At 39.2% G+C, this 63,422-nt stretch overlaps 4 protein-coding genes and 2 long non-coding RNA genes across 7 annotated transcripts; 2 read left to right on the plus strand and 4 right to left on the minus strand.

Annotated features, from left to right (window-relative positions):
- Positions 1–16,266: 16,266 nt before the first annotated feature.
- On the minus strand, positions 16,267–18,253 carry LOC131299624 (protein FAR1-RELATED SEQUENCE 5-like). Its single transcript, XM_058325207.1, has 3 exons — positions 18,147–18,253; positions 16,988–18,053; positions 16,267–16,827 (listed from the first exon to the last, which is right to left on the minus strand). Exons 1-3 carry the CDS (start codon positions 18,251–18,253, stop codon positions 16,267–16,269), a joined length of 1,734 nt encoding a protein of 577 aa, XP_058181190.1.
- A 10,547-nt stretch (positions 18,254–28,800) lies between these two features.
- LOC131299625 (uncharacterized) lies at positions 28,801–31,204 on the plus strand. Its single transcript, XM_058325208.1, has 2 exons — positions 28,801–29,107; positions 30,507–31,204. Exons 1-2 carry the CDS (start codon positions 28,801–28,803, stop codon positions 31,202–31,204), a joined length of 1,005 nt encoding a protein of 334 aa, XP_058181191.1.
- A 3,033-nt stretch (positions 31,205–34,237) lies between these two features.
- LOC131300561 (uncharacterized) lies at positions 34,238–35,462 on the minus strand. The gene is made up of 2 exons (XM_058326465.1): positions 35,226–35,462; positions 34,238–34,598 (listed from the first exon to the last, which is right to left on the minus strand). The coding sequence occupies exons 1-2, from the start codon at positions 35,341–35,343 to the stop codon at positions 34,327–34,329; spliced, it is 390 nt and encodes a 129-aa protein (XP_058182448.1). The 5' UTR covers positions 35,344–35,462; the 3' UTR covers positions 34,238–34,326.
- A 5,395-nt stretch (positions 35,463–40,857) lies between these two features.
- On the minus strand, positions 40,858–50,559 carry LOC131300562 (uncharacterized). Of its 2 annotated transcripts, XM_058326466.1 has the most exons (11): positions 50,392–50,544; positions 48,216–48,321; positions 47,740–47,810; positions 47,585–47,634; positions 44,227–44,300; positions 44,061–44,123; positions 43,637–43,724; positions 41,711–41,773; positions 41,560–41,639; positions 41,412–41,483; positions 40,858–41,160 (listed from the first exon to the last, which is right to left on the minus strand). In XM_058326466.1, exons 2-11 carry the CDS (start codon positions 48,245–48,247, stop codon positions 41,079–41,081), a joined length of 675 nt encoding a protein of 224 aa, XP_058182449.1. In that variant the 5' UTR covers positions 48,248–48,321; positions 50,392–50,544; the 3' UTR covers positions 40,858–41,078. The 2 variants fall into 2 exon arrangements, with proteins under 2 accessions (XP_058182449.1, XP_058182450.1); XM_058326467.1 differs by lacking the exon at positions 41,412–41,483 and having other exon boundaries at positions 50,392–50,559.
- A 1,847-nt stretch (positions 50,560–52,406) lies between these two features.
- Positions 52,407–54,197, plus strand: LOC131300565 (uncharacterized). Its single transcript, XR_009190998.1, has 3 exons — positions 52,407–52,506; positions 52,636–52,715; positions 53,652–54,197. It is a non-coding gene; the product is annotated as an uncharacterized LOC131300565 (long non-coding RNA).
- A 306-nt stretch (positions 54,198–54,503) lies between these two features.
- Positions 54,504–55,099, minus strand: LOC131300566 (uncharacterized). The gene is made up of 2 exons (XR_009190999.1): positions 54,719–55,099; positions 54,504–54,657 (listed from the first exon to the last, which is right to left on the minus strand). It is a non-coding gene; the product is annotated as an uncharacterized LOC131300566 (long non-coding RNA).
- Between the last annotated feature and the right edge of the window lie 8,323 nt (positions 55,100–63,422).

The following is a 63,422-nucleotide window of genomic DNA, read 5'->3' on the forward strand; positions in this document are numbered from 1 at the left end:
TTAGGGATTCCATCGACTATTCTCGTAAGTCATCACTTCTTCTTCTTACAACTCCCTTTCTCTAGTGGATTGTTTACAATCTCGTTTTAGGGTTTTATCGTCCTCTTTCTTTATACTTCAAAGAACCCCAAAAGTTTTTCTGGTAATGGGGAGATTCCGTAGACACTGTAATACTCCTCAAACCATGACAAGTTTCAGATCTCGATATGGGATTCCTGACAACGTAGCTACTGTTTTGGCTCCTGAGGATGCCATTCGCGAAAGCTTCGATTTCGACACACTTCATATTCCAGTAGTAGCCGTCGTCGAAGGCGGAGTTAGGTTTCCCTTAGCCCCTCTACTCCGCCAAGTTTTAGCGTATTACAGGCTTTCGCCAATGCAAGTTTCTGCTAATTTCTTCCGAGTAGTTATGGGTATAAATACCCTAAACCAAATGTTAGGGACTTCTCTAGGCTTGTATGATATCCATCATCTATATAGCATTTCCAGAACTGGGGACGCCCTTACGTATTATTTAAAGAGTAGGGATTCTAGAAAGAAGCTCGTTCTCGAACTCCCTGACTCTGCTCGAGGGGATGATGACGACTTTCTGATCGTTACGGGCAACTTCGAACCCAGAGACAAGGACGACCAAGTGATTGGTTTTCATGCCCCTCACATATTCGGGAGCCCACGTTAGTGCTCTCCCTTAATTTCATTGGTTTTGTCCTCTTTCATAGGAAAAGTTTTTTCGTGCTTCTAATTGCTTATGCTTTGTTTTAGCATCAAATATTAACCGTGGTTATAACATCATAACCCCACAAGTTCACGTAGCTGATATCAAACGAGCACTTGCATTCAACGGCGAAGGGACATACCTTGCAGGCCGAGCAAGAGCAGCTCAAGTACTTCTCAGCTACAAAGCTTCGTACGGTGGGTTTATTGATCGGAGAACCCGAGCAGCTGACATCTCTGCAATAGCTGGTCCTTCAAGACCAATCCCCGAACAAGAAGAGAGGCGTTCCTAGACTCCTCCAATCTCTGACGAGCCTATCCCTCTTGCTGAGGAAGCTTCCAGTTCCACATCCAACTCGTCTTCCAGCGGCCGTACCTTCTCAACTTCAGAGATGAACCGGCCAATTGACTTGGGCAGCCTCCTCACCATTCCTGGTCGAGGTCGTGGTCGGGGCCAAAGTGTTCAAGGTCGTGGTCGTCGCCTCCAAACTCAAACAGATGCTCCCCTAGGATTTTACCTTGAAGAGATTGAAGCCCTTCACCGTGAAAAACGTCAACGAGTGGAGGAAACTCAAGAAAGACCCCCTACATCCTCCTCATCACCTGCTCCCCTCTGGGCTCCTCCATTCTCACACGGGAGCCGAGCTATCACTGCTCGGGACAGTGTTGAGTCAGAAGGCACTGCCCTTGCCTTGTCTCAAGCTTTTCTGCTGCCAGGAGATATGCAGAAGGAGGTGGCAAGCTCGCCTGACAACCTTCTAAGCTCATTCATGTCTCACAATGCCAAGGTAAAAATTTCGCTTTTGTAAATCATAGCATACCATAGCATTTGGTATCCATGTTTAACTATTTTGAACGTTCCAGGTGATGCAAAAAATGGTGGCTATGGCTCAAAAGCTTAGCCAGTCTGAGCCTCAACGTGTCAAGCTTGCAAGTGAGAATACCAAGCTTCAACGTACCATCATCAGGCTCGAGAAAGAAAGGAACCAAGCCTTGGCAGTGGCAGATGGGTTAAAGGGACAACTAAAGGGGGCGGAGGACAGTCTTGCTCAAACTTTGAAGGAGCTTGAGACGACCCAGACTGAAGCCAAAGCTGCTTTTGAGAAAGGATATAACGAAGGAATCAAGGTTGCCACGGAAAGCTACACTAGCCAAAAGCCTGGGATACAAGACCAAGTCTGGGTGGCCTCTTGGACAGCTTGCCTTGCCAAAGCTGAGATTCCTGAATCATCTCCTCTGTGGACCAACATTGAACTACCCAGTGCTGCTAGTCAAGAGGAGGATGTTGCTGAGGAGATAAATGATGAGCAGGAGGTGAACGTGTCTGCTGAGCAACCTGTGTCTGAAGTGGAGCCTCAAGTTGATATGACCAATCCTGGCCAAAAGAAAGTCAGTGATGGTCAACTTGGAGATGAAAATACCACAGATGATGTGGTTGCACCAGTAGCTCCTGTGATTGCTCCTACAACTGTGCAAGATCTCACTGAAGATGAATGAGCTCTGTCTTTGTTTACATCTGTTGTGTGAATTATTCCTGTCAAGATACTTTTTGTTCCATTTGTTTCTATCATGGGTGTTTTGGAAATGTTTAAGTATTTCGTACTTTATGACCTGATTTCGTTTAAAGTTTCACGTACTTTATGCATATATTCGTATGCATTCCAAGTTTGTGAACTGTTTGTGCATATACTCGTATGCGTGTATGCATGTATTCGTATGCATTTTTAAGTTTCTCGTACTTGGATATTTCGTGGTTTTAAATTCCACACAAGTGTTCTCACACTTTAAGTTTCACGTACTTTGGAACATCATACAAGTGTTTCGTACTTGCGTTCTGTTTAAGTATCACGTACTGAAATGGATATCCCATACCCTGCTCCCCAATACGAATGAGGGAAAACAAATGTCGTAATTCGTATTTAAAACAAATACCAAGAAAACAACAGTTTATACTAAGAGAATAACTTCATTCAAAAACTGTGAAACCCAAGAGGGCGTTACTCGTACCCCTTGTAGCTAAAATAACAAAACTAGAACACAAGAGAGTTTTATTCGTAACCCTCACACAATCACGATGTGCATAAAAAAAAATTTGTTCACATAAAAAACTTTCTTAGATTATGGACATTCCAAGGTCTTGGCACTGGGTTCCCATCCAAGTCTGCCAATCGATAAGCCCCAATGCCTGCGATTTCTGTAACCCGATATGGGCCTTCCCAATTTGCCCCTAGCTTTCCCTCATTAGCTATTTTAGTATTGCCGAGCACTTTTCGTAGCACAAGGTCTCCAACACCAAACTCTCGTGGGTGTACATTCTTGTTATAACTTTTGATGAGCTGCTCTTGGTATGAGGCCAAGTGCACCAAGGCCCGTTCTCGTCGTTCCTCGGCAAAGTCTAACTCAATCTCCAAGGCTCTGTCATTTCCTCCACTTTCAACCAAAGTGGTCCTGTTGGTCGGCAGACCTATTTCTAATGGAATAACAGCCTCTGTTCCATATGCTAATGAATAGGGGGTCTCTCCCGTAGACCTCCTAGGCGTTGTTCGGTATGCCCATAGGACCAATGGCAATTCATCGGGCCATTTCCCCTTTGCTTTATCCAAACGTTTCTTAATCCCATCAAGGATTGTTTTGTTTGAAGCCTCTGCTTGTCCGTTGCTTTGAGGGTAAGCTGGAGTCGAATAAAAATTTCTTATCCCATACTGGGCACAGAAAGTTTTGAATTTCTTCTGAAATTGCGACCCATTGTCTGTAATCAACGAATAGGGTACCCCAAAGCGAGTTATGATGCTTTTCCACACAAACCTTTCTATCATAGGTTCAGTAATCTTGGCCAACGGCTCAGCCTCAATCCACTTAGTGAAGTAATCTGTTGCAACTAATAGGAATTTTCGATTCCCAGTTGCCTTGTGTAGTGGACCCACTATGTCCATTCCCCATTGAGCAAACGGCCAGGGACTTGTCAGCGGCACCAGGTCCTCAGCTGGTGTTCGAATCATTGGTGAAAATTTCTGACACTTCTCACAAATTTTTACGTACACCTTAGCATCTTCTTGCATGTACGGCCACCAATACCCTTGGGTGATTGCTCGGTGGGCTATGGACCAACCACCAGCATGGCTTCCACAAGTCCCCTCGTGAATTTCGTGGAGGAACTTTTGCACCATCTCAGGATGCACACAAAGCAAGTAGGGTCCAGTAAAAGACTTCCTATATAGTTTTCCCTCTGGGGATAACCAGAACCGAGCAGATTTGGTCCTGATTTTATGTGCCTCCTTTTTGTCCAAAGGGAGTACTTCATCTCGTAAAAACTCCACTATTGGGTCCATCCAACTTGGTCCTTGGTTCACGTCCAAGACCATCTCTACACTTCTGCCAATGCTCGGCTCAGTTAAATACTCTACGACTATTTTTCTTTTAAACTCAGATGGCACAGCTGCGGCTAACCATGCCAATGAATCTGCATGAGCATTCTTCCCAGAACTTATCTGTTCAATATACACCCTTTCGAAGGTATCGAGCAGATCTCTGGTCACCTGTACATATGCCGCCATCTTCTCGCTCCGGGTTTCATATTGCCCGGACAGTTGATGGACTACGAGCCGTGAATCAGAATACACCCTAACTTGTTCAGCTTTTAGGGTTTTTGCACTTCTCAAACCAGCTAAGAGTGCCTCATACTCTGCCACATTATTTGATGCATTGAACCCTAGCCGAACAGATAATTCTAACATTGACCCTTCAGGGGGTAAAAGCACAACTCCAATACCTGAACCGGTGTTGCAAGCTGACCCATCAACAAACAGCTTCCATTCCAGGGGATCTTGTTCGGCTAACGCCTGTTTCTTCGTTACAGGAGACTTTGCTTCACACTCCTTTCTCGTAGGAGGCAGAGGTGCAACCGCAGGTGAGAATTCTGCCACAAAATCTGCCAACACCTGGCCTTTGATTGCTGTGCGCGGCTGATAGTCGATGTCATATTGGCTCAACTCAACGGACCAAGTTGAGATCCTTCCCGAGAAATCTGCCTTTCGGAGCAATGATTTTAATGGGAACTCAGTGTAAACCACAACTTTATGGCTCTGGAAATAATGTGGCAATTTTCTAGTTGCTGTCCTTAGTGCTAGGACCAATTTCTCGAGGGGCAAATACCTTGTTTCGGCATCTAACAAAGTTTTGCTCACATAATAGACTGGGATTTGCTCGGATCCCTTATCTCTTAAAAGTACTGCACTTACGGCATGCTCAGAAACAGCTAAGTATAAAATTAGAGACTCACCTATTTCTGGAGTTGAAAGAAGGGGAGGAGAGGCCAAGTATCCCTTTAGATCCTGGAAGGCTTGTTCACATTCTGCTCCCCATTCGAACCCTTCCCTTTTCTTTAACAGCTGAAAGAAAGGTCTGCACTTGTCACTTGATCGGCTAATAAATCGATTAAGAGCTGCTGCCATCCCAGTTAATCGTTGGACCTCTTTCGCTGTCCGAGGACTTTCCAGATTTTGTAAGGCCTTTATTTGATCGGGATTCGCCTCTATGCCCCTTAGAGTTACAAGATGGCCCAAAAACTTTCCAGAACCGACTCCAAACGCGCACTTCGAGGCGTTGAGTTTTAACTTGTATTTCCTCAAAATCTCAAATGCTTCTCTCAAATCTGCAATATGGCCTTGCCCAGTCTTACTTTTTACCACCATGTCATCTATGTAAACCTCCATGGTTTTGCCGAGCAATTTTCTGAACATGATGGTTGCCAGTCTCTGATACGTTGCCCATGCGTTCTTCAATCCAAAAGGCATGACATTATAACAGTACAACCCTCGTGGTGTAATAAAAGACGTTTTCTCCTGATCTGGCCCAAACATTGCAATTTGATGGTATCCTCGATATGCATCGAGAAAACTCATCCGTCCATATCCCGCTGTTGCATCAACCAACTGGTCAATCCTTGGAAGAGGAAAACTGTCCTTAGGGCACGCCTTGTTTAAATCTGTGAAGTCAACACACACGCGCCATTTTCCGTTCTTTTTCTTGACGACAACAGTATTTGATAGCCACTCTGGATAATAAACTTCCCTTATTGCCTTGGCTTCCAACAAGTGATCCACTTCTTCGATTACAGCGTCAACGTGCTGTACGGCTGCCCTTCGTTTCTTTTGAATGACCGGTTTATGCTGTGGATCTATATTCAAGTGATGGCAAATAACATCTGCATTTACCCCAGGCATCTCCTCTGGTGTCCAAGCAAATACATCAACATAAGTTTTCAAGAAACTTATTAATTCATTCTCTTCCTCTTCTGGCAGCGATTCCCCAATTAGAAAATACCTATCTGGATCAGTCTCGTTGATCAGTGTTTTCTTCAAATCCTCAACTACCCTCTCGGTTGGGTCTTTTCCAATATCCTCAATGGTCGGCAGATCCGGAATTTCCACGGTATTAACATGGTGGGCATTATGGACTCTTTTTATGATGGATACCAAACATTGTTGAGCTATCTTTTGGTTACCTTTGATGTGCTCAATCCCATTAGACCCTGGGAACTTTACCATCTGATGGAAAGTTGAAGAGACTGCCCTCATCTTGTGCAACCATGTTCTTCCTATAATCACGTTATAGGAAGACGGTACATCCACCACTAAGAAGTCGGTTCGTAGCACCACTGTCCCAGCCCGAACAGGCAGAGTTACCTTGCCTAACGGCCAAACTGCTCCTGCTCCAAATCCGACCAATGGAGTTACTGATTGTACCAAATCTTCTTGTGTGAGCCCCAGTTTCTTAAATGCATCATAGTACAGCACTTCGGTGCAACTCCCTGAATCCACCAGGATTCTTTCCATATCATATTCCCCAACTCGTAGGGTTATGACCAAAGCATCATTGTGAGGTACCCTGACTCCTCCCAGATCTTCATCTGTAAAAACTATGCCCTCGTTACTTGCCCTTTCGTCGCGCCCTCTTTTCTTCCCCAACTGCATTACATGTTGGTCATGTTTTACTTGCCTCTAGAATTTCTTCGAGATAGTCCAGAGTCCTCCGGATGTTCTCTGATTTTCTCTAATTCTCTGATCTCATGTTCTCGTTTTTTGATCAAACGAGCATACTCCTCGATTTCTTGTCTCTTCTTATCAAGAACGTCTTCGCTACGGTATACACTCCTAGAGTGTGCAATCGATTCATCCCCTCGATGGGATTTAGTCCTTCTCGTGGACTTCGATGCCGTCTCTCCATCTCTATTTCTGGAGTTGCCATGGATAGTAAGGGGGTGGCCCTTACTCGTGGTCCTTCTGTGTCCTCCTTCGGGCTTTCTCGGAGCCCCGGGTGGAGACTTATCCCCTCCTCCAATTAGCACATCCTTCGGGTCGTGTGGCGTTACTGGCTCTACTTCCACCATGGTCGTATTTCAAAGGGAACTCTTTCGTTTCCCACAGACGGCGCCAATTGTAGGTGGACAAATTCAAGTAGTGCTTTGAACAGCACTGGAATGCAGCGGCTTCACGTGCCTCTTGAACGTAACCCTAATTTGTCAAAGAAATCCTTATCCTGCAAAACAGACAAGGAGTGAGTGCACCTTTGCCTCTCGTGGCAAAGGCCCTCCGATGCCTTTGTTAGTATTTCGTACTAGTGATCAAACCCTAATTATCAGTAGGAAAGCAAATAGAATGCAGTGTATTGCGTACCTCTCACCTCTAGGTTTACCTCATATTTATAGATTTACGGATGCTTGCTGTCTAAGCGTCCATGTTACCATAGGATTCCTAACTCGTATAGGAAACCCAGGATATCAAGGAGTCTCGTTTCCTTTATCAGTTTATGAAAAGAGTCCTTTTAGGATTCTTTTCCTTTAAGAGCCGAACATCCCATATTCGTTGGGTATCTTTCCCAGATCCTATATTCTTGGGATCTTTATCCCTTTATGGGACATGACTATTCTGGAACCTTCCAGAATGTTCCCTCAAATAGTTCTTCTCTCTCTGTTCGGCCATCCCATGGCCGAACAGATGGCCTGGACCAATTACCTCACGTGTTACTGGTCCTAAGGAAACAATTTGAACCATATCCTTTGTAAGGAACTCTCCTCCTGTTCGGCTCTCTCTTGCCGAACAAGTTTCTATGAACAATGGCATCTCATGTCATTTTCCTTGTATTTGGTCCTAATAACGTCTCGTGTTATTGCACCGAGAATCGTACAACCTCTCTGGACCATTGACTTCTCATATCACTGGTCCACAGTGCGTTGACCCTTTGTTGACCATGCTTGGACTCATTTTGCACCTGTTCGGGAATACCTCCCTACAAACATGTTTGTTGTAGCTTTTCATCAGCTGTTCTTGGTAAGAAGCAAGATGTACCAAGGCCTTTTCTCTCTTCTCCTCGGCAAGATCAAGCTCGATTTCAAGGGCCCTGTCATTGCCTCCACTTTCAACCAAAGCTGTCCTGTTGGTCGGCAGACCCACTTCCAGAGGTATGACAGCCTCTGTTCCAAATGCCAACGAATAGGGGGTCTCTCCCGTAGACCTCCTGGGCGTTGTTCGGTGAGCCCACAAAACTAACGGTAACTCATCAGGCCATTTTCCCTTTGCTTTGTTCAGCCTCTTCTTTATCCCATCTAGGATAGTTTTATTGGATGCCTCTGCTTGCCCATTACTCTGAGGGTAGGCCGGAGTGGAGTAATAATTTCGTATTTCATACTGGGCACAAAAAGCCTTGAATTTCTTCTGAAATTGGGATCCATTGTCTGTAATCAATGAATAAGGGACCCCAAAGCGAGTGATGATGCTTTTCCACACGAACCTTTTTATCATAGGTTCAGTGATTTTGGCCAATGGTTCTGCCTCAATCCACTTCGTAAAATAATCAGTTGCTACAAGCAGGAATTTTCGATTCCCAGTTGCTTTATGCAATGGACCCACGATATCCATTCCCCATTGGGCAAAAGGTCAGGGACTCGTCAAAGGCACCAGATCCTCGGCAGGTGTTCGAATCATTGGTGAGAATTTTTGGCACTTCTCACAAATCTTTACATAAACCTTTGCATCTTCTTGCATGTGTGGCCACCAGTAGCCTTGAGTAATTGCTCGGTGGGCAATGGATCTCCCTCCAGCATGGCTCCCACATGTTCCCTCGTGGATCTCATGAAGGAACTTCTGTACCATCTCAGGATGTATGCATAGCAAATAGGGACCTGTAAAGGATTTCCTATACAACTTACCCTCTGGGGACAGCCAAAACCTAGCAGATTTGACTCTTATCTTGTGGGCCTCCTTTTTATCAGAAGGGAGTATCTCGTCTCGTAAGAACTCCATTATTGGGTCCATCCAACTTGGTCCTTGGTTCACGTCCAAGACCAAGTCTACACTCCTCCCAATGCTCGGCTCATTTAGGTATTCTACTGCCACCCTTCTTTTGAACTCTGTTGGTACTGCTGCAGCCAACCAAGCTAAAGAATCTGCATGAGCATTCTGTCCAGAACTTATTTGCTCAATATATACCCTCTCGAAGGTATCAAGCAAGTCTTTTGCTGCCTACACGTAGGCTACCATCTTTTCATTCCGAGTCTCGTACTCGCCGGACTGTTGATTCACAACAAGCTGGGAATCACAATACACCCTGACCCGTTCTGCTTTAAGGGTCTTCGCACTTCTCAATCCTGCCAAGAGTGCTTCATATTCAGCCACATTATTCGATGCACTAAATCCAAGCCGAACAGAGAGTTCAATCAGAACTCCTTGAGGAGGAAAGAGGACAACTCCAATTCCAGAACCAGTATTACACGCTGATCCATCAACGAATAACTTCCATTCTTTGGGATCCTGTTCGGCTACGGGTTGATCCTTCAAGGATGATGTCTTAGCTGCCTGTTCCTTTCTCGTAGGAGGCAAGGGAGCAACAGTGGGGGAAAACTCTGCCACAAAATTAGCCAACACCTGGCCTTTAATTGCTGTGCGTGGCTGATACTCGAGATCATACTGACTTAACTCCACGGACCACGTCGAGATCCTTCCCGAGAAATCTGCCTTTCGAAGCAGTGATTTTAATGGATACTCAGTATAAACCACAACCTTATGGCTTTAGAAGTAATGTGGCAATTTCCTGGTTGCTGTCCTAAGTGCCAGGACAAGTTTTTCTAAAGGCAGATATCTCGTCTCTGCATCCAACAATGTCTTGCTAACGTAATAAATGGGGATTTGCTCGATCCCCAAATCCCTCAACAAGACTGCACTTACTGCGTGCTCGGAAACAGCTAAGTACAGAATTAAAGACTCACCCGGTTGTGGAGTTGACAACAGTGGGGGTTCGGCCAGGTATTTCTTCAGATCCTGGAAAGCTTGCTCACATTCTGCTCCCCATTCAAATCCCTCCCTCTTTTTCAATAGCTGAAAAAAGGGTCTGCATTTGTCGCTTAACCTGCTGATGAATCTGTTAAGTGCCGCTGCCATCCCAGTCAGTCTCTGGACTTCCTTGGTAGTTTTGGGACTCTGTAGTCTCTGTAAGGCATCAATCTGATCGGGATTTGCCTCTATCTCTCTCATAGTTACCAAATGGCCCAGGAATTTTCCTGAACCAACTCCAAACGCACACTTCGAGGCGTTGAGTTTTAGTTTATACTTCCTAAGGATTTCGAACACTTCTTTTAGGTCAGAAATATGCCCCCCTTTTTCTCGACTCTTTACCACCATATCATCTATGTAAACTTCCAAAGTCTTCCCGATGAGCTTTTTGAACATAATGGTTGCAAGTCTTTGGTATGTAGCCTCAGCATTCTTCAGCCCAAACGGCATGACACTGTAGCAGTATAATCCTCGAGGTGTGATGAAGGAAGTCTTCTTTTGATCAGGTTCAAACATAGCAATCTGATGATACCCTCGATATGCATCGAGAAAACTCATTCGTTCGTAGCCAGAGGTTGCATCAACCAATTGGTCAATCCTGGGCAAAGGAAAACTATCCTTAGGGCACGCTTTGTTTAGATCTGTGAAGTCCACACAGATACGCCACTTCCCATTCTTCTTCTTTACCACAACAGTGTTGGATAACCATTCGGGGTAATAGACTTCACGTATTGCTTTGGCTTCCAACAAACGATCGACCTCTTCAATCACAGCATCTACATGCTGCACGGCTGCCCTTCGTTTCTTCTGAATGATCGGCTTGTGGAGAGGATCAATGTTTAAATGGTGACAGATCACATCTGCATCCACCCCAGACATTTCCTCAGGAACCCATGCAAAAACATCAATATAGTCTTTTAGGAACTTTACCGATTCGGCCTTTTCATCTACTGGCAGTGATTCCCCAATTAAAAAATATCTTTCAGGATCAATCTCGTTGATCTGAATCTTCTCCAGGCCCTCAACCACTTTTTCAGCCGGGCTTCTTCCAACATCCTCAATGGTTGGTTGATCTGGTGCTTCCAACGTATGAACATGGTGGACTTTTGGGGCTTTTTTGATGATGGAGATCAAACACTGTTGAGCCACTTTCTGATTGCCTTTAAGGACTTCAATCCCATTTGAACCTGGGAATTTCACCATCTGGTGATAAGTCGAGGAGACTGCTCTCATTTTGTGCAACCACGTCCTCCCTATAATCGCGTTATAGGAAGATGGGACATCGACCTCCAAAAAGTCTGTTCTCAACACCACTGATCCAGCCCGAACAGGTAACGTAACCTTTCCAAGGGGCCAGACTGCTCCTGCACCGAACCCAATAAGAGGTGTTGTTGACTGTTCTGAATCTGATTGGGCCAGGCCCAGCTTTTTGAATGCATCATAGTACAATACCTCTGTACAACTTCCCGAGTCCACTAGAATTCTCTCGATGTCATATTCCCCAACTCGTAGGGTTACGACCAATGCATCGTTGTGGGGTATTTGGACCTCCCCCAAGTCATCATCACTGAATGCCAAGCTCTCATTGCATACATCAGTCTCTCGCCCTCTCTTGTTTCCCAATCGCATCACGTGCTGATCGTGTTTGACCTGTCTTTGCAACAGCCTCACCTCACTCCTCGTATAAGGTGCAGCCAACCCATGTATCATATGGATCACGCCTTTAGGGATTTGCTCGTAACCCAGCTCCATAGCCTTCCCTTTCTCTTTAGGGTCCTCCTGGATAAACTCCTTGAGATAGCCCCGGGAGACCAAATCATCAAGGTGCCTCTTGAATATCTCACAGTCCTCGGTCATATGGCCCCAATCTTTGTGATAACTGCAGTGCTGATTCGTAGCACGTTTTGTATCTTTGTCTCCGCCCAGACTTGGGGGCCATTTAAAATATGGCTGATTCTTTATTCGATAAAGAATCCTGTAAATTGGCTCCTTCCAAACCGTAGTGATAGAAAAGAAGGACTTGGGGTCAGGAGCTTGCTTGTCCTTGTATGGCTCTTTCTTAGCCTGCCCGTACTCCCTTCTGTCTTTGTAAGTCTTGGGCTCTGCCTTATCCACTTTTTTGGCAGATGCCTTCGGCTGTTCGGCAACCGTCCTGCCATCCTCACGGAGTATGTCATCCTCCATTCTGGCGTGTTGCTCTATCCGTTCCATCAATTTAGCCAAGGTGGCTACCGGATGTTTATTCAATGAACGGCGTAGCTCTCCCCGAACAGGCAAACCAGTTTTGAACGTGGCAATTGCATACTCTTCACTGCAACTTTCAATCTCGTTGAAAGTTTCCCAGTACTTCTTTGCATAATCTCTAATTTGCTCGTTCTCCTCCTGTTTCATGGTGGAAAGACTCTCAAATGTCTTTGGGGCCTTTCTGCTCGTCAAGAACCGAGCAGTGAATTCCTCGGCCAACTGCCTCCATCCTCGTATGGATCGTGGGGCCAACTTATGAAACCAGGATAAAGCCACCTTGCCAAGACTGGAGGGAAACGTCTTACACAAGATGGAATCATCCCCTTCATGCATAAACATGGCCTGTTGATAATGTTGTATGTGAGCCACGGGATCCGTATTTGTCTAATAAAGTACGAACGCTCCGTGCTTCACTCTGCTCGGCAATCTTGCTTCTTGTAGCCTTTTTGTAAAAGGGGAGGCTGCAATATTACTCAGGGCCTTGCGCGCTGCTTCTCGTGCTGTTACTGTCCCATCCTCTTGCTCCTTTGACTTGTGGGCCGAAGCCTTGACCCAATCAGCATTAGGTCTCTCGTACCTGTCTCGATGATGCTTTCTCGTATCCTCTTCCTCGGGGGTAGAACTTCGGTCTCTGCTCCTCTTTTTTCGTGAAGAAGTCCTTCTCTCTGGTGTTCGGCTTCTACTTTTTCTTCCCCTTTTTCGTGGAGAAGCCTCATGACGCCCTATAACAGGACTTCTGCTCCTTCTTCCTCGTGAAGGAGCTTTTCTGTATTGTACCACAGCATACCTACTGCCTCTAGAATTTCTTCGAGACAGTCCAGAATCCTCCGGATGCTCCCTAATTCTTTCCAATTCTCTGATCTCATGCTCTCGTTTTTTAATCAGACGAGCATACTCCTCGACTTCTTGCCTCTTTCTATCTAGAACGTCGACGCTATGGTGCACACTCCTGGAGTGTGCAATCGATTCATCCCTTTGATGGGATTTACTCCTTCTCGTGGATCTCGAAGCCGTCTCTCCATCTCCTCTATTTTTGGAGTTATGATGCACGGTAAGGGGGCGGTCCTTACTCGTGTTCCTCCTGTGCCCACCCTGGGGCTTTCTCGGAGCCCCAGGTGGTGATTTGTCCCTTCCTCCATCTAACACGTCTTTTGGTTCATGCGGTGTTGCTGGAGTTACTTCCACCATGGTCGTATTTCAAAAGGGAATTCTTTCGTTTCCCACAGACGGCGCCAATTGTAGGGGGATGAAAACAGTTGGTACTTCGAATCAACTGGATCGCAACGGCTTATTCGTGCCTCTTCACCGGAACCCTAACTCGTCGTCTGAACCCTAATCTGCAAAATAGACAGGGGGTGAGTGCACCTCTGCCTCTTGTGGCAAAGGCCCTCCGATGCCTTTGTTAGTATCACGTACTAGCAATTAAACCCTAATTATCAGTAGGAAAGCAATAAGAATACAGTGTATTGCGTACCTTTTTCCTCTAGGTTCACCTCATATTTATAGACTTTCGTATGCTTATTGCTCAAGCATCCCTATTTCCATAGGATTCCCAACTCATATAGGAAACCCAGGATATCAAGGATTCTCGTTTCCTTTATCAGTTTAATAGAAAAGAGTCCTTTTAGGATTCTTTTCCTTTACTTACCGAACATCCCATTCTCATTGGGTATCTTTCTCAGATCCTATATTCTCGGGATCCTATTCCTTAATGGAATACCAACATTCTGGATTCTTCCAGAATGTTCCCCAAACTCCAACAATCGATTTGGAACTCTTTCTTTGTTCGGCCATCTTGTCGCCGAACAGACTGCCTGGACCAATGACTTCACGTGTAACTTGGTCCAATCGTAATCAGAATGTCTCTATCTGCCGAACAGTTAGTTTCGCACCACTGTCTTCACTTGTCATTGGCCTTTCATTAGCCGAACAGACTGTATAGATCAAGGACTTCACATGTCATTGTTCCATATCGCTGTTCTTCATACTGCCCGGCGATAAGTCCAGTCGTATTTACCACGTGTTCCCAAACATCACGTGTTTGGTAACTAAATGTATCTGTTCGGGAATACCTCCCTACAGAACTGCAAACACAGAGGCTAATCGAGGAAGAAGATTCCTAGGCTGTGCAAACTATACGGTAATATTTTGTTTTTCTTAGTTATTATTTATTCCATCCATTAGAAACTGATGTCCTTTTTTTGAAAATTATCCAGCTACCTAATAATGGATGTGGTTTCTTCTATTGGATTGACCCTGAAAGAGACACGGAAAAACATATGTTGGAAGCTGACAACAAGAATATGGAGAGGAAAATTTTGGATCTATGACGAGATAATCAAGTTTTGAGCAAGGAGGTGGAAGAACTTACAAGAGAAAACTAGAAGCTAGGAAAGAAATTACAAGAAGCTGAAGCTAAATTGTTTGACTACAAAACAAAGTGTTTGATTATGTTATTAGTTTTATGCATTGTTGTGTGGTTCATGAAGAACTCTGAAACTGTTCCGAACATGAGGAACATGAAATACTTGCCTTAGTTAATATGAATGTAATGACAATATTAACATAAAGTGTATTCTCGTTCAAATTGGCAGCATGACTTGATGGAGGTTTACATTTGGTTGAGGGCAACTTGTATTATGAGTTGTTTTGTTATAATGTAAGGGATGCTGCCATAAAATATCACTGTGTCAAGGGAGTATGGAGCAAAGATTTTTGACTTACCTTGCCACCACAAATAATTATCATGCCAATAGAATTTGGTCCAAACGTCTACCTTGTTTGTGGTTGGACTGAATCGACTAAGTTTTGTTATTGAATGGCAGATCACGGTATTGCTCTGTTACCCCTCCCAATAGAACAAAAACGAAAAAAAAAAACTTCTTACGAGCAAAGAAATTAAAAAAAAAATACTCAGCTTCTGGTGCATAAAAAAAATACTCAAATACAAATTAGAACAGTAACAACAAGGTTGAAGACACCAAGGTTTCACAATATAAGAACAGTAACAAATTAGATCTGATACAAATCAAAGTAAGACCAGACAACACTTAGAAGAAAGAACACCTGAACTCCAATTATCAACTACATTACTTAGAACAGAAGCAGCAATTCGTAGTCGATAAGACTTCGAATAAGAATGTTCAAACTACTACAAATGTTGAACACACAAGCTCACCGCTGGCCATAGTCAAACTACTACACCATTACATTAACCAAGCCCAATTATAAGACAAAAAAAAGTCACAGTCATCGTCCTAGTCATCACAACGTTTGTATCTCTCTATTGCCTTGCCATTTCCATCTCCGTAACCGCAAACCCATGTAGTTCTTGAAACATAAATAAAACCAGCATTCAAACCATGCATAGTCATAGTCGTTGTCTATTTCAAGTGCGTATTTCACGTAAAAAAAACACTTACATTCATCGTCAAAGTCGTCGTCGTCATCCAACCTAACATCTTGCGAAGAGCTAAGGCAAAAAAAAAAATACAACAATTAAATTAAAAGGCCACTATGAAACGATTAAAATTATAAATGAACATATTTAAATGCATCCACCTACATGTTGAGAAGTTTTGGACAATTTCTTTTGTCATGCGACTGCCCCTTTAACCCACAACCATTACATTTCCTACTTTTCTTCACGGTCTTCTCTTTTCCTCATTTCAATCGCTTACCACAACCCTTTGCCCTAACTTTAAGTGGTTCTTTAAAACTATATTGGCTTCCGAGAGAAACAGGCACTTCGGTATGACTCGTTGAACCCTCATTGCGAGCACTCCTCGTGAAAGCAATTTCCTTCTTCGCAAGTGATAGGTGCTTGGATACCACTTCAGTTCCTTCTTCATCTATTACACCGTATTCAATCACATCATGAGCTTGTTCGAATAGACCCTTTCGCCTCACTAAAATCGAACGGTCACATATTTCTTTCACAGCACTGACCAAGTCATCCATAACTCTGCCCGCTTTTGCTGTTTTAGTCCAACTCTACAAAAATGTACTTCGTAGGGAGTTCCCTAATCTGCATTCTAAACAAGCACGCCAACATGTGTCGACATGGAATTCCGTCGAATTCAAACATCTTACAACTACAAGTCACATGGTTCGATAACTTGTCTACCGAAACCTTACGACCTCTCGCAGCTTCCATTTCTTCCCTTTGAACTTCCCACACACATCGATGTTCATCCTCATGTGTAAGCGTAAGCACATAGGCACCAATTTGAAATATTTCCTCCTGAAATTTCTTAAATATATCTAGTGTGTATATTTCAATCATTCTCTTTTCCATCAACCACGAGGTTCTCAAGATTGGCTTCTCATTTACATCCTTGTGATCCAAATCCAATTCATTATGTCGTAGACGTGAAAGTGCATTATTGAACCGTGTCACAAAATCCAACATTGAATTATCCAAAGACACATACCTCTTGAAGAATGAATGAGAAATTTCAGCTCTTTCACTACTTGTCATGTGAGCAGAGAAAATATGTTTCGTAAATGCTGGCACCCATCTCTCATGAATTTCGTACTTGCCCTGCAACCATTCATTATTGGACAGCATAGATTTTTTGACAAGATCTGCCCATATTGCTTCAAACTCTTCGGGGCTCTCGGAATTCCAAATACATTTTTTTGAACTCCTCATAATGTTGTTTATATGCTAATGCACCTATCTTTTCAAAAAAGTTACTAACAATGTGCCAAATGCAATATCTATGAAACGTAGTTGGAAGAACACAAGCAATTGCTTTGGTCATTGCTGGATCTTGATCAGTAATGATGATTTTGGGCGGGGGTCCAACCATCGCTTTCAAGAATTCCTTGAAAAGCCACTCAAAGGAATCACTTAATTCATCGCTTAAGAATGCACACCCAAAAAGCGTTGTTTGTCCGTGGTGATTAACCCCTAATAGAGGTGCAAATATCAAACAATATTTGTTTGTGTTGTATGTTGTATCGAACACCACCACGTCCCCAAAATATTGGTATGACTTCCTAGAGGTTGCATCGGCCCAAAAACAATGAGTCATTCTATCTTGATCATCTCTCTCGAATGTAAACGTAAAATCGGGATTCTTTTCTTTTTTCCTCTCAAAATGCTCGTACAACATATTGGCGTCATGTCCACCAACAAATGCCTTCTTATCCCTCTCATAGTTGTGAAGATCTCGTCGTGTAAATCCAACATTTTCAAGACCCCCAACTTGCACCTCAAAAAAACTCATTTGTTGACAGGGTGGCACATTTGTAGCTGAAAGTTGTTGTAATAATGATTTTTGAGCATCCGACACTCGACGGTGAGATTTCAACAAATGCACCTTCTTTGGCGTCGTAAGTTCATAGTTATGCACCTCAACAAATTGTTTCACAACAAACCATTCACCTAACTGGTTTTTCATGACTGACAGTTTTGCACGACAACCCTCTCTAGTTAAACCCTGACGCCGTTTATTGGCTTTAGAATTTTTCCTCACCCCTTCTTTGAAACAAACATACTCCTTCCTAATGATTTCCTTGTTCTTATTCATCTTGCTAGAATAGATTCGCAGACTAAAACCAGCTTCCTTAGTGTAATTGTTGTAAAACTTGAAAACCTTGTCTAAGTTATCAAATTGTTGTCCAATTTTTGGTATCAATTCGGCTTTCACTTGAGGAGTTAAAAGTCGTTGGGAAGAATTACCAGACTCCACACACGGTAGAGATGGTGACGGTGAGGATGGTGATGGTGAGACTAGTGATATATCATCCAAAGACAGTATTCTAAACACCAAAAGACAACAATAGCTATTTAGGTAACTACACTAGAAAAACAACGTTCTACACTATTTGTCTACACCAGAGAGAGAGATATACCTATGAGGTGGTGGTCGAAACATGGGGGTTTGATTGACGCTAGAAATTTCTTCATGTTCCATTTCTGCTTCAAACATATAAGATTTGTACAAGAGTGCAAGATTCATATTCAGTAAACTACTATGCATATTCCATAGCTAGTGGGCATAGTTTACGATTTATAAGCAACAAAAAATAACCTAGTCATACACCAACTAATAATTGATGCATAGAACCATGATCAATTACAATTTTCAATGACTAGCTACATGTACTGTCGTCTTGCAATTTTTTATGATACCCATCAAACTATCAAATTTAACTACATCACATGAAGTGTGGGAATATAACGGGTTAGGGTTTATGGTTTAACTATCAAATTTTTCGTCGGAGATCGAAATCGTTCTCTGTTCTCCTGTGTTCGAACACAACGGGTTAGGGTTTATGGTTCTGTACGGAACGAGAGAGAGTGAGAGATCGAGAGAGACCTTGTGGTGTTCTTCTTCTTCTTCGTCTGGCTTCGTCGGAGATCGATTTCGTTCTCCGTTCTCCTGTGTTCAAACACAACGGGTTAGGGAACAACACAAGTTTCTGTACGGAACGAGAGAGAGAGAGACCTTGTGGTGTTCTCGTCGTCGAAATCGTCTGAGTAGTGAGAAATTGCCTTGTCGCTTCTCTCTCTCTCTCTTCTGTGTATCTGGAACGTGAAATAAAAAAGGGGAAAAAAGGGATCCGAATTAAAGGGAATGACCCGCGTGTTCCATTTACCTATGACCCACCCGACTATTACCCGCGAATGGCTATTTAAAACGCCAGCCATTGGATCTAATCCAACGATTGAGATGGGAGTCCCGCACGAATTCTAATTTAAGGGATCCCTCACCTGAACCTAAGTGTATATAGATATATATATATACACTTTCTAGGATATATATTAACCATTGGGCAATGACTAGCATTGAAAGACTTAACCATAATCATTATTCTCTCTCCTAGACTTATAAGGCTACTTAGACCTAAACATACTTAGTCTTACACACACATACACACACACACACATATATATATATAGATACATAGTTCTAGGAAGAGAAAGAGAGAGAGAGAGAGAGAGAGAGAGAGAGAGAGAGAGAGAGAGAGAGTGTGTGTGTGTGTGTGTGTGTGTGTGTGTGTGTGAGGTGTGTGCATGTGTTTGGACACTCCCATAAGCTACCTCTTAGCCTCAAGCCTAATTACTATATGACAACCCATTCCTAGACTACTTCAAGCACACAATCTAGCCTTTAATCATCCTAGAACCTAGCCTTTAATGACCCTAGATTTTGACTACAACTTAGACCTAGGATTGACTAAACATGGAAGGCTAACCTCTTAGACTTGTAAGACTTGCCAACCTAGGTTATAATCACCTAGGATTGCCTTAAAACCTTAGAAAATCTCCATGATTACCTAGTCTTGCATCCTAGACTATAATTACCTAGGATTTACCTAAAAAGCTTAAGATCCTACTTGCCTTATATAGCCTTAAGCCTAAAAATGGAAAAGACAAGTCATGGCATGCTTGGAAGGCTTGATTGGACAAGACCATGGAACAAATCCATGGGAGAGAGAGAGAGAGAGAGAGAGAGAGAGAGAGAGGGGGGCGGCCAATGAAGGGGAGAGGGAGCCAAGTTTTTTCTATAAAAAGGACCCCCCCCCCCCCCCCCCCCCCCCCCCTTCTTGTCATTCAACTCACACTTTCCATTCTTCAACTTCTCTCTCTAGAATTCTTGTGCTCTTGCTTTGTTCTTGAAGTTCTTCCTTTGTTCTTGAGTTCTTCAAGAAACTCATCCGAGGCCACCACTAAACCACCACTCGATCCAAAAAGTTTAGTAGTTTAGCCAAGAACTAGTTTCGAGAGAAACCTTTCTCTTTCGAAACTACCAGAAGCTTACCGTAGGAAATCACTTCGTCCGATAGTCGACCTACCTTTCTGTAGCCTCCCTACCGCTAAGAAGAATGGTAGATTTTCCCTTACTCATTAATTCTAAATATAGAAAATTTGTATGATCATGTAGAATGTCCTTACTCTCTAATACTAAGTATAAGTAGATTCTCCCGTACTTACTATCTCTAAATATAGAAATATGTACATTGTTTGTATGTGGAAATGCATGAGAACTTGAAGGGTGTTATTAAAGTTTTAAAAAGGAAGGGGAGTATGTTGAATATATCGACTTTATTTTCCGAAAAAACATATGTTGTTTTGAACTTTCCTAAAAGGAAGAAGGAACGGATTTTCGAAAATACAAACTTGATCGAAGGTATTCGTATTTTGATCTTAGGATGGTTATAAGCATGTATACATGATTACTTGGATTACTTGTTTGATGTGTGATAAAGCATAAGTGGTTTTCTACTCCAAAGGTGTCCGTCCACGTGACACTATACTTTATATTGTGTGCCAATTGTTTGAGCATAACTACGTGATAGTATGAGCATGATAAGTAATATAGAGTTGGATGATCTTGCTAGTTTAGTTTAAAGATTACAATGAATGATTTACGATTACTTACGTGAAAAGTCCTGCCGCGGAGTCATTGCATGAAAACGATACACGAAAATTGAGAAAGTTAAAAACATGACACTTAGGGTGTGGTTAATGAAAAGAAGTGTTTTGAAACCACATGTGGCCGGACGTGGTAGCCAATTATGTGGCGTGTGTTGCCAATGGGACCGGACGTGGTAGTCTTATTGTAGGTGTGACTTGGTTATCTGCGGAGAGGAGTCAAGAAAACCGCAATGTGGCCAGACGTGGTAGCCCATTGTGTGTATGAATTTGAAAACCGCAATGTGGCCAGACTTGGTAGCCCATTGTGTGAATTATGAAAACCGCAATGTGGCCGGACATGGTAGGCCATTGTATGTATGGATTTGAAAACCGCAATGTGGCCAGACTTGATAGCCCATTGTGTGAATTATGAAAATCGCAATGTGGTTGGACGTGGTAGCCCATTGTGTGTATGGATTTCAAAACCGCAATGTGGCTGGACTTAGTAGCCCATTGTGTGAATTATGAAAATCGCAATGTGACCGGACGTGGTAGCCCATTGTGTCTTTGGATTTGAAAACCGCAATGTGGCCGGACTTGGTAGCTCATTGTGTGAATTATGCAAATCGCAATGTGGCCGAAGGTGGCAGCCCATTATGTGTACAGATTTGAAAACCGTAATGTGGCCGGACTTGGTAGCCCATTGTGTGTGTTGCCAAAGGAGCCGAAAGTGGTAGCTTCATTGGTAACATATTTAAAAAGTGTTTTTCGAAATGCTGATTTTGTAAATGAAAATGAGACACGATCTACGATGAGTCGCGTAGGAGAAATACAGATATCGCAGAATCCAACGTTAGTCGAATAGTGAATGTGGATGTGTCAATGTTAAGTATGCATGTGCTATTTGAAACTTCTGATTGGCATATTAATTCTATGATCTATTGTTTGTAATTTATGGGTTAGTGGGTATGAGATTATTCTGCTAGCTCTCGTAGCTCATGGTGTTACCTTTGGTGACCCTGACATATTAAACTGGTGGCGACGCTGGTATAATGTGTCAGACTTTGTAGATGATCAGGGTGAGCTGTACACCTTGGAGGCTTTCAGAGCCGAGGAGTTAGCTAGGATGGAAGAGCAAACGGAGCTGTAGATAGGAACCCTAGTTTCCCTCCTTTTGTGAAATAAATATACTCTTACAAGAGTTATGCTGTAATAATAAGCCAGACTCTATTTAGATTTTCAATAAAAATTTTCTATTTAACGTTTCCAAAATTTAGGGCGTTACAAGAATATGAACAGTTAATAGAAAGAACTGATTAAAAGCAATAAACGAAAATTAAATCAAACCATAAGCTCCTGGGCCTCACCACCTGGATCCCTTAGAGATTGATTGCTCAAATTGCGATTGATTGCAGATAATAGTGGTTAATTGTGGTGGTCAACTTCACAAAATCCTAGAACAAAGTGAGTTCTTTGGGGATTTTCACTCTCGGATGCGGCTACTCACGGGAGGTTAAGGCTTTTGTAGAGGATTGATAGGTAATGATTTTTGTAGAGTTTGGGGGCGGATCATGGAGTGGAGAGATGTGTATTTCAGAGCTCTAAAGAACCCCTATTTATAAGGTTTCGAAGGACCGATCAAACAGACGAGATTAACCAATTGATATGGAAGTTTAGGGCTTCAAGACCTCTATGGTAAGTGTATTCGTAGCCCCGAAGTAATGGTTCGTGGCTGCTAGGGTTTGGGCGAACGGATTGAAAAGCTACTGAACATTCCAGAATCTGGAAAACATCGATCTACCGGCCGCTCAATGGATGTCTCAGCTGCTCAATGGATTTTGCGGCCGTGGAAACGATTTCCTAGCAAGAGATCGAATTTCGCGGGCTCGCTTCGGACACTCCGAAACTCAATTTTGCGTGTTCTTTAGACCATTGGAAAGCTTGTTAAGTTTACCTTTTAACCCAAGTGGTTTGGATCAAAAATATTTAGTACATCAAAAGATATGACGATTTTACCCTTAGTGGGTCAGAAAATGGATAGTTTTGGTAAAATTCTTATATCTCTCTCGTTTCAAATTGGTTTAAAGCTTATTATATATCAATAAAGAGGGTTTTGAAAGTACTACAAGACGGTGGAATCCAACCACAAATATAAGGAAATTTAATTTATGAAAAATGGGCTGAAAATAGACTTAATTTAAGATCGACGATGCTACCAAGGCTAAAACATGTGTCAACACATTTCTATCCATTCTAAGTGTCATTTGACACTCCTATCACCTGTTCCAAAATGTTCCTTAATCCCTTAAGAGTCCCACAAAGTTTCTAAGGCTTTCATGAAGTCAACCACATAGGCACATACCCTATTCATCATCGAGATGGTCCACAAGGTAGGACTTGAAATAATCGTTGAGCCAAATTGGGGTGTCTACATCCGGAAGTCCGGGATCAAACCCAAGAGAATATCATCATAACTTGGTCAGATTTTTATATGTAAGAATTCGCGACCTTAAAGCGGCTAACTTTTAGGTGTAGTTTGAAACGAAGAAAAAGTGCAAATGAAATGTGTTTTGAAAATAATTTAACTAAATGGCTAGGTCTAGGGGATTTCAACACCCATAACTCGAATCAATCAACTTTCTCCCGAATTACTCTGGTTGAGATACGCGTCAACGATCTCCCAACCCGGAAGATTTGACACTAAGCCCATTTACTAAAAAATGAGTCGAAACACCAAGAGAGTTTTAGTATTCATCTAGCAAATACAAGGGATGACATAGCTCTAAGTATCAGTGCATGGCAAGTAGGCTCGCTCTTACCTACGCATGATCAAAGAGGTTAACACCACCAAGATTTGATAGACAAACACAAACTACCTTGATTTTCCAACTAAACAAGAAGATTTATTGAGAGAAAAGCATGATTAATCCAAGTCATGGAGTGCTAATCACCCCATGACTAAGCCTAATTATCTACTCACTCATGCTAGAAATTGAATCAACAAAGCTAAATATGGAAAACATAATAGAATTCAAATTAAACTAGAGATTAAGATAGATCAAGATCATAGCTACAACTTTAATGAAGAGCAAAAGAACAAATAACAACTAACTAAGGAAGGAAAGTGCAAAATTAACTAAGAACAATAAAGAACAATAGCAAGACTAAGCAACAAGTAAAGGAAATCTAATCTAGATCTAAAAATGCAATGTAAAATCGTGTGTTTCCTACCTACTCTACCTATTCCATTCTATTGTGAGATAATGAGGTATTTATACAAGCTCCTTTTCGCGCACGAAATCTCTCAAAAATGCCCTAAGAATCTGCCACGAAACACCTCGGTATCGATACAAGAATGTATTGATACCGAACAACTTTGAATAATTTCCACTTTGGCCGCCGAAGCAAACGGGTATCAATACAGCAAAAGCTTGTATCCGTACCCAAAATTCTTGAGCCCACTGGAATCCTAATTACAAACGAGTATCGATACAACAAAATCTTGTATCGATACCCATTTGCTTTGATCTGAAACTCAGCTTTGGCCTCCGCCTTGGCTTCCCATGGTCTTGGCCACCCGACGGGTCTTCAACTCTTCGTTCTTGGGCCTCGATGGCTCCATTCTTGATCATCTTTGAGTCTTGGATGCCTCCGGCGCGTTTTAAGCTTTAAAACCTCCTTTATTAAGCTGTTTTCCTACAAAATGAAAATACCATACCCTACGTGCAATATCAAACAAAAAGCTAAATTAACTAAACATAAAGTGATAAAACTAAGGACTTAAGCACACCAAGAATATATATTATTTGGTGCTTATCATCTGGTCAGCATGCAGTGATTTGATCAGTACATGCTTGTTTCTTCCTGCGCATGTCACTCCAAAACAATGGCTTTCCAGTCTGTTTAAACTCCCACAGGAGTCTGTTTTCATCCTATACTAACTGTTTCAATAAGCGAGCATGCCATCTATCACATCCTGCAAATCTGTTACAGTTTTAATTCCCTTAAACTGTTCCCCCGCCCTAACTGGCTAAAATTTATTAATGAGAGAGAATCGCAAACGTTTTACAAAATGCCCGAGTAGAGACCGATCTCCGGATTGGGCGAGAGGGGTGCCTTAAAACCCTTCCTCTCTCATAACCTGACTCCCAAACCTCAGATATCAAAGTGACAACGGACCAGTCTACAAGCCTTTTCAAACCAAAACAACGTAGCACGCGTTTTAAGTTCGGTTCCTTGGGTGACAGACCTTGAAATCCAAGTGGCAACTCTAAATTGAGTGTTACGCCGCACTTTCTAAAAAGGGGCGCACCCACTTATCGCGATCAATTTTCAGGGCGTGTGCCCACAGTTAGCGATATCCAAGCCCTAGCGCTATGGTGGAAAACGCTAGTCTAAAGTACTAGAGCCAGGCAAGATGGCGCTGCTTGCATGGACATTATTGCCACACAAGCTAATGGGAAGCACTAATTTGGGTGACTCTATTCGGGTAGTGCCTTTTGAAGTGGCTCTACCGAGTAATTTTAAAAATAGTTTGAAAACCAGAGTATTCTGGCCAATTGTTCTAAAAAAGAGATTACTTCCATGAAAAACTCAAAAATGGACCGAGGTAAATCGCCTAACCAGATACAGAGCCGGTTAAAGAATGAATTGGGCAGGCTAATCTTCTCTCCGGCCCTTACTCAAATTTTCACTCTCTTGGTGGGTAAATTCAACTTTAGGCACGAATTTGAGTAAAAGTATCCACTACAACATGGAAGGCCTATTGCGAGGAAATATGGCGAGGAAAATAGATTTCGTCGCTCAAAGTATAAAATCTGCGAGGAAATTCAATTTTGTCGCTTTTTCTAGCAAGGAAATAGATTTTGTCGCCAAAAGTCTTTTCTAGAGAGGAAAAATAAATTCTCACCAAAAAGTTACATTTAGCGAGGAAATTATCGTTTACTCGCCAAAATGTAACCCTTTTGCGAGGAAATCTGTTTTCCTCACTAAATGTAACCTTTTGGCGAGATAATATTTCGTCACCTTTTTTAGGACTTAATAAAATTTTTATATGTAAGTCATTATTAATTATGTTCATGCATTTTTAATATCACGATGGTAAGGGATAATCAACTACATAGTTCAATATCATTAGCAAATCTATCAAAATAAAAAAGTGATAAACGGAAAAAAAATAGTTTCCTCGCCAATCGCATTGAATTGATGAAATAAAAAATAAGTTTCTCACAAATTATATGAATTCACTTTTCCCCAACTGAAATTAATTGTTAACAATGTTAGTATGTTCAAATTGTACTAAAATTTATTGTTTGAATACAAACTTTTTTAAGGACATGCTAAAAAAAGTTCATCCCATAGTTTTAAACCCAAAAAGGACTGGACATAGGGATTATAAGTTTGTGGATGAATTATATGCTTTTCGGAAAAAGAATGGGATATATGGATTGCTTTTCGTAGAGACAACTGATTATTAATTCATACAAAAAAATTTAATGAGAACATAAACAAAAGATAAAGTACTTAATATGTAAGGTTAACCCCATTTAAAAAGAAACATAACAAATTATTACTATTGTAATATTATAGTTAAGTCAAAACTGTTATGGACGCACATACACAGTAAGAATAGATTCACCCACCAAAAAAAAATGTCGTATTTGCAGAAATTTAATGTGCTCAAACTAATTTAGGCACTACAAAAGGTTACTAAACTTAGAGAGAATTAAAACTAAGTATAAAATAAATAAATTAAGAAATGTATAAAGATTTATTAAAGATATATAAGAAAATATTAAATTATAAAAAAATTCAATAAAAGTGAATAATATTAAAGATTTAAAAAATAAGTTTAAAGAAACACTACGAATGGACTAAAATTAGAGATAAATGTTTAAAGAACAAATTTAGAGAGGTGAAAGGATGTACAAAGGGTTTATATATAAAAAAAGGCAAAGGTTTTAACTGGAGAGGAAGTTGGTATGGTAGATGGAGTGAATGCCTTCACAGAGGAGGCCACGATTCGAATTCGTGCGGAAGCAAATGAGTTGGGGAATTATATTTGTTTTTAGTTTTAAAGAGTTTTAGCGAGGAAAAATTTCCTCGCCTAAACTATAATTGGCGAGAAAAAAATTCCTCGCCTATTTTGTAAACATTGCGTTAGTCTAGCGACGAAAAACTATAGCGAGGAAATTCCTCACTAATTGTGTAAGAATAGGCGAGGAAAAACTTTTTTTTCTCGCAAATACTTTTTGCGACAACCTTTAGGCGAGGAAATCAGCTATTTTGGCGAGGAAACTAAATCCTTGCTACAAGCCTTTCGTTTTGTAGTGATCATTAATGGTGAGATTGTAAATTTGAGAAGGTGAAATTAGCCTTGCAAAATTCGAATCTCCCTTTATTTGAGTAAAAATTTAAATAAATATGAATTTAGTATAGATTTGAGTTGATGAGTGGAATGGAATGGAATTTTTGAGGATTTTTACTCAAAATTTAAATTTATATTTGAGTAAAAAAGGGTAAGGTCCGGAGATGGGGAGTGATAAAAATAATTGTGTTTGGTTAGCATATTAGTTTAGTTTTTCAATCATTACCTTTTTTTCAATTATTGCCTTATTTCTCCAATTATTACTTTCTTGTCTTTCTCTATCTCTCTCCAATCATTACACATCTCTTCAATCATTACCCCATTTATCTCTACCAAAACTAAACTAAACTAAAATGCCAACCAAACAAAGCAAAATAGGAGAGAAGTCCAATCAAGTTGTGCAAAGACACAAAGAGAACGAGCGAGCAAGTGAGTCAGTAAATAATCCTGGAGGATTATTTTTCATTTTAACTAGTTTTGGGTCTCTTTTTTTTTTTTAAATTATTGGTTGTCTCGACAAGAGGAATTTAAAAAGTAAAAAATTATGTTCTAAACAAAACTTTTTCAAATAAAAACCAAAAAAAAAAAATCCAAAAATCAATTTGTTCTGGATAATTTTCATTTTTATTCAAAAAACTTAAGTTTTGATTCTTGAACATAATCAATTATCTCAAAAATATTAAAACAAAACTAACAAACACAAAAAAAAAAATCCTCAAAGATTATTTAATGAAAACAATGAGAGCAGCAAAAAGATATATTATGGGCCCGTTCGGACAAATAAGCCACAGTGGCTTATTTTTTGTCCTTATTCAAATTTTTTTCGTATCACTTGGCTTATTGTCATTTTTTTGGGAATTATTGCATCCTCACGACAAGAGGAATCTAAAAAGTAAAAAATTTTGACTGAAATCCAATTTTTTTTGAATAAAGACGAAAAAATTGGCTTATTGATTTACTTTCGTCTTTATTCAAAAAAAATTGGATTTCGGTCAAAATTTTTTACTTTTTAGATTCCTTTTGTCGTGAGGATGCAATAATCCCCAAAAAAATGACAATAAGCCAAGTGATACGAAAAAAATTTGAATAAGGATAAAAAATAAGTCATTTTGGCTTATTGAGTAGGAACTGTCTACAAACAAGACATTTTTTTATTTTTGGTCAAGCAGAAATAGACACAGAAGAGATTTACAGCAGCATAACTGAGGGGAAAAAAACTCTGGTGTGAGTGCGGACACATGATCCCATGTGCCTGACACTTGTCCGCCTTGGATGCACTCAATATTTTTTCCCTTGTATATCCCAAATTTGCAACTAGGATATAGAACTTCCGATCGATATTAAGGTGGAGTTCGCATTAAAAAAAAAATTTGAATTTAAGAGAACAATTCATTATGTTGTTACTGATTTTTTTCTTCAAAATTCAATTGTTTTCATCATCAAAGATATAAAATAAAATAAACCAAAAGTTGAAAAAAATATGAAAACAATACTGCACGAACATTATTTTGGCCTACCTGTACCTTCAAAAGCACTACTACGTACTTCTAGAGAACTCGGTCATCACCATTATCGATGTTTTGGGTAAGATCAAATTGTAGATAATTCATCGGACCCCAAGTTCCGAAACGCCTCGGTATTGTAATAAACCGCATGAATATTAACCCCACTTCGATCGATGCGGTGCCTCTATATATATATGTAGCTAGCTACCACATAGTATTAGTATAGTTTAACCAGAAACATTCTAGCATATATACTTGATTAAGAAATTCCAAATGGGCGGTAAAGGGGGAGGTGGCGGTGGCGGCAAGGGCGGTGGTGGGGGCGGAAAAGGCGGCAGCAGAAAAGGGGGTGGAGGGGGAGGTAGTGGGGCTGGGAGAATCGGTGGCAGCGGCGGCGGTGGTTCCAAGGGTGGTAGTGGCAGCGCATCCAAAGGAAGTGGAGGAGGTAGTGGTGGTGGTGGTGGTGGTATGATGAAGGCGCCCGGAGGGGGCGGGGAGTACATATCAAGGGGAGGTTTTGAGAGTAACCCACAGGGTTACTTCTCAGGGCTGCACGGTAGTACTCACACGGGTGGTACTGGTAGTGATTGTTGATTAAGTAGATATTGTACGCGTCAAGTATGGAATTTGGGTTGGGTAGATCATGTAACTGGTTTCTGGGATATATATATATATATATATATATATATATATATATATATAGAGAGAGAGAGAGAGAGAGAGAGAGAGAGAGAGAGAGAGAGAGAGAGAGAGAGAGAGGTTGTTTTAGTTGTATTGTACTAATTAGTTTGCTAAGTACGTAGGTCTTGGTTCATACAGGGCTTTGTTAATGGTTTTGGATTGTGGGGGTTTGCTTTCTTTTCTATTCTTTTTCTTCTTAACAGGAATTGTGGGTTTGCTAATGTGAAATTATTGTAATTTTTTGTGTTTTTTTGGAAGTGTTCGCCTTCATGATCGATTTCCATTGCTTAATTTTCTAGGGAAAAAATAGATTTTGTATAATAGAAGACAACCCCAACATATCTGTCAGGAATATTACTTTCAGTTCTACATAATTATTTGTTGAAAATTACTTACCACAAATCAAAAACTTAGGTTGGAGTACAAGCTAGGAATTAATATGTTTAGCCCATGAACAATTAATTATGAATGGTTTAGTATAAAAGTCAAAAACTAGTGTGTGTATATATATGTATATATTTTTTGTCGAAACAAATACTTCGTATATTGCATCAACCACTTGTGTACGTGGTATCGTAAATTGCAAAGCTGATGACGTAATAAAACACACACTCAGATTGAAATTATAGCAACTCTCTGCGGAGTAATATTCTGTTGTGTCAAAGGGTTTTTTTTTTGTTTTTTTGCTTTGCTTCAATTTTTATCTCAAAAGTTTGCATTAGTGTATTCGATCTTGTTTTCAAGTGTAATAAATCCGATGATCTAGAGGTGTAGTTCTGTTTCAGCTCATCTCTCAGTCGATTCGAAGTACATATATAGGATATTACTTTCTTTTAAACAGAAGTATATCATATATGAAGCTTTTTTTAATGTCAAAAAATAACACTAATAGAGATAGATTCTTGATCAAAACAGCACTCAGTATCTATCTCACACATTCTTACTTGCGAATATCCTAATTACTCAAGACAAAAAGGATTGAATGGTGGTTAAGGACATTACAGCGTAACCATGCTCCAAAAACACCTAATAATGTTCGCACACCCTTTTTATCTTTTTGTACTCCCTTTTTTTCCCCCTTATTTTTAACGGGAAATTACCACACAAAAAAAATATCCTTGTTATTACACTTTCCACATATAAAGGGAAATTGGACATTTCAGCTCCGTTTGTTTGGACGTAAAATATTTTTGGATTGAATATCTTACCGATTTTCCTCTGTTTGGATGATAGAAAGAGGAGGAGGAAAATATTTTTCAGGTAAAATATTTTGCATGAACTTCTCCAATTGATGTCAGGGTTGAGAATCAACTTCTCAAAGAGTTCTCTATGTGGAGTGAATGTTCCATTCGAAGCAATAACCTCTCTGGCTTGTACTATGGGCTGTAAAGTGGAAAACTTACCAATCAAATACCTTGGGTTACCTCTAGGCGCAAATCCAGGTAGAATCAAGACTTGGGATCCGGTTTTTGAGAGGACCGAGAAAGTGTTGAGTGTTTGGAGAACTCATTGCATCTCGACTGGGGGAAGGATTACTCTTATCAACTCCAACATTGCTAATGTGCCCATCTACTTTATGTCCTTGTTCAAAATGCCACTAGCTGTAGCGAGGAAACTGGAGAAGTTGCAGAGACAGTTTTTTTGGGGTGACACTCGTGACAAAAAGAAGATCCACCTGGTTAAATGGGATGAGATTACTAAGAAGAAATCTGATGGAGGTTTGGGGGTGAAAAAGATGTTGCAACAGAACATAGCACTTTTGGCTAAATGGTGGTGGAGATTTGGTAAAGATAAAGAGTCTCTTTGGGTGAAAGTCATTAGAGGAAAATACGGGTTGGATGCTAATTGTTGGTTGCCCTACGTTCATGGCTCAGGTCCAACCTCAAGAATATGGGCGGATATTTGTTCATTGGAGAATCCTTCATCTCATTTGGGCTACTCCATCCGAGAGGGCTTTAAAGTCCAAGTAAACTCAGGCAATGCAACTGTGTTTTGAGAACATGTCTGGTTGGGTGAGTTACCGTTGAAAGAAGAATATCCTAGGCTATTCTCCTTATCTACTCAAAAGGAGATGTTGATCAGCAACATGAGGGATGACGAGGCTGGGGGATCTTGGGACCTATCGTTCAGGAGAGAATTGTTTGGGCGAGAGAATCAAGAGATGGTCAACCTGAGACTTCGACTTCAACGTGTGTCGTTAAATCCAACAAAGCCTGACATGTTATTATGGCGGTGGACGGGGGATGGTAATTTCACAGTTAAATCAGCTTATGGGCAGTGGGAATTGCTTCATCATTCAAGCAGCGATTTACTGGGATCATTGTGGAAGAACTTAAGTCCTCCAAAGGTGGAAATTTTTGCTTGGTTGGCCGTCAAAGAAAAAGCAGTTACCAGGTCAGAACTTCTTTGTAGAAATGTGATAGATGAGTTTCACTTAGCTTTGTGTCCTCTTTGTTCTTTGCACCTTGAAACTCATCAGCACTTATTTCTTCATTGCCATTTTTCCTGGAGTGTTTGGTCAATAATCCTAGATTGGTGGAGCATCAAATGGGTTTGTCCAGTTTCGGTACCAGTTCTAGCTAGCTGGTGGTTTGCAAATGGATTTACTAGGTTAGAGAAACACATTTGGGAGGCTTGTTTCTATGCAACGTTATGGTCCATATGGTTGGTAAGGAATGACTACATTTTCAACAACTCAACAAAACAAGCTTGGGAAGTGGGAGAGGTAGTTAAAACTTGGGTTGCGATGTGGATGAAGGCAAAATCTGATATCAAGGTCTACACCGTAGAGGAGTTCAAGGTTTTTTTAGATGGTATCCGAAAACTGAGATTGTAAGGATCGTAGTTTTTTGGTGTGCCATTCAACTATTTGTTGGATGCGTGTGTATGTATTAGTGTATCTTTTGGTGTATCAAAGCTCTTGTGAGTTTTGAGTCTTCCCTCGATGTACCCCCTTCGAGTAATATAAAAATGTTTCGTTTACCGAGCAAAAAAAAATATATATTTTGCATGAAAGGGGTGAAAATGTTTTACGCTCTTTTTTCTCGGTAAGTTGTTTTTGCTTTTGGTGCCCGATGGTCTTGCTCCACGTATTCCATCCCCTTCTCAAAACAGGTGTACCCATCCCCTTCTCCCATATGTGATTTGATCAAAATAAATGACTAGTTCAAAAAAGTCCATGAGTAGCGCTGCAAATTAGATTTCTTCAAGGACCATATATGTCTCTCTTCATTTAATTTTTTTTTCATATTTCCATTGTTAACATTACGGTTGTGTTTCAATCTCTGTGCTTGGGCGCTTCTATACGTGTGCAATCCCAACAAGAAGGAAAGTTATTCTTCCCTACCTTTGAGGAATTTTTCAATGCCGCAAGGGTACCATGTGGTGCCGCTCGACATATCCGGACCGTCCAAAAGTTTTTTTACACAGGTATTATTGGTGCAATATTTGCAGAACCATTTGAGTGGAAAATCATTTTGACAACCGAACGACGGAAAACCATTGTTTTGAAAAATATTTTTCATGTGCCAACCAAACACCGGAAAATAAAAGTTGAAAGTTTGTTTTCTGGGAAAATATTTTACATCAAAACAAACGGAGCCTTCATGTGAATAAAAAGAAGAAAAGGAGTAAAAAATCATTTTCCTAAATCTTAAACTATTCTACCGTTACTTTTAACTAGAATTTTAACAAGAATGCTACGTGTAAAATGGTTGTGTAACAAGTTGTGGCACAATTTCGCATCTCAACCGTCCAAAAATATTTTTTATAGCTCATATTTTAAATAAACTCTTCTTAGGGAAGAGATTATTGCGGGAAGAGTTCGAGTGAATCAGGATTATTAATTATAACAATAGACGGTAAGCAATTAGTTGTGGTCCCTCTTGCGGTCCTCTCGTTATGCACATAGCATTTTTGGAATTTTAAAGATCAAAACTCCGGTTTCACAGGAACACTTGCAAATATGGTTCAAAGTCTCCTAATCAGTGACACGCGTCAACCCCCTCCGCCATGAGAAATTTTTGGGTGCTGGATGTGTATCACGTGTGCCGCTCGGTGCATCTGGACCGTCCATTTCGGTTTTGGACGGTTCGGATTTGGAGAGGGAAAGAGGAGAGAGAGTAGTGCATGGGTGAGAGGAGAGAGAGAGAGTTTTTATTTGGACCGTTCAACACACTTTTGGACGGCCCGAATGGACTGCTCGGACACCACGTGGGCATGCCGACGTGGTACCCAAAAATTTCTCCTACGCCACTTAATTATTTTGCACCTACTAAAACATATAGCAGAAACACGTTCTCATTTTCCGATCAATAGATGAATTGGAGATTATCCTTTCAAACAGATCTCTTAATGACACAATTAAGTAGATTTTTTCACACATCAAAGGATAATGTGGTAAGTTACATAATAAATGTTGTGAATTCTTGGGTGAATAAACTTGGGGAATTCTGAGGCAATCGAAAGGGCCCTCGTTGGTTAATTGTATTTGGACAATTAATGCTGCTCAAAGGCCAGCAATTTTATTTGGTTTATTACACATGTGATGAGTTAATTCATTCCAGAAATCATGGCAGCAGTTTCAGAATTCATTCCTGGTGAGCATTTCAATGGTCACCCTTTAGTTACAAATGGAACAATCCCGTTTTCAGAATTCTTCATTAGTTCACGAATTCCTCGTAGCTACAATCCTAAACTGTTCTTGTGTGAAAGAGAGGCAGACGAAAGTCAGTTTACCAAGACGGTCTTTCAACTGTTTTAGTTTGGGAGACAAACGTCAGTCAACCTCCAACACCAGCCGGTGAGGCGGTAAATCTGTTTTAAGAAGACTGTATACAGAACTCTGTTTGAATTCTGTTATCTTAATTCATTGTAATTTGTTATTCGTTTCTAATCTCGATGAAGTTGAATATATTCTTGTTTTGCCGATTATATTTTTCCTAACATTAAAAACAACAGATAGGAGCGAAGATTGTAATAGAGGACTGCGAAAGTCATTTCCTTCATCGTAGACCAAAACACCCATTCAAAACATCGATCCAACCTCTAGTTTTAAATAAAAAGAAATGACATAGGAAAAGAAGGTAGATATTTGGAATTTTGATTCAAACTCCATCATTAATTCTGCAGATGAACAACAAAGGAAACAAGGAATATGCAAAGGGAGCCAGAGAGAAAGACAAGCCCAAAAGCACCAGTAACCAACCCAAAAAGCTCCAAGGACTCAAAAACCATTGCATGACGCTTGTGTTTGTTATTATAATCATAACCAACTGATTTGTAGTTCCACCCGTTTTCGTTTTCCAACCACTCTCTCTTCCTGATCACCTCTCTTATTCTTTCTCTCAGAACACTCATGTTTGAATCCACCATATTCGCTGGAGAGTTTCCTGTAATTTAAAGAAAAAAAGAAATTAAAACTGAAGGAGATCATATTCTTCAAAAACATGCTAACACCTCTTTGGCCCAAAGGCATTAGGTGATGCACTTAAGTGCTAGGAGAAAGTAGGTTATGAATTCCAATTCTTCATCCAAGCGATTAATCTAACTGTTCTAGCAATACCGACTTTTTCAATCGAAAAAAAAAACAATTCAAAACACATGCTTTCATGCTAATTATTGAAATTAGTGATAAAAAAAACTATGTATTGAGTTGAAAACTTCTTTATCAATTTGATACGATGATGGGTTTGTGAGAAATCAAGGGAAAAGAGGACTAAATTTCCTAAACTTTTCATACCTATTATTTTTATTTACAAGAAAAAACTTGTTTGGAGAAGTTTTGGGAAATCAATCTTTCGAAACCATCGATGGTTTTTGTAAACAGTTTTCGTACGGTACAAAAAACCATATATATATGAATTCAATATTAGTTTTTCGTTAGTAAAAAGAGACGAAATCAAACAAACGCAAGAGTAAACTAATTATTAGTGATTTTTTTGGTAAACAAATTAAACTAATTAGTAGTGATTATGAAAGAAAAGATGATGATCAGAAGGGAATTGGGAAGTAGGTACCTTGATTGTGGAAGCTTTGGGATCTGACTGGGGGACATTTTTTCCGGACCTTTAGCTTGCAATGAGATACTAGTAGCTTGTTTTGGCTGCAGAAACAAGGAGGAGGAGAAGTTGTCATTGTTTCTCTATATATTTTGATTGAATTGTATCATCTCTACCCTAATTGTCCCTGTTCAATGTAATATATTCTCATAGCTAGTCTAACCAAGTAGTGTTTGAAAGAGTCAATCCTTGTAGCCCCATACATATCCATACATAGGTACATATATATTTATATTTATATATGATGTACACCAAACTTCTTGTACGATATGTACTTTAGGTATATATGTATACCTACAAGGCTACAATACATTAATTTCTAAATGTGATGGCATAGATCATAGGATCGATTGATACACATTTCAAAGTACGATATGTACTCCTTTGAATTGATTAAAAATTATAACACCTACATAGAAATTCTTAGCATTGACAAAACAAAACAAAAAATCATAATTGCATGACTAATTAAAGTGTCGCATCAATGTTCTATATAATTGTATATGTTGATGTGTCGCATCATTTTTTTTTTGCCAAAAGTTGAGAGGTAGTATTTATTAAAAGATCTACATGGCGGAAGATTAGGAGCCCACAGATCGGACACTCTAACAGAAAGAGCGTATAAGCGTATAAATGTGTCGCCCTACAGAATGACAAGAAACCCCCCAAAGAGAGGACATTATTAAAATAAATAACAAAATAAAAGAAGCACTGCCGAAACATCCCTCGCCACTCTTTCGCAACCACCTTGATAGACTCATAATCACCACCTCTGCTTCACAAAATAGAAACACATCGTTGGGAGATGGTTGTCCAGCAAACGCAGTAGACGGCATCAGGTCACATATCTGAGAAGATGGATGCTGAGAACAATGGTAGACAACTTACCCGCAACCACTAAAACCGAAACTCTGAAACATCACCGGAAAACGATCTAGCTGAAAAGATCCAACATGAATGTATAATATTAATAGAAGGTATAGGGACACCACGTGTCGGTGTCACAGGAACACTTAATAATTATTTGTTGTATATAGGCATGTTAGATGACATGTATATCAAACTCATAATAAAAAGACAAATCAAATAGTACTATTGTTTTTAGTACCCAAATAAAATCACAAATAACACTAATTGAGATTGCTACATATTTTTCCCTGAAAGTTTCTCTGTGACATGTCGCCACCCACCGACTAATGTAGCAACAAAATACAAGGATCAAATTAAATGATACTACTAGTTTTGTTTTATAGTACTAGCTAGTATAGTAATATAGAATTTAAGAGCAGATGCAAGCAGACGTGAGTCCCACTTAAACTCTAATAAACAAAACTTAATTACTAATTAAGTTGTGTTGGTGGCAGATGGTTAATTAGGAATTGGAACATGCAAGCGCACTTTCACAGAGAGAGATATGAACCACTTTAATTTGGGATATGTGTCATGTAAACCTAATCATTGTAGCATTTTTGTATATTATATTCAGGGAATTAATTTCCGCCACGTAATAAAGTAGGAATTGAATTCCTGTCTTACGGGAAAGGTGACAGCACTTCATCACCATAAAACAAACACACCAAATTATGCAAAAGAAAAAATAGGAAAAAAAATCCCGACCTGCAGGGGAAGAGATCAAGGGAAATAAAAGATCGGATCAGACCTGTACGTTCAAACAAAAATTAAGTTGATCGGACATTGACTAACACCTGATCGGATATAATTATGTAGCATTTTATCTCCAAAAGCTACGATAGACAATATCGTATCAATCATGTACTTTTTCATGACTTGTGCAATGTCAATTAGTCATGGGAAACGAAACAAGTGTCACTATTTACCTAATGCAATTTTGAGTAACTTTTGTTTAATTATAGGTTTTTTTTTTTTTTTCAAAAGTGAGAAGATCATTGTATTGATAAACATCCAGCAACACTTACAAAACGGAGATCATTAGAGCATTCGCACCAGTATCTTTAAATTTTGGACCAAATTAGAGAGCAAAAAGTCATTTTATTACTTTAACTACTCACTTTTAAAATGTCTACTGCCTCAGACTCTCTATATTAAAATTATCCCATTAAAAATATTATTTTTTATTCTAAAAAAAAATACCAAACCAAACACCTCTCTCTCTAACTTTACCAAACACGGCACATCAGCCCAAACTGTGATAACCCGAATTTTTACATTGCCTAAAAAATAATACATCTCCAATAATTACAAGTCCTTAAGATAAATATACATGGTGGGCCTAAAAACCTCCAGAACGTTACAGATTTCTAAAGCTAAATCTTTCAAATACTCCAACTCAGGTCCTCACTAATTTGCTCTGCACCTGAAAAATATAAAAAAGCCCGGGTAGTATATGCAATACAAGGACAATCACATGGCTAGCAATAAGAATATGCTCAATAAACGAGAATAACAAATCAAGTAGGATCATTCTAAACGTTTTTCATTTGTTGCCTCATACCCGGCTCATCTCGATAACATGACAAGCACCACCAAGGTCAAACTCTGTATTGGGCACATGGGCCCCATAAATATTCTGGACTCCCCGTGGAGCAGTCCATCGTACATCTTTCATAACTCTGTGACCCGATGGGCTTAAACATGTACCAATCTGTTCCATGGCTTTCAGCCAAATACTTTCTGTGTCACGGTTCAAAAAGTGACAATAATCGAGTCAATAAGCTGAGACATCAAATGAGTACAAATATGAGAGAATCAAATAACACTCTTTGCAAAGAGATTTAGCTAGGAATGTATTGCACACTACCCGGTACCTCAAATAGTGATCACTAGTTGTGGGGTTTCTATTGTCACAAATAATGTCCAGAATTCCCATCTCAAACTGATGCAACATGACCATTTACTTCATCAAACAGCCACTGGCATCACCTTTCTCCATGAAAACCCCACATAGAATTGAACCTAGTTTGTCTCCTACTAGAACCTGGCCTTCTCTTTTACGAATATGTCAAAATAGTAAAAAGCTACAAGTCTAAAATGACTACAAATAGTTGATGACCAACAATACTAGCTTATAAAGCTATTCATGTATGAACTACTAGGGACATGTGTCCCACCGCCTCACCTTTTGCACAAAACCTTGACATCTCAATAGCCACATGTCTTCTTCCTCCAAGCATGACACTAGTTTTCCTTTTTCTTTTCTTTTTTTTTTCAAACGGCAAATACACCTCAAATTTCAAAGTAATACTCTCTTCTTCTTTTTTAAATCTAAAAATAATGATAATTTTAACCACCAAAATATGGGTCGTTACACAAACCAAACATGGCACCGAACCAAACCCTTCTTTTTGCTCTGTCCAAACCAAACACAGCAGCGATTGAGAAACGTGAAGCTGGATCGAGACTCGATCGTCCCTAGGATGGATCGGCCGTTCAAGACAGGCATCGTGTTTGTCGGCGACGGCGGCAACGAGGACATGGCTGAGACATCTGCCTAACAAAGATAGAGAGTTGGCAGCACCGGAACCAGCCGATTCAAGTGGAGGACGATGTTGAACTGGGGACGTCGAAGCACTTCAAGTGCCTCTTCTACATCGATCTGGGCGCGAGAGGAACCAATGCGAGGGAATAGTTCCTCGTGTGTTTCAACGAGGAACTGTTCAACCAGCTACTCCAGGAGCTATTTCCATGAGACTGGTAACGATGAGTTTTTGAGGTTTTTTTAGAATTGGCTCTCTACTTTAACTTGGAAGAGGGAGTAGAGAGGGAGAGATGTGAATGCTCTTACAAAGAACTTGGACAAAACCAAACTAATCGTCTAACAAATAAAAATGAGTAAAGCACAAGGCAATCTATATCTTTCATCATAACTCAAGCATGGTCTAACGCAACAGCGACACTTTTAAATTATCTAATATCTAATTAGGAGTCTCAAACGAAAAAAAGTGCAAAGTTAAGGATAAATACACTAAATATCCAGATGATCAGATGCACTCCAACCAAGGTTGAACACACCAATGAACTCCCAACAACTACAGATCGGTCAATCCGCCACGAGTTGTCCCGCCAAAGACATCATGTAGAGATAGAATACTGAAGCACATATATCATTGTGAAGCAACCTCAATTGAGAAAACCCGATCCGTAAACAAAATTCGTCCAAAGATGAAACTAACAACTCTTGTAAAACGAGAGACAAAACTCTCACAGATCATACGACAAATCGTTAATCTGGAGAGACGAAAGAAAAAAAAGAAAAAGCAAAGAAAATGAGTCAAAATAGTACCATGATATTCTCCTTCCACCGCCGCACATGAGTATGGAACCCACGGGGAGAGGGGAAGGGAGAAGAGGAGTTGTGGTTTCATTATTGGTAGGCAGACCAAAATGGCGTGTAACAATAATAGCCAAATGAATTACTATGATTAGGCACTCATTTGGTTATGATTAGGCACTCATTTAGGTTATTACACCTGTTGGCTACTTACAATCAAGCAACCAACTTACTCCTTTAACAACTTTTTTGTATCGAAAAAGCTATGGAAATCGATCAAATGAAAATCGATTGTGGACCGACCGTCACATTAGCGCCCACTACGGATTCCGCGCGGATGAGTCTATTCAATAATTTTTTTAAAAACCCCGTGAGCCCGATAAAAAATTAGCTCAATCCTATACGTATAAGTGTTTTGCTCCAATCTTTCAATTTTTCATTCAGATTACAGATCCGTACGGGACCCTAGTGAACCCCGCGTGACGATCAGTGCACCTTGGTCGATGTCCATAGCAGGACTGCGAGTAATTAAATGAAAGTACCAAAAGGAATTAATTGAAAGTATATCATACAGGTGATGATAGAGTGGGGTACTCCACTCGACAATCCATATATATAAATACAAAAAAAACTAGTACTACGTATCTACGAAAGAGGAATTTATAAACTGAAATGAAAGATTACAGAGTTTGCCTTAGCCGCATGTTAGAAATGGAAGCACGATACCTTAATCAAGATACACCTATTTTTATTCCATGTACATATCTAAGGAAATAACACCATAAAATCCCAAGAAACACTGCTAAAAATTAGTGCTTTGAAAGGTAACTAGAAATTATGCTATTGATAACTTGTAAATTTTCTCTGCGTGTAATTAAAAAACTTGCAAACATGTATATAAAACAAACTCTAGGCACTAATAATACGACCAGATGATCCATCCCCATAAGAATTCGATGTCCACAACTATGCTCATGCTTTAAAATAAACTTCACATCGGACTATTCATTAGAAATAAATAAATTCTTAATTCCAGGTTCTTATAAAGCAGCACAACTCCTGTGTACAGATGAACTGAAATAACGTTGTGAATATAACTAAAAACAGAACTAAGTTGAAGCAATCTCTGCAAGAAAGAAAAGAAGCAATAATGTTCTTACAAACTGAATAACAGAAAGGAAAGGAATTCATTTTTTGCTAGGAAAAAGGAAAGGAATATGGGTGCTCTCAAAGTTCCTCTCTTTTTTACTGTTTTCTTTTTTTTTCTTTTCTGGTTAAAATGAGGGAATCATTGGAAAGAACACATCAAAAAGGAACCGAAGAAAGCATAACCATCCAGGCGAAACAAACAAACTAAATTGCACTGAATTTATTCCTAAGCATGAACATCATCTAGAGAACACTAACACGAACATCATTCCAGGACAGGAATCAACAAGCAGTTGCAACCTTCACAAACATATACATCCACATGCCTTCCAAAGCAGTGGGTTTAGCTACATAACTACGGCTGGATTAGAGAGGCGTTTCCAAGATATTAACATCGTACAGAGAAACTGGACTTATATGTCCATGTCGTCAAATATTTCTCCTTCCTCGGACCATGATCCCTCCTCCATAAGAAAACCCTCAGCCACCAAATTGCTGCCACAGAGAGAATTAAGGATATAAAATAACATCATAAAAGCCAAAACGTGAATGATGAAACCACAAATACTGATCGGAAAATGATGCTCAAACAAACATTCTACACAGAAAACATTTTACACACAAGTCTATGGGTGGGGTGTTTTAGTAGGAAATGGAACCACATCATTCTGCATCAAGATTCTGTGTGTATAGCATTTTCCACATTTCATTTAAGAAAATTCGAACAATGAACAAATAGCAATCACCTCAAACAGCTGAAATGGAAGCTCACAACACGCTTAAGCTTTCTATTATAGAAGAAGAAAGTGAATGACCATCTGAAAAATAGAGAACCATATATTATAACTGCAGTTACATGAATCACAACCTGAGGTATAACATAATAAACCTTACATTGCTCCTCTCTCGAGGAATGGGTCTGCATCTGAGTCTGGATTGTAACTGTAAATCTCACATTCTTCTAGCTTCACAACCTGCATCGCTACATATATCAGCAAATTGCATCTGGCACAGCTGGCATCCTCTTTTGTAATTATAAGCTCACCTCATCTAAAGCCTTATACAAGGTGTCAAGTAGGGGACATCCCTCATTTGCCTCAGCCCACTCCTGAACTCAAAAAGTAGAAAGAAACTCAAAATGAAAGACTCGAAGGCACTTGGCACGAATAAGCTGAGCATAATTATAAAAATTTAAAAACTCAAATATAATAAATTCCATCAGTTTTCATTATCAACAAAGACATGAATCATATGCTCCACCAGCACTTATCATACCTTATCTGCAATTTGTGCTATAACCGGTTAGGAAAAAAAAACATGTCAAAGTAACAAACATGGGTACAATTTTAAATAAGAATAGAATGACCAGGAACACATAGGCAGAAATAGAAAAATCGTTCCCAACGATACTCTATTCCTCCCTTCCAACAGGTGCAGAGGGTAGGCACACAAATGTCCACCCATTTCTTAGAGTAGGTATTTCCTTCGAAAAGAAAAAACTAGAGCATCAAGTGTTTTGCCATGTTAGAAGATACAGAATGCCTCTCCATGACGATATCGATGGGATGCTCACTTGTCCTTTAATCAACCCATTGGATTTTGTCAAACTTCAACACTTACTGGAGGACGGAACTAATGTCTAGACGGAACTAATGTCTAAACAGGTAGGTAGGGAATAATAATAGCTCCTAAGGGAACTTTTCGTGTTCTTTGCTATAGTTTTCAAGCCGGATCTAAATTTTTTGCAGCAGCCCATTCTTCAAAATCCCACGAAAGAACACCTATTTGTGAGAAAATTCGAGCCACAACCAATTGATGCGGCGACTATAATTAGAAGTGGTTTATCCATCTTATCAACCTCCAAAAACAATATGACACATCATCCAATTTTGGTGCAACTTCGAGCATCACAAACATTTCCCTGTACAACATCAGCGGGTTTATTGGAAGAACTCAAAAGGCAAGAGCTATCTCTCACTCCAGAAACCATAGCAGACGAATGTAGCCCACAAGGCGGGCTGTCCCAAGGGGGTGCAAGGGGGGACCCGGGCCCAACACAACTCCAAATACCCACGTATTATATTAATTTTTAGGTTCATTAAGAAAAATTTATGGGATTAGCCCCTGCAAGTCCTTTGAGTGAAAAAACTTTCTTAAAATTTCCATGTGTGGGGTACAAATCCCCAAAATTTCAAGTTATCAATCTTTTTTTTAGGTTGCATGTATAAAATTAAACAGTGGCTGCAAACATACTCATAGTATCGTCTCTTCTTCGGACCTCGCGAGTAGCAACATACAGTTATAAAATATATTTTGCATTGTCAATATGAAAATACACATGATTCAAGCCCCTACTAGACACAAATCTTGCGTCCGCCACCCGTCCTTGCACATTACAGGAGGTCAAGGTTCAATTCAATCCCCTTCCCTTGTGGAGATTTTCTCTCCTTCTGCAGGATTTGTATTTGTAGTTATCACGTTCATTGGGATTATGTAGATTGTACATTGTACCCACGTGCTGGACTTCTAACAGAGTAAATGTCCAATGTAACGTAGTTTATGTAGGTTGCAACTATATGTCAGACAGAGCATAGAGTAAATGTCCAATCTAATGCAGTTCATAGTATTTGCTAACTATCACTTGCCAATGGACAAAAGGAACTCTACTTTATCTAACAATGACATGTCAAACAAATGATACTCCCCAATTCTTTAACCAACTAACTATGCAGGATTCACTATTGTGCAAATTCGTACAACATAGATGTTAAAACACTATATTATAACACAGTTATCTTCTAAAGGGGAAAGATCACACTATGAATCAGGGATAAAATAGTCCATTCAAAAAAAGAAAACACTCAACTATCAAAAATTATCTAGGAGATCCGGCGATTCCGGTAGATGCATCTTTAGCCAGACAGAACTCCTACTTCATAAGAATAAAAAAGCAAACAGAGAGCAATAATACCTTTGATACTTCAAACATGTAGGCATCAAATATCTGCTTAAAACAGTCCCAGCTTTCCTCTGTGAAAAACTGGTGAGCTTTCACTGCACTGGTAAATGGCAAAAAGATAGTGGCACTATGTGGCATAAGGAAACTATCTAAAATTGATGTGAATATATCACCAGCACGTAAGGTATTAGAAATACAAGCTCAATAAATCAATAGCCAACTGCAAATCTAGTTTTGGGAAATGGAGAGACTTGAACTCTCAGCTCCTCTAAGAGCAACAGTTCTCCGAACTGTCTGTCAACCTTTTGACAACACTCCCAATCAGGTTAAGAAAGGATTATGTAGTGGGTTGCCATGCCGCCCAGAAAGCTGACAGTGGCATTACCCATAACCCTCCTTATCAGCTAACCCGTAAGACCTTATGATACAGAGTTACCTGAAGTCAAAATCAGGATACATGTGATAGAGAGTAAGAATCAGGTACATCAACGTCTTTCGGCTGAAACCAATACAAAAAAAAAGTTAAAAGAAACTCAGAAAGGCATACCACTCTTCCTAAGATAATCAAGAATCTGGAACCAATCAACGGTTGCATTCAGCACCTTGATTTGCTACACATATATTCAACTGGAGATGAAGAGTCGGCATCTGATGACTTCCCAAGATAATCAAGAATCTGGGTCGAAAAATATGAAAATGATTCAGTAACATTAAATTATAGAAATGAAATGGTAAAAAAAAGGTTCAAAAAAAAAAAAAAAAACACATTTTCCAGCTATTAGTGATAAAAATAACAATTAATGAAAATTGGTGAAAAACAAGACATGAAGGGCTTGTTCAGTTAGGGATTGGGATTGGGATTTTGGACTCAAAATTATTACCCTACTCCAACATCCACTCATTACCCCTATCTCCAACCACTACTTTCATTTTTATCTCTATCTCTCTCCAATCATTACCCTATCTCTCTACCCTAATCATTACAAATTCAAATCCAAAATCCAAATCCAAAAACCTTCAACCGAACAAGCCCGAAGATACCAAGAACTTGGAAAACCAAACCAGCATTAACTGCAAAACCTTACATAGACATTCTACAAAAAAATAATACATTAATTGATATAGAGATGCAATGGAAATTTTGAGTAGCAAAATTCTGAACAGGCACGTAGGGATAGAACACAGTAGACTACAAAGCACCTATACCGATACAATATAACAAAGAAACGCTGAAATGGAAGTCCACAAAAGAAAACAACAGCAGGAACAAAAAAACTTAGCACAACATGGCTCGGACACGACAACAAATAAGTAGGTATCTGCACTTCGTAATTTCTTATTACTCTTTTCAAACTTTTTGGGTTGATTTCTCTAAGACCACCTCAACTATATGCAAGAATCACCTAACCCCTTTCAACTAAAAGACAAATCAGACAGCCCCCTTAACTAATGAAAACTTACATGGCACTAACTCCATTAACGGAAGAGATGAGATTACTTAGACCCTCTCAAATATGTACACAAAATCCTCATCAAATCCTACTTGTTCATGGTGTCTCTTCCAAGAAAATGTCAATAAAACGGAAATTTGTAGCACCTCTCTCACATGAGATGGGACCTATACATACATGGGAATATGGGATCCACATCATGAGAGAGGGTGTTACAAATAAACGTTGCATGTAAAAATAAAACAAAAATTTGTAACACCTCTCTCACATGAGATGGGACCTATACATACATGGGAGTATGGGATCCGCATCATGTGAGAGAGCGTTACAAATAACCGTTGCATTTAAAAAAAAAATTGGTCCCTCCCTCTCTCTCTCTCTCTGGGCGTTACAAAACCGTTGCATTTTTTAAAAACTCTCTCTCTCTATCTCTCCCCCCCCCCATAATGTGTGTGTACACGTTTGTGTGTGTGTGTGTGTGTGTGTACATTTGCATGGGATGGGTTCAGGTTGGAAGGGGTTAAATTTGAGATCTTAGGGTATGGAGGCAAGAATTACCTAGCTATTTACAAATTGAGGATTCAGAAAATTGAATTGGAATGTGAGGGCTTCAGTGTGGAGGACATTAATTGCCCAGTTTTAGAAAATTGAGGTTTTGGTTTGGAGAATTTTTCTAGTACGCTCCTGAGTGGTATGGAAGCATGATGCTCCCATTAAATATACACCCTTAGATTGAAAAATAGATAGATGACAGCCGTTTGATCAAAACCACCCAGAAAGAGTAAGGTGGATTCGCAAACAAAAGATGGTTTTGTGAATTTTCACCAAAAAACATAGTATTACTTTTCACAAAAACAGGTTTACATAACATTTACTAAGGTAACACCTACAATGTTATATGGCTACACTTACTATATAGTCTGACCACACTTACTATCTTTGAGATTTTGGGAATTTATAAATTCGCCTCTTTAAGCTACCACACTACTTTTTCTCTTTTTGCTAATCATTGGAGAGTGAGCAACCTAAAAAATGGGGAGAGATTTTAAACGCCATGTGGACGCTTTTAAGTTAAGTAACAAGATCCTTCTAAAATGGGTGCGCTCCCAAGACGGGAGCTTGAATCGACACTCCCAAGATGGGGAGGGAGCTCCCTCCTAACTAAGATGGGAGCTTATCGGCTGTTAATACAGTTATTCTCTTACTTTTAAGGTAGTAACATTGGGGAAATAAGTATGACTATCATATCAATCAAGAAGTTTTGCAAATTAGAAATATCTAACTTCCATTAATTACCCTTTAAGATTGGGAAAAATCTCAATAAGTATCACTTTTCCGGCAATGGTTAAGTATTTAAACATATCTTATACATGTATTTATATAATCTATATATGCTAAACGCTAAATCATTAGGCTCTTTCACACAGGAATTTCGTACAGTGAAAAGGAAGTTCCTTTTAGGTTTCACATGCCGATTGGCAACTGCTCTATTAGTCTATTTCATATCATCCCACCCAGACCTATACACTATTTGACCAACACGCTCCTTAAGCACTCCCAACCTAAGGAACTTCTAGGTGCTTCCGCTCTTGCATCTATAAACCGATAGCCACCCTTTAACTTATATCTACGAAACAAACTCACTGAATTCTCTCTCTAAAAATAATACTTCATCAATTTACGAGAAACTGAGATTGGGAGAGGTTTGCAGATTGCAAGTTGAGATGAAGAGCTAGGTTTCATCACCAAAAAAAAAAAAGGGTTAAAAAAACTGGTATCAAGATACAGTGATCAATCGTATGCTGGGGCTTTTGTCACAAGTGATAAAAAACTGTTTCGTAAAGGTTTGTTCTCAATAATTGATGTATCTTATGATAAGAATCATGTATCTTATGACTATGATAACAAGTGTTGAAGCAGTGAGAGAGAGAGAGAGTAAGCCCCAATCTGCTCTATTTTACAGTACACACAACAGAGGTTTCCATTAAATTACATATTCATACTGACTCATAAATGTTAGAGGTGTATAGAAGAAACAAAAACCTATAATAGGGTCAGGTGGGGCGAGAGGTCATATAGAAGAAACAAAAACCTATAATAGGGTCAGGTGGGGCGAGAGGTCATATTCCCAACAAACCCCCCCCCCCCCCCCCCCCCCCTTTCCAAAAAAAAAAAGTATCCCAGGCTTATGTCCTCTTTCCCACCCTACCCAAAACTAATATACAACTCCCAACCCAATGTTCTCAGGGCTAGACAACGGGAAGATGGCTCCGCATAGATCAAGTTAAATATCCATCCGTAATCAAAGATGAGAATCAACACTCTTCGAATTCAAATTACAAAACTGAATTTGACAGGATACAAAAAAAAAATAGCAAAGGGAAGAAACATCCAGCAACAAAAAAAAGGACAAGACTTTTCTCCCTGTTTAGGGGGCTGGTGGGGGGGAGGCAGTGGTGGAAATAAAGTAAATCTCTGTACCAAGGATATGTATAAAAACTGGGATTACCTCATGCTCCAAACTGAGAGACAACTTCTTGTCGGTTCCCGTGTGTTTGCCTAGAAATAACATGATACAAAACAATCATGTGTTTTACCATCAGGGATAATGAATACATATTTTCCCCACCCACAGAAAAGGTAAACATTTGCAAGTTAACTTACAAGAGTACGCTTCAAGGCATCCTTTGATGGTACGCTCTCCAAGATCCAGGTGACTTAAGAAATCATTAATACTGGAAAACAAGCCAATCACTACTTCCACAGAAGCAAACCAAACAAGTGAAAAATAAAAAATAAAAAATCCATGTCCCATTCTTTTGTCCACTGTTCCACATTGGGATGTCCCAATTGTAGCCCATTTTGGAAAGTCAAGATGTTTAATCTCAATAATTTAGTAAAAAACCTCCTCTCTAAATGGGTGTGAACGCATTTAATAGCGTGAAGAGCATTCTGAATATCCAGCCTGTGTTAGTAGGATACAAAGTATGAACGCAGGCAACACATGTCCCTTAAAAAGCTGGATTTTTGAGAGTGGACAAGTAGAATGGGAAGGAGGAACTCATTACTCATTGCATCTAATGAGGAGACTAGAAGTTTATAAATATGCTTTTGTTTCAATTGAATAGTTTAACAGTTACCGGTCAAGAGGAGTGTATTCCAAATACTTCATGATCAATGTATCAAAAGAAACGACAACTTTGATATGGTTGGTAGCCTTCTGCACTAATGGTCTTTCTAGATGTCCTGCGTGCAAAATAAAACCCCTGATGACTAAAGGTCACAAGCTTTTGCATGTCATGAAAGTCAAACATAGAGTTACACATGGCCATTATATGCTCTCTTCCGCTGTATATGATAATGACAAAATGACGAATTTAGGTTAACCAACACCGAGTACTCCACAGTGATGAAGAGTATGCAACAGACCCGTGTACGAATCCCATAGTGATGAGGGCAGGACGATCGAAGATAATACAGAAAGAACTCAAGATTTAACCATGCGGCCATGCCTAAGGACCCATAGATAACCCCACACCTAACTAAAGGTATTCCCGTACCAATACAGCACTCAAAATTTATGTTATTCCATCTATTGAACCACCACTTTGTTTCCAACTTGAGGAAAGGAGGATAATAGAAAAGAATGATTTTTCCACCACCTCCATTTGGTTCTTAGCAGGAAAAGGGAAATGAAAAGGAAGAAAAGCCTACGACAAATAGAAGAAAGTTTCTTCCCCTCTCTTTTCTTTCCATATCTTGTACTCGCTTTTTTAAATATTTGCATGATTAGGCTTACTTACAAAGGAGATACAGACACGTATTAGGCTTACGGAATAGATACATACTTGATAGGCATGTTAAGAGTATGAAAAATCATTAGTGTAATATTCTTAAAACATGAAGACTGATTGTCCAATAACTGGAGTGAACTGAAACCCGTTACAGTGATTATCTTGATCAGGTTGTGCCTGGCTAAAAAAGGAATGTTGAGAAGGATATGCCCAATAAGACTTTGCGAGAGAGAATTAGAAACAAAAGCGTTCACGAAATGGTAGGGGTAGCACTGAAAGTCTGATAGTAATCGAAGATAAGATGTGAGAGAATAAATTAAGATGGTTCGGACATAACCATCGTAGATCGGTCGATGTGGTAGTTAGGTGGAGTGATATGGCAACAGTAGATGGTAGCGCACTAACAGAGGGTAGATCAAAGTTGACTTCAGAGGTGGTAGCTAGAAAAGACATATTTCTTGGATATCACGCAACACAATGTCCTCGACAGAGATCAATAGAGACAGCCGATGCATGGGGTCATTAAGTGAGAGATCTTCCTTGACCCCAATTAACTAGGACCCAAGGCTAAGTTTGGTTTGTTCTTTCTCTATCACATTAACTAAATTTGTAACCCACCCCAAAACTAAGTCCCCAATCAGAGTTGCTAAATGAAGAAACTACTCTAGCTCAATTTTTGCTTGACTCGGTAAAAGTTGTTCAAGATTGACTTGTTACATAAACCAACCAAGTCTGAACACACTTTTAAATTTCCAAAATTGTTGAAAACAAGCTTGAAACGAACCACTACTCATGTCACCGAACTCATAATTTCCTAAAAAAGAAACAAGGAAATTCAAGCTGGGCCCGTGATCAACTTAATTAAAGCTCATATGGGGTCGAGTAGAGTCTCTAGAACGGGAAAAAAAAAAACTACACAGTATACATACTTTTTAAGCTCACCAAATTTGAAAATCCCACTACTAAACTCGACTCGTTCGCAGTCCTAATCCCAATGGAAGAACATTATTATTACGTTGTCACTTCACAAGCCAAAGCTGAAATAAATTCCTAAACTTTTCCTTTCCAAACTCTCAGACTGGTATGTTACAAAATCTGATACCACGTACCCTATATAAACTCCAAATTCTTACTAATAGATAGTACTATGGCCAAATGCAAAAAAGTAACACCAGAGATTTCTGATTTCCCAAACTGGTCGATTATCCCGAATCAACAACCGTCCAAATGCTTCGAACTCCTTGATTCCCCCATATACAATTTCTTCCGTGAATTACAAATACAAATCTAATCATTACGCGACAACCTAAGATCCAAAAAACCCCATCTAAGATCGCAGTCATAAATCAAACTATCAGAATACATCAAACAAAACTTCATCCAATAACATCAATAATATGAAGACAACATCAGCATTTGTAAATCTCACTAGCATCATAACACGATATCATCGATAACTGCACACCTATATGAATATCAAAACTGAACCAAGGGGTAGAAATTAGAGTCGATTACAACTTACCTAGGCACCAAGCGGGGTAGAGAGAGAGAGAGAGAGAGAGAGAGAGAGTGGTTGTAAATTATGGTTGGGTGCTCCGGTGGAAGGAAACGATCGGTGGGTGAATAATTTGAGCCCTAAATTCGAATATTCGGTTCGTCTTCTTCTGTTGCTCTGAGTCTGGGATGTGATTTGATTGGTTGCTAACTTGCTATTGTGATGGACGGATGGAGGAGGGGGAAATTATGCGGTGCTTCTGAGGTGTACCAACAGCTTCTGGATTGTGCAGATCTAGTGGAACAGCGAGAGTTGGCTTTCCAGCATCGAACGGATGAGAAGCCAGACTTTTTTTGAACCGGTCAAGTCACAGCACAGGATGAACTGTATTCGGATTTGGAATGGAATGGACTGGACAGAATATGGGCTTTTGGAATGGACTGGGCCAACCCGGTTTTTTTTATGAAAAACCGCCGAAGCTTCTTTTCTTTCACAGACTCTGCACAAATGTTTACTATTAGTTCTAGGGTTCTGATTTTGGAGCTCCAATTTTCTTTATCAAAAATTCTAACAGCAGAGACGATTTGCAGAGAACAACGCATTAGGCCCTATTTCGGTTCCCGAAATTTCGCCCCTATGAATCCAAAAGTAATACTTACCGATATCCGCTGGAGCTGATTTTTTACAGGGCCCCATAAAAATAATATTCAAAAATTTATGGACCCAAAATGGGGCCAAACGCGTTTTTCTCTGCGTGATTCTCTGCAAATCATCTCTGCGGATAACAGGGTTTTTTTAATCATTTTTATACATAGGCACTCTACTTTTTGCTCCCATCAGTTTTTTTTTTTTTAATTATTATCCGCTTGTCCCCATCAAGTGAAGTTCCTAATTTATTATTCTACTTTAAACCAACCCCCACCCATCCAAACCGAGTGCAATTTTGTTCAACTTTCTTAAAGGGAGTGAACATTACTCTTATTTTATTGGTTAAAATGGTGTTGATCCCACCACAAAGTGATGTCATACTTACCATGCAATACACTTTTTGGTAAGTATGACATCACTTTGTAGTGGAATCCACACTATTTCAACCAATATGAAGGAGAGTAATATTCACCCTCTTAAGTGGAGGGTGAACAAAACTCAACTCCCCCAGACCAATCCCCAACACTCCCCCCACCCCCCCCCCCCCCCCCCCGCTCTCTCTCTCTCTCTCTCCATTAGGCTCAATTTGGATGATCGGAATCTTCAACAGAAATAGAAATGTGATTACTATGAATCAAATTCTTAAAAATTTTATTGAGTGGGAATAGGAATATGATTACTAGGAATGAAATTCATAAGAATACAATACCTGAAGTAATTTCATTCCAGTTTGGATTAATTCAGTAATCTTATGCAGGAATCAATTTTTTTATAAATTTATCAAAGTCAATATTTCCTCTTTTTATTTATTGAGCCAGGAATCTAAAATTCTCATGGGGTAAAAGAGAGATCAGATTCTCACTCATTCTGGTAATGTGATTCTTAGTCGGATGTGTCGTTAGGAATCACAATCCTATTCCTGTCTCTCCCAAACATGGAAATCCTGAGAGCGTGGCGTCACCTTTCTTTTCCTGTTCCTTCCAAACGTCGGAATCATAGAATTATGGAGTCACTTCTCTGTAGAAACTCGTATTTTCAGAAAATATTTAAAGGTTTATAAATATCGAAAATTGGGGATAATAGGAAAGTGTGTGATTATTTGATTTGGAGTTTAAAGTGATAGAATAGAAATTGGAAGGAGTGAATGTGTCATTTGTTTTTTGTATTAGTGTGTGTGTGGATATATATATATACACACACACTCTGGATCCCTCGAGGGATCCCGGACCGCTGTTTGGTGCGGTCCTCTGTTCTCAGCCCTTGGATTTAATCCATGGGCCACGGAAAGAAAGGGCATAAAAAAATGCACAAATTACACTTTCCCCCCTCTTTGGTTCATTTCACACTTGCCCTTTAATGTTTTTCACGCAGAGGCTTGGAGAGAGAGAGAGAGAGAGAGAGAGAAAGAATCAGGGAAGAGAAGAAGAACGCGGACGAACGAAGAAGAATGACGACGACGACGACGACGAACGAAGAACACAAGAACGACTGAAGGTCTCTCACTCTCTTTGGTTCGATTCTGTACTCTCTCTCTCTCTCTCTCTCTCTCTCTCTCTCTCTCTCTCTCTCTCTCTCTCGTTCTGTACGAGAACCAAAAATCCTAATCCTTGTGTTTGAACACAGGAGAACGAAGAACGAAATCGATAGTTGACGAAGGGCTGGACAATCGATCCAGTAGAAGAAGAACGAACCACATCACCAAGGTCTCTCTCTCTCTCGATTATTAGGGGGGGTTTTTTTCCAAACCAGTTTAGGGCTTTTTTTTTTGTTCTAACCCTTGATTCACTGCTGTTGTTGATATTCCTCTCGATCTGCTTCGAACCAGAGAGAAGGCCAAATTAGGGCAAAACGGTTCTCGATCTGGTGGATAATCATTGACTATATATTTTCAGCTTTAGTTCATAACTTTTTTTTTCTAATTTTTTTTCCCTAATTTGGAATGGTAATAGCACATTTTCCCAAAAAAAAAAACACTCAACTCAAGTAAGACTGCTTAAAAAAACCGGTTCTCGATCTGGTTGTCAATACATGTAGAACTTTTTGATTTTCTTAGCTCTTCGCATTTTATTAAATTTGTGCTATAGAGGTCAAGTTTTTCCAAAGCCATGGATTCTTCATCTTCAACAAGCACAAATGCAATGATGTCTATCTTACAAAAAGTTGAGAAGACCTATATGTAGCCTAAATTTGAGCTCCGTAGTCAGTATGAATTTGTGATGTTAATTGGAATAGATGCTCAGGGGAGTGTTGTCTTACACCTTCAAATTGATAATGGAACTTGTAAATTTTAACACTTGAAAGGATTCGTGCTGATGGGAGAACCAGTTGAACAATAAGTCACTCTTCTTCTAGTGGTCGTTAGGGCATACAAACATTATGCTTGGCTTATTTTTTATTTCTTATTTTCTTCTAAATTCTAATGCAATTATTTTTCTCAGAGCATTGTTGGAAAGACAAAAGTCAAAACCTACATGACTAAATATTCTACTTTATGGTTCTCATTGCATTGTAATTATTTTCCTTGTGCTGAGATAATGACCGCAATAAGTGCTTGAATGTACAGTTGCTAATTTTCACTCTTTGAGTTTGGTTCCAGTGAAATGTATACCTAATTTTTGGTTTTTGATTGATTAATGTAGAAGCCGAATGGTTGTTCCTTTTTTACATGGTATGACCCCCCCTACTTGTGTTAGAGGAATGGATTCTGGAAGGCATATGTCAAGAAAATTGGTCAAATTGCAGGCTGAAAATGAAGAGCTTTTAAGGAAAATGAAACAATGGCGATGAATTGAGGAATTGATGAACTCAAATGAGAGTGTGGCCAAAAAAGTTCAGAGATATTGAAGAGAAATGAGGAGTTGGTGAAGTCATAACATTGTCTGGAGCCAAAGCGTTGAAGCTCCAGCTTTTGTTGATTGTTATGTTAGTTATGGGCTTTGCCATTTTTTTTGGGGGTTTCAGGTTTGTGAACAAAGGAAACACATTGTTCTTGCAATAAGGTCTTAGTTGTAACATTTGCAATTTATTTAGGCTTGAAATTGAATACAGATTATGTCAAAGACAGTTGATTCCAAACAGAATGATTTATATGCTATTTCCATTTTTTGCACAAATCATCCATTCTATTTGGTACTCTCTCAGGTGCTGCAATGAACTTTGTTTGCCTAGATTGAAAGTGCCATATCAAACTGAAAGTGCCCTATCAAAGTTTGTAGGTGGTGTTGGTGTAAAACTGTACGTGGGAAATGCCATGATTCTTACTTAATGCTACTTGGTCTTGCACTCATACATAATTGAAATGTGGGGGCAAGCACACAGTGTCTATCTCTCCTACATAAATCCAGAGAACACTTTCTCTCCTCTCCTATTTTCCAGAAAAGCCAACAGTTTTGCAACACCCAGAAATCAACTCTCCAAAAGATGTGTGCAACACCCAACCGTAATACAGAAATGGTGGTGGTTGTGCTTCTTGAAGTGTTAAGTACACAAAGTTACAGAACTGAACAAAATTTCAATTAAAGGGCTGTCGAAAAGCCAATTACAAGCATCAAACTAGCAAATATTAACTGAAACAAGAACAACATATATAGCTCAAATGGCCATAAGTCTAGCCCGTTACACACAATGCAGAGAATCACTTGGTACCTCAATCTACAAAAGGAAAGCTCTTATAAGTTTACACACAATGTAGAGAATCACTTGGCACAACCTGTAACTATTTTGCAAACCATCTGGTGGTGTTATTTGCTACTACTCCTACATAGTCTTTACAATGGAAAAAAATTTGATAGACACAGCTCACTCCCCCTTCCCCATTAGGATCCTTGGACAGTCTATGATCCTGTTTCCATCAAAGTCGACACGCACGACTATTTGATAGAGCTGACGGTTCTCGATTTGTCGTCCTCCTCCACGACCACGCCTGTCTTGTAAAACCTCCATTTGGTTGGATTCCTGTAAGAAAAAAAAAGAAAGAGGATATGGGTCTTGTGAGTTGTGACTAAGATTCATACTAACAAAAGTAATATGAAATAACAAGATACTAATATGTACTAATATGAAATAACATGAATCCATGGCTTTGGAAAAACTTGACCTCTATAGCAATGCGAAGAGCTAAGAAAATCAAAAAGTTCTACATGTATTGACAACCAAATCCCAAAATCGGGATCACCACTTCCATTGTTACCCGAACTACTTCCTTCCATGAAATGAGTTGCTTTCATTATGGTTGTTCTTCTGCTGGAGGGGATTCTCCTCCTATAATGTAACAATTGGCCACTCTATGATACTCAAAACAATTAAAGGTTTCGACAAAACACCTAAGATCAATGGTCGAGGCAATCTATAAAGCAGATAACAAAACATAGTTTTTTCACTTCATCTCAGCCACCATATTCAAGGAGACTAAAAACAAGCCTGGGCCTAGAGGGTAGTCAGGACCTAGTACCAAATGTTTCCATTCTTCTTTTATTAAGTACATCCAAGTAGGGACGCCGATGGAGCTTAAGAATTCAAGCAAATTAACCACAGTTAATATTATTTCCTAAAATGTGTGGGCAAATCATGGAAGGATATGGATGTGTGGGTTTTTAATTTCCTGTTGCTACCCGGGGATTAACTGTTCCTCCTGCTTGACCAAATGATTCTGTGCCTTCATTTACAATGTAAATCAAAACTGTATTCTGATGCTGCAACAAGGAAAAATTAAGACTTTTTAATCAATAAAGTATACATTTGTTATGTTACTGATTGAACTTAGGTTCATTTTCAAGAAAAACGAAGCATACATTGTACATTCTGTAAAAAGTGCAGAATAAGAATAAAAAGAAACATATCTACAGCACTTGTATCTACAGATACTAAAAAGATGCCAAGCCAAAAAATCTCGGCAGCAACCAAAGAGGAGATATGGTGCATAACTTTTCTTATCTTGAGTTCTATTGACCTAATTTCCACAGCAAATTTGGATCTTCATGTCCAATCCTTTTGTTAGGAAACAATGTCAACCACGGTATAACACGGATTAAAGCGTGGCATAAGAACACTAACCCTAAAATCAAAATCATCGTTCAAAAAAAGCCCTTTTTGTGGTTCGAGTAAAAAAAAAATCCGTTTTGGTTTTGCAGAAAATGCAGAGATAGCTAGGTTCGAATCAGCAAGAAAAGCCCTAATTTTTTCTGATTCTGAACTGGTTTTTGCTGATTTCGAAAGGGTCTCGAATCCTAACCAGATTTTTCGAGAGAGATACCTTGGTGGATGCAGGATTGCGTAAGATTTCTGGCTTCAATCTTCGTCGTTCGTCTTCATTCTTCATCTCCTTTTCGTTCGTTATTCGAAATTGAAACCCTAACAAAAAAAAAAAAAAACCTAATTTCTTAGATAGAGAACGATCCAAAGAGACAGAGAGAGAGAGAGATTAGAGAATCCAAACCCTAACAAAAAAAATCTATAGTTTCCCCAATTTTTTGAAAGAAATGAAACCCTAATCGAATGGGAACAAAGCCCTAACCAGAATTTTTTTTTTTCCTGAGAGAGACCTCAGTGGATGCTGGCCGTTCGTATTCGTTCTTCTTCTCCTCTTCGCTCTTCGTCGTTCGTCCTATAAAAAAAAAACCTAATTTCTGAGAAATTTCTTCCGGTCTAGATTTTTCGAGTGTGAGAGAGAGAGAGAGAGAGAGAGAGAGAGAGAGAGAGAGAGAGATACAGAGATACCTTGGCTGGTTGGTGCGGGATGTCGTTCGTCTTCGTCTTCATCTTCGTTCTTCTTCTCTTCTTCGTTCTTCGCGTTTCTTCTCTTCGTCTCTCTCTGGTCTGTCGTAAGTCTTAGCCGTGAAATGAAATGAGAAGGGGGAAAGTGTGAGGGGGAGGGGAAAAAGTGTAATTATTGGAGAGTTTTTTGGCTTCTTTAATCCAGGCCGTTGGATTTTAATCCAACAGTTCACATTTCAGTCCCGCACCATTCTCCCATCCGGGATCCCGGAGGAGAACCGGAGTGTATATATATATATGATGCCAAATAATATACAATAAAAAGAGAAAATGTACAAGGATCGATAATTAAGAGACTAACCTTATTATTATTTAAGGCCGAAGCCAAAAGTACAAGAGAGGAGAGGAGAAGACCAGAGTGTTAGGATTTTAGAGAGAGAGAGAGAGAGGGCAATCCAAGACCTACCTTACACAAAAACACACGAGTCCTATATATAGATGACCCAACAATAAATGAAATACAAATAAAAGTATTATTACACTCAAATTAAAGTGAAAATGGAGATTCGTCGGGTGCGCAGATAGGCCCCATCGTCACGAGTTGATCCACCACCGAAAGTTGAGCGTGCTATACTCCATAATTGAGCATACTGCTAGTGCACCCCATAATTGAATGCCAATTACACCGAAAACCAAGATTCCCCGGCACTTTTATTGATTCTTTTCTTTCCCTTTTTTGGAGGATAGTTGAGCTGTCATTATCTCTGTCATACTTTCCCAAAAATCACCCAGAGTGGGTTCATCCAGAACATTATTGTCGTCCTCATAGGGGTCTTGAGATTCCCCAGCTAAGAATGCAAAAGGATTATTGTCTGTTTCATTACTCATTGCTGAAGTCATTGAAACATCATCATTACTTTGATGAACAGATTGCAAAAATTGATCCTTCATAAAATCCATGGTCTTGATGACAATTTCATCGTCTGATAAGGATGGATTTTTGCTTTTATCTGAGCAAAAATTTCCAAAAAGGGGTTTTTGATAGTGGGCTTCTCCCTTTGCTGCAATTGCTGTTTTAGTTCCTGATTTTTCAACTTAATTGTTGACATTTGTTCATCCATTTGAATCGACTTTCACCACTTATACTGGAAAGTCCTTTGGAGCACTGGTAGTCTTAAATTATTAATTCCAACTTGAATATCCCATTTCCAGATCCATGGGGTTCCACAAATTGTCATAGCTTGAAGGAAGTATTTTCCTTATGTGGTATCATTTGATCCCCTTAATTGAGATTGAAATTGTATAAAAGACTCCATTTCCTGCCTGAATTCTTGTGGAAGATAATCTGGCTTTGGTCCAAATTTAGACCACCAACTAATGAACCAATTTGGAAATTCATTTTGTCCAACCAGATTTGGACACAATTTAAAAAACCAAGAGTGCTTTCGCTTTTGATTTTGGTAATAAAAAGCTTTCGTCCATGTTTCAATATAATCCCAATAATTATATTGGACCATTGATATACCATTTTCATTTTTGATTGACAGAGATTTCGATCTTAAGGTTGATATCTAATAAACCTTGTTGCTTATCAATAAGGACATTAATACTGAGACCATTCATCTCAACAATTGCCTTCCAATAATTATTGGAAATTGAGCATTCAAGATTATTACAATTACAATCCTTAGAAACTTCTTCCTCTTCTGAACTGGAAGAAGTATCTTCTTGATCAGATACCTCATTAATCTGTTCACCCGATTCTTCCTGTGATTCTGAATCACTAAAGTTAAGCATTAATTTAAAGAGTTGTTGTTTTAACTGATCATCTATTTGAAGCTCACTAAGCTTTTTCTTAGTCTTACACTTATTTGCATAGTGCCCTATTTTTCCACACTTATATATGTGTGTGTGTGTGTGTGTGTGTGTGTGGGAAATAAAATCATCTCTCTCTCTCTCTCTCTCTCTCTCTCTCTCTCTCTCTCTCTCTCTCTCTCTCAAAACTTCACTTAATCACCCAAAAACCTCAAAGATCTGTCTCTATTTTACCTATTTTACGCAACCTCGAACTCGTATCTCGTTGGGTGAAGCTCGCAGGAAAGATCTTAGTCGATTTTAAAGTCCTTGGAGCTAGGGCTTGCTCGAATCGGGTGGATTTTGGTCTTTGCTTGAGGTAGGGACTTCTTCTCCTTCTCTATGTGTTAATACGTTGATTTGAGTGTAGAAATCGAGTTTGGATTGTCCTCTTTCGTGTCCTTGAAGTCTATCAAAAATCTGTAGAAATCGCTCAAAATCGCCTGAGGATCGATCCTCATGCAAGGAGGACCAATCCCTCACAAATCTGGACTTTTTCCCTTTGGGGATCAATCCACATGTGAGGAGGGATCGATCCCCCTCCGCTCTGGACAACATTTTTATTGTTTTGTGAAATCTTGGTCGTATTGAACCCCGATCACTTCTAAACCCTTTTAGACACCTTCTAACCTATTTCAAATATGTTTAATGGACTTCCTTTGATTAATCGAAGTTATCCTCGTCCCGTTGGTCGTCCGTTCTTAAAGAAAGATTAGTAATTCACTAGATTAAAGCTATGTCAGAACGCGTCTTATGTGATTTATTGTATGTGGAAACGATTGTGACATGTTTATAAAGTCTTTGGCATATCGTTTGATGACACGTATGAGGATGTGAATAAGGGAAAGTCTTAGCATGCATATTAATTAATAAAGTAAGTGTGTGAGTCGGAAGTTTGGGGTAGGGAGTCTGGTACCGCAAGGGGTGATAGTACGGAGACTCTAGTGGGTCTCATAACGCAAGGGGTGGTAATATGGTGATCCAAGTTGTTAGAGTTCACTGTAACGCAAGGGGTGGCAATACAGTAACTCTTGAAGTATTATACTATAACACAAGGGGTGGAAATACAGTCGGTAGAGATTTGTGATAGAGTGTCGTGTCGTAAATATTAGAGTTGATTGTGTATCGTGAACTATATGGCTAATTGAGAAAACGTCAGGCTTTTGTTTGAAAGAAATGAATGTTGGTATACTCGTGAGTTGATTGTTTATCCATTCCTTTGAGCTACATCCCCATGTTTTCTTTCCATTGCATTTGTCATCATGTTCTTGTCAACACATTTGCATATATATTGGTAGAAGATTTTCCTACTGGACTAGTGTAGCTCAACCCTTTATCATTTTTAGGTTTAAACATTGGGAAATAGCTTGCATGTGATGTGTGCTGGATTTGAAGGGTCGTATCTTGGAAGCTAACTTGGATAATAACTTAGCCAACTTGTAATGACTTTCTTTTGATAGAGATGTATTTGTAACTTAAATTTCTTAATCTCCTTCAATAGAAACGTTTGTAAATTCAAAATTTATCGTACTTTGTATTTGAGTAACTGTGGGTCGGAGTGCCATTGTTGCAATTTCTTAAACTTTAAAGTCGGATTTGTAAGAAGAATTTATTCGAATTTTAGACTCTCTTTTGGGTATTACCTATGTAAAGTGAAGACTTTATTTCTGAAAAAATTTATTTATTGAAGTTAAAAATCGATGGCATGACATTTTCATTCCTCCTCAAGATTTCTGTCATCCAAACTGAGCCTTAGACTCAATCTCCTCACTGCCTCACAATCATTTCAACACAACACCAAATAATTCCTTGGAGATTTCAAATCCAAATTCCAACACCCCTACCCTCAAAACATGGAGCTCATCACCTATCCCCAATCAAAACCATCCTCAACTCTACCTCATACATTAACAAGCCCACTTTACTTGCATACAGATAGACAAAAAATAATAAACACTGATGGGCGAGAATGAAAAGTACATGTGAAAAATCTCTATCTTTAGCTCATTTTCCCTTCAAAGCTCAAAAACAAGGACCCACCCCACTAATTCATCTTCCTCACATCCGGAATGAGATTAAGATTAGGGGTTTCAGATGCATAATTTTAGGAGTAAAAACGAGAATTAGGCAAAGGAAATGGAAATATGCATAAATTATTGGCCTAAATTTCAAATTATGCATCAATCAAACTTCAAAAGTGTAAAAATATATATTACAGATTTCAAAGTTTAGATTACAAATTTTAGAATTTCAAAATGGAATGAAATTAAGATTAAGGGGGTGTTTAGAAGCCTACTTTTTGGATTTTCATTTTCAACTTTTTGGATTTTTGGATTGTGGTGAGAATGTATTTTGATTTTGATAGAGTGTTTGAATGATATGTGCAGAATGTATTTTGCAGTAGGAGTAGTGTTTGGAATATATGGAATGAAAATGAATTATGGACTAGTTTTTTATTATTTTGCCCCCAGTTATTAATTATGGTGTACAATGTATACAAATAATTTTTAAATAATTTTTTTTAAATGTAGTTTCGAAATTGGACTGGTGCATGAACTAAAAGTGTCCCCCCTTTATTTTAAATATATTTTTATTATTTCTATTATTGTTTGTTGTTATTTTTCCATCAAAAATGTTTGTGAATTATAAATTAAATTAATAATTCCGTTTAGGGAATGACTTCGGTGTCCCCGGTCATTTTGGGGACACCGTAACTTTTGGCATAACAAAATCATTATGAGTGTAATCAAAACTCATTACAAGCATAATAGAACCATAGCAAGGCATAACCAAAACCATAACAAGGCATAACTTATTTGTTATGCATTGGTTGGGTTTAGTTACGCCTTGATTGGTTTTTTGGATATTCCTTGGTTATGCCTTGTTTGGGTTCTGTTATGCTTGTAATTGATTTTGGTTATGCTCATAATGGTAAAGTTATGCCAAAAATTACGGTGTTCCCAAAATGACCGGAGACACCATAGCATCATCCGTTTGTTTAAACCAAAGTAATGGCAAAACCAAACAGTATGATGCTATAGTGTCCCCGGTTATTTTGGAAACACTGTAATTTTTGGCATAACTTCACCATTACGAGCATAACTAAAACCCATTACAAGCATAACCGAACCCAAACAAGGCATAACTAAGAAATATTCAAAAAACCAACCAAGGCATAACCAAACCCAATCAAGGCATAACAAACAAGTTATGCTTTGCTATGATTCTGTTATGCTCATAATAGTTTTGGTTATGCTCATAATAGGTTTTGGTTATACTCATAATGGTTTTGTTATGCCAAAAGTTACGGTGTCCCCAAAATGACCGGGGACACCGAAGTCATTCCCAACAATATAATATTATAGAAAGGATGATGCTATGGTGTCCCCGGTCATTTTGGGGGCACCGTAATTTTTGGCATAATTTTACCATTAGGAGCATAACTAAAATCAATTACAAGCATAACAGAACCCAAATAAGGCATAACTAAGGAATATCCAAAAAATCAACCAAGGCGTAACTAAACTCAACCAAGGCATAACAAATAAGTTATGCCTTGCTATGGTTTTGGTTATGCCTTGCTATGGTTCTGTTATGCTTGTAATGGGTTTTGGTCATACTCATAATGGTTTTGTTATGCTAAAAGTTATGGTGTCCCCAAAATGACCGAGAACACCGAAGTCATTCCTTTATAGGAATTTATTAATCTAGACATTACAACATTACAACACAAAATATTACTTAAATTTGAATTAAACGAAATGACATCAATTGAACAAACATACTACAAAATACATTACAACACCAAATATTACGGAAATTCGGATTAAAAAATTATAGAAATTGAACAAACATACTACAACACCAAAAAACTCATCTAACGAATACGGTGAACAACAATCCAATCCCGAATTGAAGCCCTTACATTTTCCATGTCCTGATCATCGCCAACGAACACGTTTCCATGTCGACCATTAGGTGCTATAGTTTCCACACCAGCATCTGAAGGCAAGAAATTAGATCGCCGATCATAGAAGCCAAAAGGAATATCGGTCATGTTATTCCTTTTTATGAAATTGTGGATGGCTATTGTTGTAGTTACAAGATTTCTCTGCGTTTCCATGGTATACCCAACGGGAATGTCGCATACCAAGGGCCAACGCGCTTTCCATACTCTAAAGGTCCTTTCGATGGTGCACCTAAGGGATGAGTATATTTTGTTAAAATTTTCATATGCATTCCTTGGTATGGCTCCATTACGCCATTCGGGAGTATGATATATACAACCTTTGTATGGTGCTAGAAAACCTTGAGTATTGGATACCTGGAGTCTACCAAATAAAACTCATATGCACTCATTGTCGATTTTATGAGAACTAAGTAAGGAAATAAATATAAAAAACTTAAACGGGATGCAATAGTTGGTGGACTAACTTCCTTGTGGGGCCGGAAAATTGAAATCTGGGTTCCTTAAGCAATCATTGAATATCCTCGTGTCGTGCGCACTTCCGTGCCATCTCGTTAATGTAAAAGTGAAACACATATCAAAATCGCATGCTGCCATTATGTTTTGTGTTGGATATCCCTTCCGACCAATCCATCGCAATAGCTGCTCCGGTTTAGGATGGCCCTTGATGTGACTTCCATCAATTACTCCAATGCAATTCTACAATATACGTTCATGTATTAATGCGAAATATTAGGAAGGTAATTAGGCATATGACATTACAAAAAGTGGATATGGGGAAAATTTAGACATAAAATTACCGCAAAATGTGGATAGTATCTGTTGTTCCCTAGTATTTTGAATGCACTTCTTCGCGAGGCCATGGCCAAGGTTTAAT

This window comes from Rhododendron vialii, chromosome 9a, assembly GCF_030253575.1.
Source record: "Rhododendron vialii isolate Sample 1 chromosome 9a, ASM3025357v1".
Taxonomy (NCBI): Eukaryota; Viridiplantae; Streptophyta; class Magnoliopsida; order Ericales; family Ericaceae; genus Rhododendron; species Rhododendron vialii.

Coding starts and splice junctions, on each gene's coding strand:
- LOC131299624 (XM_058325207.1), bottom strand. CDS start 18,253: ATGAATCTTGCACTCTTGTACAAATCTTATATGTTTGAAGCAGAAATG. Junction 18,054..18,146: donor TTTCGACCACCACCTCATAG/GTATATCTCTCT, acceptor TTTGGTGTTTAG/AATACTGTCTTTGGATGATA. Junction 16,828..16,987: donor GATATTGCATTTGGCACATT/GTTAGTAACTTT, acceptor GAATGGTTGCAG/GGCAAGTACGAAATTCATGA.
- LOC131300562 (XM_058326466.1), bottom strand. CDS start 48,247: ATGAAGTATTTGGAATACACTCCTCTTGACCG. Junction 47,811..48,215: donor GAATACACTCCTCTTGACCG/GTAACTGTTAAA, acceptor CTTGTTTTCCAG/TATTAATGATTTCTTAAGTC. Junction 41,640..41,710: donor TGTATAAGGCTTTAGATGAG/GTGAGCTTATAA, acceptor GTAGCGATGCAG/GTTGTGAAGCTAGAAGAATG.
- LOC131300561 (XM_058326465.1), bottom strand. CDS start 35,343: ATGACAACTTCTCCTCCTCCTTGTTTCTGCAGCCAAAACAAGCTACTA. Junction 34,599..35,225: donor CCAAAGCTTCCACAATCAAG/GTACCTACTTCC, acceptor TTTAAATTACAG/GAAACTCTCCAGCGAATATG.
- LOC131299625 (XM_058325208.1), top strand. CDS start 28,801: ATGGGCGGTAAAGGGGGAGGTGGCGGTGGCGGCAAGGGCGGTGGTGGG. Junction 29,108..30,506: donor TACTCACACGGGTGGTACTG/GTAGTGATTGTT, acceptor AATTGATGTCAG/GGTTGAGAATCAACTTCTCA.